Here is a 72,089-nt window from a genome sequence, read left to right on the forward strand (position 1 = left end):
AAATCGTCGACCAATCAAGTAGGGTCTCCACCTCGTTGCTGCGCGCACAATGGCGAGCATCTCCTTATCATATGTTGACTTATTTTGATGGGAGGGAGATAATGCCTTGCTAGTGTATGCGAGTGGTCGACCATCTTGCATGAGAATGACTCCAATTCTGACTCCAGATGCGTCAGCCTCAATAATGAAGGGTCGGTTAAAATCTGGTAGTGTTAGCACCGGCGTCGTCATCATGGCTGCCTTAAGTTTGTCGAAGGCAGCGGAGGCTCTATCCGACCATTGGAAGACATCTTTTTTCAGTAAGGAAGTAAGTGGTGCATTGATCTTGCCATAGTTTTTCACGAACTTGCAGTAGTAGCCTGTTAAACCCAGAAAGCCATGTAGCAATTTTACGTTCCTCGGGGTAGGCCAGTTTTGCATTGCTTCAATTTTGAAAGGGTCCACTGTCACACCTTCCTCTGATATGATATGCCCAAGATATTCCACCTTCTGTTGAAGAAAGCAAAAATTCATAATGGCTGTTGTGTGTTCAAAAGGTGGTTTTCGGTATATCTTCTTCGCACACTCATATTTGATGATACCCGGATCAAAGGTCCAGCTTTGTAAAGATTTGTGCTCCCTTTCATCTAGTAATTCATCTGCTATTGGAATAAGGTATTTGTCCTTGATGGTTATGCCATTGAGAGCTCGGTAATCAACGTATATTCGCCATGTTCCGTTTTTCTTGCGTACAAGTAGCACCGGTGAATAATAGAGGTAGCAACTTGACCGAATAACTCATATTTTGAGCATTTCTTTTACAATCCTTTCTATTTCATCCTTTTGGAGATATAGATATTGATATGGCCGAGTATTTGTTGGAGGTTTGCCTGAAAGAATCATTATATAATGATCATGCCGACGGGTAAGAGGTAGGTTGTACGGTTCGTCAAATATATCTGAAAATTCAGCAAGCAAAGGAAGTAGGTTTGGATCTTCAAATTGTATTGGCTCTCTCTTAGTTTGCTGCTCAAGTTGTATAAAAAATCTGCTGCATGCTTTATGCAAAACCTTCTCCATTTGTTGTGTGCAAATCGTCATTATGTCGCCCCCACGTTTCCCGTTCAGTATCACCTGTTTCTCCTTACTGTAAAATTTCATAATTAGTTGCATAAAATTCCAAGAAATATCACCTAATGTCGTCAACCATTTAATTATGAACATGGCCTTATGATCATCAGGAGGGAGAAGGAAGAAATCTGCAATTATCTCTTGGTCCTGCAGCAATAGTTTCTCCTACGGGCGCCTACGATCACAATTCAAAATCTGTCCGTCGACGACCTTAACGTCAAACCTGCTGCAATTCTCAATAGGTAAGGCCATCTGGATAGTAACCTTACTATTTATAAAGTTATTAGAACTGCCCGTGTCGATGAGAACAGTGATCGGTTGTTGTTTGAGAAGGCCTCCAACTTTCATCGTTTCCGGGTTTGAGTAGCCGGCTAGTGCATGAACCGTAACTTCAGTCGGTTGTGGCTCTTCTTTTGCATCTTCTTCTTTATGTTCAAGGCTCTCTTCTGGATGTTCAATGACCTCTTCTTCTATTGGTTCAATCATAAGAAGTCTCCCTTTACTACAACGATGCTCACGACTCCACGACTCGTCACAATGCCAACATAACCCCTTCGCATATGGCTCCCGAAGCTCTTCTCTTGTTAACCTCTTTGGTGTAGGGACTTGGTCAATAGTAGGGGGGGCTGAGGGCTTCAATATTACTGGTTGAGGAGCGACCCTAGTCCTCCGAGCTTCATGGTTCAATTGCTCCTCTTGATGTCGTGCGAAAGAGATGGCTGCCATAAGCGTATACGGTTGTCGCGCTTTAACTTCTCTTCGGATCTCCGGCTTCAAGCCCTCAATGAAGGTCCTCAATAGCTGTTTTTGAGACCAATCTTGAGTTTGATTAGATAACCTTTCAAACCTGGTTTGGTACTCCTGAATGGTGGAAGTTTGTCGGATCTTTGCTAGTTGTCCATCAATATTCTCGTAATCGGTTGGTCTGAAGCGGATCAGCAGTCCTTCTTTGAATTGTTGCCATGAAAGGACTCCATAAGTATGTTCAAACCAGTCAAACCACTGTATAGCATCCCCTTCAAGATGTATAGCTACAATTTTCACCATAGATGCATCTGCGATTTTGTGGTACTGAAAATATCGCTCCACGCGCGAGATCCAACCAATCGGGTCTCCTTCATCCCATCTAAGGAAGTCCACTCTCATGCATGGATAGTTGGGTTCAGTCATAGAGCCTCCCCTCCCTTGGAATTCATCTCTTTGGGCTTGGTGTGATTGGGCAAAGCTCTCCTTGATATGATTTCTTCGGGCTTAGTGGTCGGCCCAATCTGAGTTCGGTAAAGAGCATCCGAATCTTATCCTCCATTCGCGCCTCCAAGGCTTCAAATTTAGCATTGATTGCCTCCTTAGATGCCATAGTATATGCCCCCAAATCTATGATGTGAAGATCTCTCTTTTGTTGTTGGGTTAAAGGCATGTATAGGTTGAGAGAAGTGATGGTTGAAAGGGTTGGTGGATTAGTGGATGTAGGCTGCGGTTTAGGCTTATTTTGTGGCCGTTTTGGGTGTAGTTCGAGGGTGTGGTTTGGCAGAGTTTTAGGGTTGTGGATGAAAGTTTTGGATCTATGGTAGATGGTGGCAAAGGTTTGACAGAAATCCGTGGAAGTTGCAGCAAGTATGTGCTGTCTTGTAAGAGTAGAATTGTCGTCGAAGAAACAACGGTTTCTCGACGTAAATTCCACCAAAAACTTGAGAGAATTGAGGAGGGAATTGATAGCAAAATCACAGTTTATATGACAGCAATGATATCTAATTTAATCAAGAAAATCTCGGCAGTATAACAGCAAGGAAATTGGTGCAAGTTGCAATTGCAGAATTATCGTCGAAAAATTTCAGCGGGTTACGATGAAAATTTGCAGCAAAATAAAATCGTTTTTTAGAGATGAATTTCTTAATAGATCAATCTTAGATGGAATCCAAGATGATCTATGAAGTGTATAAGATATTTCATTCAAAAAAGATTGCAAATAGATGGGTTAAGGCAACGATATGCAGCTGAAATTTTCTGCAGCATAGATTTTCAAGTGCAGCAGATTGGACATAAAAGATCAGTAGTTTATATTGAGAATTTTTCGATGAAACCAAAGGGAAATCCACTGTTAGGAAGTGTCAAATATGTCATAAAAATTTCGTAGAAATTTGGATAGAAAAAGTACAGTAGCAAGATCAAACAGATGGTGCTATGCGGCTTGAATTCTGCAATTCAAGTGCAGCAGATTGGACATAAAAGATCAGTAGTTTATATTGAGAATTTTTTGATGAAACGAAAGGGAAATCCACTGTTAGGAAGTGTCAAAGATGTCATAAAAATTTCATAGAAATTTGGATAGAAAAAGTAGAGTAGCAAGATCAAACAGATGGTGCTATGCGGTTGGAATTCTGCAATATAGGAACAATTTTTTTTTTTTTGGATTTTCAAATAAGGATAACTAAATTACAGCAGCAGTAAGGTAGGAAACCAGAACCTGTTGCAATTCACGGGGAGATCAAAGGATGATCCGCGGTGGTGGAGATGATGGCGGAATTCGGTGACGATCTTTTGAGCAATTGTGTGAATTGCTTTGGATGGTTGTGGAGGGTTGATGGATGGCTGTGGAAGGGCAGCGAGACGCCAAGAACGCTGCTCTGATACCAGGTGTTAGAACCCTTGCAGATTCTAAACTTGGGGTTGATCTCTTTAGGGGATCGGCCTCCTTGGAACTCTATAGGGGTTCCTCCCTCCAAGTTGCTGCTCAAAGGCTGCAGAAAAGATTCATCTATTGCTTGAGAAAAGAGGAGGAATACATGGCTATTTATAGGGCTTCTAAACCCTAACTCCTAATAGGACTCCTACTTAAGACTCTTACTTCTAACCAACTCCTAATATGACTCCTACTCAAGACTCCTATTCCCTTACAACTCTTAATTCTTCTCTAAGAAAAAACCTCCTACATGAATGTCCCTCTCAATTAGGACTCTCCTAGCTAGAGTCCTAATAGAATGTCCCTCTCAATTAGGACTCTCTTAGCTAGAGTCCTAACAGTTTTACATGAATATCCCTCTCAATTAGGACTCTCTTATGCATAAACTCATTGCATGAAAAACATAATATCAAGTTTTATCATCATGCAGTTTTGAAGCCAGAAAATTTAGCAAATGTTACATCATGCTTAGAACATTCAAGCTATCAAGTTTTAGATATGCAAGTTTTTACAAGATAGCACTTTTATAACATGCAAGCTAGCAATGTTGCAACATTTTAGAACTTGCAAGCTAGCAATTTAGAGATGTTCAAGAAGGCAACTATTGCTTCTTGAAATATGCAAGTTGTAAGCTAGCAAATTTTTACGATATGCAAGTTTTGCTTCTTGAGATAGGCAAGATAGCACTTTTGCAAATTTTTGTTTGGCAAGCTTGTGATGTTCAAGATAACAAGCTCTTTCTTCTCTTTTGAGAAGTGTTATTTTTGCTTTCTTTGCAAAGTGCAAGCTAGCAAAATGCCAAACTAGCAAGAGATAATGTTTTACATGAGGCAAGCAAATAATTTGGCAAGTGTTACATTTGCATCTTCTCTTTATATGTGCAAGAAAATAAATAAGTTTTTGCATTTTCTTGACATTTCAAGCTAGCAATTATCGGTGATGTTCAAGATAGCAATTTCTTCTCTTTTGTAATTTTTGCCTTTTTTTTTTTTGAATTGTGCTAGCAAGTTATCTCCTCCTTAGTCATTGTCAAAAAGAAGGGAAAACCCTTTCTGTCAATTTCTAAATCATGACAAAGGTGAGTAATCATTCTTATTTCAAAATTCCATAATTGAGATAAACCTTGAATTCAAATCAAGGCAATTTTAATCAAGGTTCATATCATATGCAATACATTACGTAGAAAGCATAAGTATTGCATGCATCATTTTAGCAACAAATCGTAGCATTTCATCACATGGCAAGATATCATCAAGTAAAATTACGATGCAAGTTCTTGATATCTTAACATGATGAAAATTCAAATATGGCACTTATAGTATCAATTCATATATTTCTCCCCCTTTATCATCAACAAAAGGAGAAGTAGCTCTAGCTATTTTAAAATATATGCAAGTTTTTATAACATGAAGCTATATTTTCATCACAACATATAAGCACAAAAGCATAGCAAGATTCTTAGGTTCAATCATGGCAATTCAACACTTGCTTCATGTGCAAGATTGCAATTGCTTTTCTTTGCATGTTCTAACTAGCAAAAGCTTTCTCCCCTTTGATTTTGTCGAAAAGAAGGGAGAAATCAATGGCCAAAATTTTTTAATTATTATACAGGCCATATTACAAAATCTTGTCATGATATCAAGAAAGTTCAAAAAGGACATGATCCATTCAACAAATCCTTTTAATAGGGCAAAGGAATTATATAACCAAGAATCATGATTAAAATATTTCAATATCATAGATCAAGTCATGATTCGTGATTCATCATAAAGCAAATTAATTTTTAGTCATCACATAAGGCATTTAAAGAATTTTTGAAACATAGAAGAATGATTAATTTAAGCATGTAATGTTTCAATCAAAATCAAGTCATGAATACCAATACTTTCATATTGTGAGTATCAATTCATGAATACCAAAAGATATTATTTGTGATTTCAATTTTGTAAGATCATGATTATGATTTAGACATAACTTATTCAAATCAAATCGTCAACTTGAAACTCATAATCAAGTCATTAAAATTAATTTCGAAATTCATAAAATATCATGAAATCAAAAGACAAGTTGCATTTCATTTGAAGAACTCCTTTTTGATAAATGTAGGGAGCATAATGAACGATCTTGATTTATAAAGAGCTTCATGTTATAATTATCAAGATCATGATTTTAATAATTAGTTTCTTTAGCAAAAAATCACAAAAGCACTTTATTTTTGCATAAGAAATCTCATTGTATTATGATTTATAAATTCTTTTTCTGCACATGAATCATAGGAGATATGTATGTGAAACAAATCTTTGTAAGCAAAGACACTATCATTCATATTTCAAGATGGAATTTATAAGCAGGAATCATTTCATTGAATTCATTTTAGAAAAATATTTTTCAAAAGTGTATGAGAAAATCCGATTGTTAGGATACCAATTGTTAAGTGAATCCGAAAATGAAATTAGTACTTTCATGCATTCGGATAAGATTTTGCTATAGATTTTCAATTTAGTGTAAAATGCATTCGAGCACATTTTTGCCATAGTTTTTCAAATATACTCATGAGAATAACACATGCTTATCATCGGCTTAAAATCTCATGCATAAAATTGTTAATCGAAATATTTAATTTCATCATTATGCATTTCTTCAAATCAAACATGATCTTTAATCAAAATCGAGAAATAACAATGGAAATCAACGTAATGCACATTATTACTTCTTAACCATGATTTCATATTTTCAATCAAGATCATTTTATTTGTTTATCATAAAATATGTAATATTATCATTTTCGAAATTACTTAGTATGATCATAATAATTTTTTTTTAACATGTAATTTTTAAGAAAATTAATTCTAAACTAAAAGAGAAAAATACATCATGAAAGCATCAAGTAATTTCAAAATAAATTAGGGGGATTTCGATTACCTCATCAAGTAATTTCAAAATAAATTAGGGGGATTTCGATTACCTCAGCAAGGCGTAGTTTGCCGCCTTGCTTTTGTTGACTTTCTCTTCTTCGGAGGATCTCGATTCATCCCAATTTTTGTTCTTCTTCTTGCGTTTAAAGCAAGTAGTTCGATTCTTTTTGCTTTTTAATTTTCGTTTCATTTGTAGTTTAAGTTCACCATCACTTGAGCTTATGCTCGAGTGGTCTTCAAATGTTCTATATCCCAAATCCTTCCTGTTCTTTGGAAGGTTGTTTTGTTCATCATTGTCCTCATCACTTGAGTCATCGCTCAAGTGGCATTCATTTGTCCAGAGTTCCAAATCCTTCCTGTTCTTTGGAAGGTAATTGTGTTCAACATGTTCATCATGTGCATTATGCACCATTTCATATGTCATCAATGAACCAATTAGTTCTTCAAGTGGTAAGTTGTTTAGGTTTTTAGCTTCTTGTATTGCAGTTACTTTTGAATCCCACTTCTTAGAAAGAGAACGCAAAATCTTGTTTACGAGTTCAAAGTCCGAAAAACATTTTCCAAGAGCTCTTAAACTATTGACGACATCCGTGAAACGGGTGTACATGTCGCCTATAGTCTTGCTTGGTTGCATTCGAAAAAGCTCGAAATCATGCAATAAAAAGTTAACTTTCAAGTCTTTGACACTACTAGTTCCCTCGTGCGTGATTTCAAGTGTTCGCCAAATGTCAAAAGTTGTTTCGCACGTAGAAATCCGATTGAACTCATTTTTGTCCAAAGCGCAAAATAAGGCATTCATAGCCTTTGCGTTTAAACAGAAATACTTCTTCTCCAAATCCGACCATTCGTTCGTCGGTTTAGAGGGAAATTGAAAACCGTTTTCAACGATATTCCATAAATCCAGATTTAGAGAAATCAAGAAAACTCTCATTCGAGTTTTCCAATAAGTGTAGTCCAATCCGTTAAAGAACGGTGGACGAAAGACCGAAAAGCCCTCTTGAAGAGCCATTTCTCTCGGGTGTAAATCCGAAATGAGAAATACCCTGCTCTGATACCAATTGTTAGGATCGAGAGCACTAAGAGGGGGGGGTGAATTAGTGCAGCGGAAATCTTTCAGCGATTAAAAACGAAAGCTGCGTTCGTTCGATAAAAACTATTTTGATGCAAAAGCCGATTCTAAGATTACTTATGATTAAGTGCAGTTTACGTTTAAACACAATTAGCGTCTAAACGCAGTTTGCGTCTAAATGCATATTACGTCTAAACTCAGATTGCGTCTAAGCGCAGTTTGCGTCTAAGCGCAGATTGCGTCTAAGCGCAGTTTGCGTCTAAACACAGTTTGCGTCTAAGCGCAGTTTAAGCAGAAGTATAAAGACAATGTGCTGCTATTGTACAGCTCAAAAAGTAATCTGCAAAAAGCAGATTTACGTCTAAACGTAGATTTACGTCTTAAACGTAGATTTACGTCTGAACTTTGAAACTCGTTTGTATATTCGCAGAAGGCAGTATGCAATTGAAATCAAGACGTAAACGTAAACTGAAATCTGATGATTGTGCGAGGAAAGCCGATTTACGTCTAAATGCAATTTTACGTCTAAATGTTGAAACTCATTGGTAAAATTGCAGAAGACAGTTTGCAGTTATAAATAAAATCAAAATGTAAATGTAAACTACAAAGAAACTCGTTCGTAAAAGCGCAGAAGACAGTTCGCAGTTATAAACAGATTCAAGACGTAAATGTAAGCTGCAATGTAAAGATCGTATGAAAACACCTTTTGACGTCTAAATGCAGATTCGGAAAGATTAGAACTTAGAAGCTTGTTCGTAAAAGCGCAGAGAGCAGTAGCTATGTAGGAGGTTTGTAGTAATGATAAAGTGCTCAAAATAAACGCAAACCAGAGATTTAGAGTGGTTCGGTCAGTCTTGACCTACTCCACTTTTGGCTTCCTCCACCTGCGAGGTCACCGACGTCAACTAGGGGCCTTCCTTCAATGGGCGAAGGCCAACTGCCCTTTTACAGTTTCTCTCCTTTTGACGGGCTCAGGAGACAACCCTTACAGATCCTTTCTCTCCTCTCTTTACAACTCAAGACTTGAAGAACAGAAAAGAGGAGAACTTTAGGACTTTACACAAATTTGAGCTCTTAGAATCACTGAAAAGATCAAGAATTCGGTGTGGATCTGTGTCTTTTCAATACTGAATGGGTGGGGTAATTATAGGCCCCAACCCAATTCAAATTTGGAGCTCAAAACGATCAAATCCCGGAATTCCGGGGTCAGGCGGTTGCACCTCTTGACCGGAGAGGTTGTACCGCCTGGCAGAGCTCGAAGACAGAGCCCAGGCGGTGCCACCTCTTGACTGAGGCGGTTGCACCTCTCTGCCAGAGCTCGAAGACCGAGCTCAGGCGGTGCCACCTCTCTGTCAGGGAGGTTGCACCGCCCAGTCTTGCTCGAAGACTGAGCTCAAGCGGTGCCACCTCCTGGCTGGGGAGGTTGCACCGCCCAGTCTCGCTGGGAGGCTTAGCCCAGGCGGTGCCACCTCCTGGCCTAGGCGGTTGCACCTCCTGGTGCAATCAGGGTCCGAATGGTTAGCTCCATTCGGCCCAATTTCAGTCTTTCAGGGGCCCAATTGCCCCAAGATTAAGCTAATGGGATCACCTCCCATTTTCCAACTTAATCAACGTGCTAACTATGATTAGATCTAAGACAATTTCTGCAGCTTTGCTTCGGTGCGTCAATCGCTTCTTCCGGCGAGTTTCCGGCAAACTTCCGTCGATCATCCGATGAACCCTCGGTGATGCTCCTGCGGACTTCCGGCAAACTCCTGGACTTTGCGACGATCCACTTGGCGAGTTCCGACGAGCTTCGCTTGGCAAGCTTCTGGACTTCTCGGATCTGTTCTCGCAGAACCTCCGACGACCGTCCGAACTTCCGTCGAACTCTCGAACTCCCAACGTGATCATGAACTTGACTCCGGCGCAACTCCTGCTGCTTGTCTAACTTTCATCGTAGTTAATCCTGCACACTCAAAACAAAAACTTCGATCGAGACAATTAATCCTAAGCAATTAACCAAGTTGTCCGGCATGTCATTGGTCCCTCTACGCTTCGTCCGATTCTTCGGCGCATCGTCCTTTCCTGCAGCCTATTGCCCAATCGGCCAGTTGACTCCGCAACTCCGATATCCTTGGCACAATACCCGCTCTTCTTGGCCCGATGCCCGAGTCCACGACCCGAAGCCTTCTGTCGATACGTCAACCGATCTACCGGCCCAACGTCCAATCTTCTGACATGTTCCTCCGGCACAACATGATGTTCCTGTTTTAATTGTCTCATCCTAATCGAAGCACCCTGCGTCACTCAAAACGCAGATTAAATCATAAACATATATCAAGGAGTTTCATCATCAAAATACGAGATTCAACAGTATCAACCTTGCCTTTTGTGAAATTATTTTCGATAAGAAAAGAACTAAGTCTCTCATACCAAGCCCTTGGGGCTTGTTTTAAACCATAGAGAGCTTTAGTTAATCTAAACACATGATTAGGAAGGCTATTATTTTCAAATCCAGGAGGTTGTTCAACATAAACTTCTTCGGAGATAAAGCCATTTAGAAAAGCGCTTTTAACATCCATTTGAAACAGCTTAAAATTATTACTATTAGCGTAGGCAAGGAGCATCCTTATGGCTTCCAATCGAGCCATAGGAGCGAAGGTTTCTTCGTAATCGATACCTTCTTCTTGGTTGAAACCTTTTGCCACTAATCTAACCATGTTTCTAACCACGATACCATTTTCATCTTGCTTGTTTCTGAAGACCCATTTAGTACCAATAACTAAATGGTCATTTGGCCTAGGAACAAGCTTCCATACCTCATTTCTCTCAAATTGATTCAGTTCATCTTGCATTGCGATAATCCATGAATCATCTTTCATGGCTTCGTCAACACATTTGGGTTCAATTTGGGAGAGAAAGGTGGCGTTCGCACAAAAATTTTCAAGAGAAGATCGTGTTTGAACCCCCTTTGACGTGTCTCCTAAAATTAGCTCCTTGGGATGAGCATCTACATACTTCCAATCCTTGGGTAAGGATGTTTCGAAAGTGGATGCATCCAAGTTGCTAATTAGAGAAGGGGTTTCATTTAAATTCAAGGAATCAAAATTAACATCATCATCAAAATCATTTTTCCTAATTTCGGAAATCTCATTGAAAACAACATGAATGGATTCTTCGATAATTAAGGTTCTTTTATTGAAGATACGAAAGGCTTTAGAAACCGAAGAATAACCAAGAAAGATTCCTTCATCGGATTTGGCATCAAATTTTCCTAGGTTATCCTTTTCATTCAAGATAAAACATTTACACCCAAAGACTTTAAAGTATGAAACATTGGGTTTTTTGTTGTTCCATAACTCATAGGGAGTTTTGGTTAGTAGGGGTCTTACTAGAACTCTATTCAAAATATAGCATGCAGTATTTACGGCTTCGGCCCAAAAGTATTTGGGTAGGTTGTGTTCATTCAACATGGTTCTTGCCATTTCTTGTAAATTTCGATTTTTTCTTTCTACTATTCCATTTTGTTGAGGATTTTTAGGAGTAGAGAAATTATGGTTGTATCAATTGAGTTCACAAAATTCCTGGAAATCATGGTTTTGAAATTCACCACCATGATCACTTCTAATTGACGAAATCATAGAACCTTTCTCATTCTGAACAAGTTTACAAAACTTGGTAAAATATCTAAGGCATTCACTTTTCTGTTTTAAGAAGTAAGTCCATGTGTATCTGCTATAGTCATCCACAATGACAAAGGCGTATTTGCTACCTCCTAGGCTTGATGTGGAGATTGGTCCAAACAAGTCCATATGGATCAATTGTAAGGGCCTAGAGGTGCTTACTTGATTCTTAGATTTGAAACTACCCTTAATTTGTTTACCTAATTGGCAAGCATCACATACATTATCTTTGTTGAACTTGATATGAGGAATTCCTCTTACAAGTTCTTTAGATGATATTTGAGTGATTAGTTTTATACTAGCATGACCTAATCTTCTATGCCATATCCAAGCATCCTCATTCAAAACAGAAAAACACATTTCATTACACAAATCATTGATGTCAATAGTGTATACGTTATTTTGTTTCAATGCAATCATAGATATGTTTTTGTGTGGTTTTTCAATGATGCAAGCATTAGATTCAAATCTGACAATATATCCTTTATCACATAATTGACTAATGCTCAAGAGGTTATGTTTTAAACCATCAACTAACAAAACATCTTCAATAAAGAAGTTGGATTTGTTACCTATGCTTCCTTTGCTAGTGATTTTACCCTTGTTGTCTCCGAAGGTGACATAGCCTTCGTCTATGCTAGTGAGCTTAGAGAATTGAGATGGATCTCCGGTCATATGCCTTGAGTATCCACTGTCAAGGTACCATCTCTTGCTCCTAGCTTGTGATGGTTTAGTTTTCTACAAGAAAGGATGATTTTTAGGTACCCATTTGCTTTTGGGTGCCTCACAAATAGATCTATATTGTCTATCATGTTGCATAGAATTTATCATGGTTCCTTTAGGAACCCAAATCAATTTGTTTGGACTAATTTTCTTGAATGGACAATAATGCGTCTTGTGTCCAAATTTGTAACAAAAGTTGCATTTGTTTTGGTGTCGAACATGTAAGATGGTTCCTTTTATGAAGGTGGTTGGATTTTGGTGAGAACTTCTCACAAATCCAATTCCACTTCTTTTGGGAACGTGACCCTTGTTTGCAAGGATCATGTTCAATGACTTGCTACCAACCTCGAATCTCTTCAAAGTGTCCTTAAGTAGCAGGTTTTCTTTTTGGAGAGTTTCTAGATCATGGCATTTGATGCATGAATTTAAACTATCATGATATTCAGTTTTTAACTTATCAAAATCACAAGTAAGACTATCATGCTCCTTTTTTAGCAATTTATATTTTCTATTGATAATCTTGCATTTATCAAATAAGTCATGGAAGGCATTTAATAATTCATCGAAAGATAAATCTACATCTATTAAATTTGTTACCTCCTCTCCGATGGCCATTAGGGCGTAATGAGCAACTTGCTCGGTGTTGGACTCCTCTTCTTCGGATGCGCTTGAATCATCCCATGTTGCTTTGAGCGCCTTCTTCTTTGATGTTCTCTTTTTTACTTAGGGACAATCACTCTTGTAGTGTCCCGGCTTTTTGCATTCATAGCAAATGACTTGGTCCTTCTTGGGTTCAAGTTTGTTTTTTGTGTCATTCTTAAACTTGTTTCTTTTAATGAACTTTTTAAATTTTCTTGTTAGAAGTGTCAAGTCATCGTCACAGTCCTCATCACTTGAGTTTTCTCTCAAGTGGTCTTCTGAAGTTTTAAGTGCCATATCCTTCCTGTTCTTTGGAAGAATGTCTTCTTGCTCTTCATGAGCTTTACAAGTCATCTCGTAGGTCATTAATGACCCGATTAGTTCTTCAAGAGGGAAGTTGTTTAGATCTTTCGCCTCTTGAATAGCAGTGACTTTAGGATCTCAACTTTTAGGAAGGGATCTTATAATCTTATTTACAAGCTCAAAATCCGAAAAACTTTTTCCGATTCCTTTTAGACCGTTGACGACATCCATGAAACGGGTAAACATGTCGCCAATAGTCTCACTCGGTTTCATCCGGAAAAGTTCAAAAGAGTGTAACAAAAGATTGATTTTTGACTCTTTCACTCTACTTGTGCCTTCATGAGTCACTTCGAGTGTGTGCCAAATATCAAATGCAGTTTCACAAATCGAAACACGATTAAACTCGTTTTTATCAAGTGCACAAAATAAGGCATTCATAGCCTTTGCATTAAGAGCGAAAGCCTTCTTCTCCAAATCATTCCAATCGATCATTGGAAGAGAAGACTTCGAAAAACTGTTTTCGACAAGATTCCAAAGTTCAAAATCCATCAAAATAAGAAAGATCCTCATTCGGGTCTTCCAATAGGTGTAGTCCGTCCTATTGAACATGGGTGGACGTGTAATAGAATGGCCCTCTTGGTTTCTGGCGTAAGCCATCTCTCTTGGGTTTTAATCCGTTTGAGAGTTAACCCTGCTTTGATACCAATTGTTAGGATCGAGAGCACTAAGAGGGGGGGGGGGTGAATTAGTACAGCGGTAAACTTTCTGCGATTAAAACGAAACTGCGTTCGAATGATAAAAATGATTTCTGTGTAAAATCTGATTCTAAGCAAGATGATATTAAATTTAATCTAGGCAGTTTGCAGCTATGATGAAAACCAGAATATAGGAATAAACTAAAATCCGACGTTCGTACGAAGAAACTGATTTACGTCTAAATGATGATTCGTAAATCACTTGATTAGGCAAGATGCAGTTTAAGCAAGAGTATGAAGGCAGTTTGTAGTTATGGTAAAGCTCAAAACATAAACGCAATCTGAAATATGATGATAGTATGAAAAAGGCAGATTTACGTCTAAACGCTGATTCAGAAAGTAAAAGGCTTGAAACCCGATCGTAAAAGCACAGAAGGCAGTAAGCTTCAGAGGAGGTTTGCAGTAAAGATAATATGCTCAAAGTAAATGCAAACCGAGATTTAGAGTGGTTCGGTCAATCTTGACCTACTCCACTTTTGGCTTCCTCTACCGACGAGGTCACCGACGTCAACTAGAGGCCTTCCTTCAATAGGCGAAGGCCAACCACCCTTTTACAGTTTCACTTCTTTTGACGGGCTTAGGAGACAACCCTTACAGAAATTTTCTCTCCTCTCTTTACAACTAAGAACTTGGAAGAACAGAGGGAGAAGAACTTTTGGCCTTTACAATAATTTTGAACTCTAAGAATCACAGAAAGATATCAAGATTTCGAGTGTAAGTTACTACCTTTCAGTGCTGAATGGGTGGGGTATTTATAGGCCCCAACCCAGTTCAAATTTGGAGCTCAAAACTGTCAATTCCCGGAATTCCGGGATCAAGCGGTTGCACCTCCTGATTGGGGCGGTTGCACCGCCTGGCAGAGCTCGAACACTGAGCCTCCGGGCGGTGCCACCTCTGTCAGTGGCGGTTGCACCTCTCTGCTAGAGCTCGAAGACCGAGCTCAGGCGGTTGCACCTCCTGACTGGGGTGGTTGCACCGCCTGCCAGAGCTTGAAGACCGAGCTCAGGCGGTGCTACCTCCTGTCAGGAGAGGTTGCACCGCCCAGTCTCGCTTGGAGATTGAGCCCAGGCGGTTGCACCTCCTGGCTGGGGCGGTTGCACCGCCCAGTCTCCCTAGGAGACTTAGCCTAGGCGGTGCTACCTCCTGGCTTGGGCGGTTGCACCTCCCACAGCAATCAGGGTCCGAATGGGTAGATCCATTCGGTCCAAATTGGGTCTTTCAATTGCCCAATTGCCCCAAGATTAAGCTAATGGGATCACCTCCCATTTCCAACTTAATCATTGTGCTAACTACGATAAATTTTAAGACAATTTCTGCAGCTTGCTCCGGTGCGTCAATCGCTTCTTCCGGCGAGTTTCCGGCGAACTTCCGTCGATCATCCGATGAACCCTCGGTGATTCTCTTGCGGACTTCCGGCAAACTCCTGGACTTGCGACGATACACTTGGCGAGTTCCAACGAGCTTCTTTGGCAAGCTTATGGACTTCTCGGATTTGTTTCCGCAGAACCTCCGACGACAGTCTGAACTTCCGTCGAGCTCTCGAACTCCCAACGTGATCATTGTCATGACTCCGGCGCAACTCCTGCTGCATGTCTTACTTTCATCGTAGTTAATCCTGCACACTTATCTCAACATATAGGTTAGACAACAAATGACAATTGACTTCATCATCAAAATCTGAGATTCAACACTTATCTCTTCAAGCTAAAACGCAATCGAAACGGTTTCAAACGAAAACGTTACTTTTATCGTACGAAGTTTTCGAAAGTGTTTAAATCGTCAAAAGTTTATCACACTTTACCGCTGCACTAATTCACCCCCCCCCCCCCCCCCTCTTTGTGCCGCTCCGATCCTAACACAAACATGTTCACGACATTTAGAATATGCACGTCACAAGATCTATCTTAATCATGCAAAATTTCTTATCTTACAATGAAAATTCTTACGTGATTACGTAAGTAAAGTTGATTGCTCTGAATGAAAATTCTTCTCAAGTCCAAAACATTCAAATCAGATCACACTGCAGTCAGAACAAGTGCTCACCGCCTGCAGGCGGTGGCACCGCCCCAGCTGGAGGTAGCACCTCCGGCTGTCACTTGTTGCAAGCGGTTGCACCGCCCCAGCCAGCGGTGCAACCGCCCGCAATCCTGCCTCTTTTTAACCCGAGCTAGGGCTGGCGGTGGAACCGACCCCAACTCACTCCCTTCCCCTCTTTACTCTTCCAAAGCTTCGCCACCTCCATTTCACCCCTCATAGCATCCCAAATACTCCTCATTTTGAAGCAAAAGATCAACAATCTCTCCTTCTATTGAAGATCTCACTAAGGTATTCTCTAAGAACCCCTTAAATTCTGTTTTTGATTCATTTACTCTTGCTCATTACTATCCTCTTAAATAGCAGTAGTTATGGGGTCTAGAAGATCCTCAAGGGACAAAGGGAAGAGGAGATTAGTGGAAGATTTTGATCTTACCCTTTTCGATTCAAAATATCATGCTGAAACGTTTTCCTCTTTCGAACTTAGGAGTGTCAATCAGGGAAAACATGTAGATTTAAATGAACTAAGAGATTTAGAGACAATCCAATGGTTTGCAAACTTAGATCTACTCCCTATTTTACAAATCAGTGAATCCATCTATCCAAGACTTGTTAGATTGTTTTACAACAATATACAAGTAGATGAAGAAGAAAGAATGTCTACCTATCTCTTAGGACAACACATCTCCATTACAGATAAATTCATTTGCAACATGATAGGCATTCCCATAAAAAATAGAGGACTTTACTTTAGAGGATCATGGGATGATGAAACTGTTGGGACAACATATGTTGAAGCCTTAGGAACAATTTTCCCAACTTAGCATTTGTTCCTAAAAGTTATGAACATCTACTGCCACTAAACACTAAGGTACTTCATCATATCCTAACTAGCATCGACATCTGTCTTGGTTATCTTATCCAGCAAAACATGTTAGAACTATCTAAGAAAGACATGATGCTTCCATATGGTGGTATAATCACTAGAATACTGAAAGCCTACGATATTCCAATACCACTGGAAGAAGAAGTAATAAAAGTAGATAGGTTTAGCATAATAAATAAAAATCTACTTCACCGATTAAGATGTGTTTATAGAAACGGTAACTGGGTTAGAATGCCTAGAAGAACCGATCCCCCTCAACCTGAACCAGAACCGGAAACACCAGTCTTTAGGGGTACTCAATCTCCTCCGATCTGTCCCTTTGAGGAAACATATTCATTTGAGCAAGCTCACACATCATCTGTCGAAGATATTGGGATTCGGATGGACCGATTTGAACAAAGACAAGAATGGCTTGAACATCGACAAGATCAAATTCATCGACAATTTGACTCTTTATTTAGGCACTTTAATTTTCCACCTCCTGAATGAGCTTGTATGTGTATATATGAACACAATCACCTATTGTTATTGTAAACTCTTTATGTTACTCACCATGATGCCCTTTGCCTTGATCCTTGATATGGTTACCTGATGTATTTATTTGTGAGCATATGCAGAGTTACAAATATCTCTCATTGTTTAATCTCGTTATTCATTGTCGGATTTTACATTGAAACTAAATGTTTTTATAACTACTTTAAAAACCTTGTGCCTTGGTTTCCATGATAAATATGATTTGAGAAAATGATATACCAATATAGTTGATAAGTCATGATATTGCCATGATATTATTATTGCCATAACACTAAACATCAACTAGCTGATATTTTTACAAAACCTCTAAGTGAAGAACAATTTGATTTCATAAGAAGAGAATTAGGAATGTTGATGTGTCCGAATACATAAACTAGTTAAAATTATTTTTCGGACTTTATTGAATGATCAAATCACTTGATTGTCATTACATGCCTAAATAACATGTTGGAAATTATGTGTTGAATACAAAAATTTCCATAACAATAAGCATGTTTTGTCTTCATGATTGTATTTGAAAATCTATAGCATAGTCTTATCCGAATGCATGAAAGTGTTAATTTCATTTTCGGATTCGCTTAACAATTGGTATCCTAACAATCGGATTTTCTCATACACTTATGAAAAATATTTTTCTGAAATGGATTTGATAAAATGATTCATGCTTATAAATTTCATCTTGAAATATGGATGATAGTGTTTTTACTTGCAAAGATTTGTTTCACATACATATCTTGATCCATGTAAAAATGAAGTATAATTTAATCTCTCATCAATTTTAACTTCACTCAAAGTAAAATCACAAATAGCCTTCCTCCTTCATGCAAAAAGATTATAACAAATAAAAAGGAAGAAGTATTCAAAGCAATCTACATATCATGCTTAAATAACATGAACCTAGTAAAGGCATGAACAACTATCACACTTATGCTCAAAATTTGCTTATATTGTTCTCCTGGTATCACAATTACCACACTTTTTGTTGATGACAAAGGGGGAGAAATATATGATTATTAATGCCATGATTGCATCACCAAGAGATATATGAATTGATGCTATGATTGCTATAATTTGCATTATGCCTTGTTTGTATCATGTAATGATATCAAAATCTTACTTCGCAGTTTTACATGTTGATATCTTATAATATAATGAATTACAACTATTATCATCATTCAAACTTATAATGTAAAATTTGAAAATGAATGTCAACCTTGACATCATCTTCAAAGAGAAACGTCATGATGGGAATCATGATGGGAGTATTGATAAGCTTAAATGATTTTAACTTATCAATATGTCTCTTGAATTCAAAGGTTTTGAATTCAAGAATGACTTATCTCAATTATGGCATATAGATAGAGGGAGTTAAGGTTAACTCCATTATCAATTGATTGTCATCATCAAAAAGGGGGAGATTGTTGAATCTCGGATTTTGCTGATGAAGTCAATTGTCATTTGTTATCTAATCTATATGTTGAGATAAGTGTGCAGGATTAACTACGATGAAAGTAAGATATGCAGTAGGAGTTGCGCTGAAGTCAAGACAATGATCACGTTGGGAGTTCGAGAGTTCGACGGAAGTTCGGACAGTCGTCGGAGGTTCTACGGGAACAAATCCGAGAAGTCCATGAGCTTGCCAAAGAAGCTCGTCGGAACTCGCTAAGTGGATCGTCGCAAGTCCAGGAGTTTGCCGGAAGTCCGCAGGAGCATCACCGAGGGTTCATCGGATGATCGACGGAAGTTCGCCGGAAGCTCATCGGAAGAAGCGATTGACGCACCGGAGCAAGTTGCAGTAAATGTCTTAGGGAATATCGTAGTTAGCACAATGATTAAGTTGGAAATGGGAGGTGATCCCATTAACTTAATCTTGGGGCAATTGGGCCCCTGAAAAACCCAAATTGGGCCGAATGGATCAACCCATTCGGACCCTGATTTCTGCCAAGCGGTTGAACCGCCCAAGCCAGGCGGTGGCACCACCTGGGCTCAGTCTCCGAGCGAGACTGGGCGGTGCAACCGCCCTAGCCAGGAGGTGGCACCGCTTGGGCTCGGTCTCCGAGCTCTGGCTGAGCGGTGCAATCGCCTCAGTCAAGCGGTGGCACCGCTTGAGCTCGGTCTTCGAGCTCTGGCAAGAGGTGCAACCGCCCCTGACAAGAGGTGGCACCGTCCAAAGGCTCAGTCTTCGAGCTCTGCCAGGCGGTGCAACCGCCAGATCCGGTAATTCCGGGAATTGACAGTTTTGAGCTCCAAATTCAAACTGGGTTGGGGCCTATAAATACCCCACCCATTCAGCACTGAAAGGGCACTAAAAACACACCAAAATCCTAATCTTATTCTGTGATTCTTAGAGCTCAAAATTGTTGTAAAGGCCAAAAGTTCTTCTCCCTCTTTTCTTCCAAGTTCTGATCTTTAAAGAGATGAGAGAAAATTCTGTAAGGGTTGTCTCTTAAGCCCGTCAAAAGGAGTGAAACTGTAAAAGGGTGGTTGGCCTTCGCCTATTGAAGGAATGCCTCTAGTGGACGTCGGTGACCTTGTCGGTAGAGGAAGCCAAAAGTGGAGTAGGTCAAGATTGACCGAACCACTCTAAATCTCGGTTTGCATTTACTTTGAGCATCTTATCCTTACTGTAAATCTCCTCAAAAGCTTACTGCTTTCCGCGCATATACGATCGAGTATCAAGCTTTGCACTTTCCAAATCGACGTTTAGACGTAAATTAGTTTTTTCGTACGAATATCATATTTCAGTTTGCGCCTACTATCTTATTTGAACCATAACTGCAAACTGCATTTATATCTTTGCTGCATCTCACTTAATCAAAAGTTAAAGTGATTTACGAATCAGGCTTTCTTACCGAAATCACTTTTATCGAACGAACGCAGTTTTTTTAATCGTAGAAGGTTTTCTTACATATATATATATGTATATATATATATATATATATATATATATGTATATATATATATATATGTATATATATATGTATATATATATATATGTATATATATATATATATATGTATATATATGTATATATATGTATATATATATATATATATATGTATATATATATATATATATACATATATATATATATACATATATATATATATATACATATATATATATATATATACATATATATACATATATACATATATATACATATATACATATATATACATATATATATATATATACATATATACATATATATACATATATATATATATATATATACATATATATATATATATATATATGCAATAGTCCATATAACGTGATAAATGTCAAAATATAATAAGCAAAATGATTGCGTGTTAAGTCACACATGCCATCACTCACATAATTGCCTTGTTGGGCATCTATGACTAGCAAATACTGTTGGGAAATCATTGGGGGCGACATCATATGCGCAGCGGAAGAACAAGAAAACAAAAATCCCCGATTCCCAAAAAGATGTTCGTCTTCGTGCGAAGATTGGTGCGCAAAAATTCGCAAAACACAAAACTACGTATAGAGATTGTGTTACCTAGGGAGATCGTATATCCCTGTTTCCTTGTAGATCCTTAGGAGAGGGTGAAGGAGGTCAAGCGTCCTCCTCTCTAGCCGTGATCCACACAGCAGGGTTGCGACGACGCTCCTCAAAACTCTAGGCCTACTCTGAGGTAGAGAGGGAGAGGAGAATAGGAAAGGCAAGCAAAGACTCTAGCCTATGAGGCTGTGAATCCCTCCTATTTATAGAGATCCCGTGTCAAACCCTAATGGGTCCTTCCTTAGTGGGTATTGGATCTGCATCCAATAAGACAAGAGCTCCGTCGGATATCTCATATCCGAACCTCTACTCATCGCAATGCCTACCATATGTGTGTGACCCTCTAGGCCCAATATCGAGCTGGCCGTGAGTCATACCTGTCAGAACTCCTTCTGACTAAGTGAATTATTATCTTTGTAATAATTCACTTGACTCATCGACTACGGACGTACTAGGCCACTACGCCGTAGTCCCCAGATGATACAGGGGAATCCAATCCATTGGACCTGTCTGTCCTCAGTTACCATGTACATATAGTCCCTCATCCATCTAATATCCTAAAGACCGTATATCGAGCATGGTGTTGTCAGACCCATACGGTTTCTACTCGAGTCTCGCTCTAATCGGATTCTCCCGGAGAACTCTTTCTCTCTCAACCCGAATGACCCTGGCCAGGGATTTGTCTGAGCAAGAACACATAGGATATTCCTCTCATGACGCCGAGAGTGGATGATCCTCTATTGACACTCAATAGCCCTCGTAAGGTCGACTACCACTCCCAATGACCAACTGTACTAGATCTGGGGACAGCCAAACCTATAAGTCTGGTATCAAAGAGTGGAGCACTCATACAGGACATCCTTGGTGTCTCAAGTCTAAGGACCAGATACACCACTAGGACTACGGAATCGCTGTCTGACAATAAGGCATCATCAACCATCCAGCATTCCGTAAGCGGATCAATTAGTGAACTCATTCTCTAATGAGCACTTGTACTGTATCCCTAGTGTCCCTACACGAGCAGCTATGAGACCAACTGCATCCATCATATGGACGGGTATATAGCACACCAGTCTATCCGGTTATCACGATGTCCCTCTCGAGTAACCTATGACCGGGATTATTTAGGATATGTGTTTAAAGGTGAATCGATCTCATTATCGTGATCTTATCACGATCTGATTCCCATTGCACAAATCCAAGGACATCACAATATATATATGCATTTATGCAATAGTTATAAAGTGATATACACCAAAATATAATAAGCAAAAAGATTATGTATCAAGTCACACGTGTCATCACTCACGTGATTGGCTTGCTGGGCACCTATGACTAGCAATCTCCCACTTGACCTAAAGCCAATCACCTATGTGTCCGATCCCCATCAGACCCTTGTGACGCTCAAAGACAATCTGAGACAACGGCTTTGTCAGTGGATCTGCAATGTTATCTTCGGATGTAACTCTTTCCACTGCTACATCTCCTCGGGTTACGATCTCTCTTATAAGTTTGAACCTCCTCAGAACACTTCTGATGAGACCCGGGTTCCCTTATTTGAGTAATCACCCCATAGTTGTCGCAATATAAGGAAGTCGACTTGTCGCTATCTGTATCGACTCCCAAATCTGTGATGAACTTCTTCACCCAGACTCCCTCCTTTGCTGCATCCGATGTAGCAATGTACTCCGCCTCTGTGGTCGAGTAAGCAGTGGTATCTTGCTTGGAACTCTTCCAGCACACTGCTCCTCCATTCAAGGTGTACACATACCCTGAATTCGACTTGCTATCATCGACATCAGACTGAAAACTTGAGTCAGTGAAGCCTTCAACCTTAAGGCTATTACCTCCATATACTAGTAAAAGATCCTTAGTCCTTCTCAAGTACTTAAGGATACACTTTACTACTTTCCAGTGCTCCAAGCCTGGATCCGCCTGATACCTGCTCATGACACTCAGAGCATGCGCTATATCAGGCCTAGTACATAGCATGGCATACATGATAGACCCTATTGCTGAGGCATAAGGTATCATATTCATGTTTGCCCTTTTGAATTTTCCATGCCAAACCTTTTGACAATGGTTTCTATGTACCTGGACTGGGACAAGCCAAGCATCCTCTTGGATCTATCTCTATAGATTCTAATCCCCAAGATATAGGATGCTTCCCCTAAGTCCTTTATGAAGAAGTGTCTAGATAACCAAGTCTTTACTGTGGATAGCATTCCTACGTCATTCCCAATGATGAGGATGTCATCCACATATAACACCAAAAAGGTGATAGCGCTCCCACTTACCTTCCTGTACACACAAGGCTCATCTTCGTTCTTAACGAAGTCATAAGATCTGATTGACTCATCAAATCTTATGTTCCAACTTCGGGAAGCTTGCTTTAGTCCATAAATGGATTTAAGCAACCTACACACCTTATCTGGGCAGTTCTTGGACACGAATCCCTCAGGTTGCATCATATACACCTCCTCCTCGAGGTTCCCGTTGAGGAATGCGGTTTTCACATCCATCTGCCAGATCTCATAATCATAGTGTGCTGCAATAGCCAATAGAATTCTGATGGATTTTAGCATTGCTACGGGTGAGAAGGTTTCGTCGTAGTCAACACCTTGCCTTTGACGATACCCCTTAGCCACTAGCCTTGCTTTATAGGTCTCTACCTTTCCATCTACTCCGATCTTTTTCTTAAAGATCCATTTGCAACCGATGGGTACAATACCTTCGGGCGCATCAACTAGGTTCCAAACCTTATTGGAGTACATAGAATCCATCTCAGAATTCATGGCTTCTTGCCACTTCCCGGAGTCTATACTCATAATAGCCTCCTCGTAGGTCTGAGGATCAATATCCTCAGCATCCTCTCCTCTAATATGTCCCACATATCTCTCAGGAGGATGAGATACTCTATTAGACCTGCGTAAAATTGAAACTTGTGTATTAGGTACCTGAACAGACTCGGGCTGTAAAGTGGTGCTTGATCTTGGTTCTCTAACTTCGCTCAACTCTATCATTCTCCCACTATCTCCACCAAGAATGTGTTCCTTCTCAAGGAACACTGCTCTCTTAGCTACAAAGACATTTTTGTCCTCGAGATGATAGAAATAATACTCACAAGTTTCCTTGGGGTATCCCACAAATATGCATCGCTCTGTCCTTGATTTTAACTTATCGGGGTTGTGTCTTTTAACGTGGGCTGGGCAGCCCCAAATCTTAACAACCTTAAGATCAGGCTTCTTCCCTTTCCATATCTCATATGGTGTAGACACTACCGACTTAGTTGGAACTCTGTTCAGAAGGTAAGCTGCGGTTTCTAGGGCATATCCCCAGAATGAGATGGGTAGGTCAGCGAAACTCATCATGGACCGTACCATATCTAATAAAGTACGATTTCTCATTTCAGAGACACCATTGAGCTGAGGTGTGTAAGGAGGTGTTCATTGGAATAATATCCCATGGTCCTTGAGGAACTGAGTAAACTCTGTACTTAAGTACTCACCTCCTCGATCTGATCGAAGAATTTTGATACTCTTTCCAGTCTGGTTATCCACCTCATTCTTATACTCTCTGGATTTCTCAAAAGCCTCGGACTTGTACTTCATTAAGTACACATATCCATACCTTGAGAAATCATCAGTAAATGTAATGAAGTAGGAGTAACCTCCAATGGCATGAGTTGACATGGGTCCACATACATCACTATGTATGAGTTCCAACAACTCAGTGGCTCTCTCTCCAGTTCCACTAAATGGAGAGTTGGTCAATTTTTCACGAATGCAAGGCTCACAAGTTGCATAAGACACATAGTCGAATGGATCTAGATATTCATCATTTAGCAACTTTTGAATCCTTCTTTCATGGATGTGACCTAGCCTACAATGCCACAGGTATGCACTGTTCAACTCATCTCGTTTCCTTTTGGACACATTTACATTCATGATATGTGGAGTAGTGTCTAACATAAATAAACCATTATGCAATGTTCCTTTCGTGATGATCTTATCATCTAATAATATCGAACAACCATTGTTCTCAAAAACAAATTTATATCTACTAACTGTTAAACATGAAATGGAGATAATGTTTTTGATAATAGAAGGAACAAAATAACATGCATCTAATGCAATAAAAGCTCCACTAGGCAGATGTAGGGCGACCTCGCCAACAACTAATACAGCAACTTTTGCTCCGTTACCCATCTTGAGGTCCATCTCGCCTCTCTCTAGTCTCCTAGGCCTTGCCAGAACCTGCAACGAATTACATATATGATAAGCACTACCGGTATCCAATACCCATGTGTTATCATAAGAGTCTGACAAATGGAGACTGATCATGAATGTACCTGAAGCTTCATCAAGCTTTTGTTTCGCCCTTTCTGCAAGGTACTCTTTACAGTTTCTCTTCCAATGCCCATCTTTACCACAGTGGAAGCACTGGCCTTTGTCCTTTGCTGGGTCTTTCTTAGCAACCTTTGCTTTACCTTGTTTGCCCTTGCCCTTTCCCTTCTTAAGGGACCTTTCTGCTTTCCTTTTCTTTCTGGTCTCACCAGTGTAGAGAACTGGCTTCTCTTTCTTAATAGTACTCTCTGCCTCCCTCAACATATTGAGGAGCTCTGGGAGAGTCACCTCAAGCTTGTTCATATTAAAATTCATTATGAACTGTGAAAAGGAATCTGGTAGGGACTGAAGCACAATGTCCACACACAAGTTATCCTCTAGGACCATTCCTAGACCTGTGAGTTTCTCCATCCACTCAATCATCTTTAGGACATGGTTCTGAACCGGTGTCCCCTCAGTCATCCTAGCGCGGAAAAGGCTCTTGGATATCTCATATCGTTGAGTCCTTCCCTGTTCTTCAAACAATTTGCGGAGATGTAGGAGAATGGATCTAGCATCCATCTTTTCATGTTGTCTCTGTAACTCTGGAGTCATAGAGCCCAACATATAGCACTGAGCAAGAGTGGAGTCATCAATGTACTTCACGTAGCGAGCGATCTCATCCTCGCTTGCCCCTTCTTCGGGCGTAGGCATCACTGTATCAAGGACGTACACGATTTTCTCCGCTGTGAGAACAATTCTCAAGTTACGGAGCCAATCCGTATAATTTGGACCAGTGAGGCGGTTGACATCAAGTATGCCACGTAAGGGATTTGAAAGCGACATTTTCTGAAAATAAAGATGTAGCAGAAATGTATAACATGCAGATTTTGCAAGAAATAAACTATCAAGATATGGACTTCTATCTTAATATGCTCCCACTATTTTACTAACGAGTCACGCGACACCCTCAGCACATGAAACGGAAGTCTCCGACAGACTTCTAGTGGGGATCAGGATCCAATCAGCGTCTTAGTGTAACCTCGAGGGACTCGACCAATCACACTAAGCCTAAAAGGTAGGCAACTCTTGCCGATCACAACTCCTTGTGATTCCCGTCCTGTTCGGCCTCCGAATCACCATGGCCTCGAGGGACTCGACCAACCATGATGCTCGGTTAAGTCAACATCTTCGTTACAAGATGAGTCTGATTTGAGGATATACCCTCGAGGGACTCGACCAAGCATACCATGCCCTCAGGTCACCGGTGACATCTCTATGTCGTAAGCAAGATAGCGAATCGCGATATAGGTGAGTCTCGAGGGACTCGACCAACTCAACCTACACCGGGATTCGGTTCCTACTCATAACGATGGAAGGCCACGTGGGTCAATCTAATTGCCTCACGTTTACCGACTTAATATTATTGAGAGATGTTTCTATAATTTGGTCTCCTAATATGACATGTCACACATATACATATTTAATATATATCTACATCGCATGCAAATATATATACATATCTAGTATGTGTATAAGCAATCACACCAGATAATCATGGACCACAACCTAATATGATTAGGCCCGAGCTAGTAGGCCTAATCACTCACATCAAGATCTATGTGTGCAACGGTGCATCTCCATGCCCTGTGATCGTCCATCTCGTTCTCGTCGGTTTCGTCGACATCTTGATGCATCTCCATGCATCACGATCGTCCGTCTCGTGGGTCCCGCTATCGCATCCACGCTCCCGCTGCGCCTCCTCATGTGATTACAACTTAATCATAGGCACGCAGGCCCGACAATAAATGAAAAATATAATGGAGGTTCGCAGACCTCAATAATAATAATCACAAGTACACACATCACACGGTCCATGATCATCCGTCCACACATCATACATCACATGTATAAATAATCATCATCATGTAGGACTACTAGATAATAATAAAAATAATAATCAACTAAACCTTATAATTAATTAATATTTTTCTGAAATCAGGGACATGTAGGGAATTTCTCAATTCCTAAGGGTATTTTCGTAATTTGGACAAAAGACAGAAACTGGAATTTCTCAAATTCCGAGGGGCAAAACTGTCTTTTTCCCAGAAAACCCTAATTCCCTCTTTCTGCTGCCGCTGCCGCTGCCGCCGCCGCCACCCTGCTGGCGGCGGCCTGTGCGGCGGGGCGAGGGCGCTGCCCTCGCCTGCAGGCGGCACGCTCGCTGGCGGCGCTGCCGCTAGAGGTGGGCTCCCCTTTCGGGCGTCGCTGCCTCCGCAGGCGGTGCTGTCCCGCCGGGAGGCCGCCCCTGTGGGGGGGGTTTCGCCCGCGGGAGCAGCGGCGGCAGGCGTCGCGCGTCGCTGCCCTGCGGCGGCAGGCGTCGCGCGTCGCTGCCCTGCGGCGGCAGGCGTCGCGCGTCGCTGCCCTGCGGCGGCAGGCGCCGCTTCCTTTCGGCGGCAGGCGCCGCTGCCCTGCGGCGCCTCTGCCCGTGGGTTGCCAGCCCCGCCGGCAGCAAGCCTGCTGCAAGCAGACCGCCGGCCGGCTGCTGCAGGCACAGCGCTTGCGCATGCGCCGGCGCTGTGCTGCCTGGCTGCGGCTGCGGCTGCCGCTGCATGTGGCTGCAGGCATGCAGATCGAGGGCAACAACTGTTGCTGCCCTTTCTCGCTTTTGCGTCAACGATTTTGACGTCAATATTCTTCCTAAACACAACACACGCAGTTCAAAACCAATCATTCGCACGAACAACCTGGCTCTGATGCCACTGTTGGGAAATCATTGGGGGCGACATCATATGCGCAGCGGAAGAACAAGAAAACAAAAATCCCCGATTCCCAAAAAGATGTTCGTCGTCGTGCGAAAATTGGTGCGCAAAAATCCGCAAAACACAAAACTGCGTATAGAGATTGTGTTACCTAGGGAGATCGTATATCCCTGTTTCCTTGCAGATCCTTAGGAGAGGGTGAAGGAGGTCAAGCGTCCTCCTCTCTAGCCGTGATCCACACAGTAGGGTTGCGACGACGCTCCTCAAAACTCCAGGCCTACTCTGAGTTAGAGAGGGAGAGGAGAATAGGAAAGGCAAGCAAAGACTCCCTATGAGGTTGTGAATCCCTCCTATTTATAGAGATCCCGTGTCAAACCCTAATGGGTCCTTCCTTAGTGGGTATTGGATCTGCATCCAATAAGACAAGGGCTCCGTCGGATATCTCATATCCGAACCTCTACTCATCGCAATGCCTACCATATGTGTGTGACCCTCTAGGCCCAATATCGAGCTGGCCGTGAGTCATACCTGTCAGAACTCCTTCTGACTGAGTGAATTATTATCTTTGTAATAATTCACTTGACTCATCGACTACGGACGTAGTAGGCCACTACGCCGTAGTCCCCAGACGATACAGGGGAATCCAATCCATTGGACCTGTCTGTCCTCAGTTACCATGTACCTATAGTCCCTCATCTATCTAATATCCTAAAGACCGTATATCGAGCATGGTGTTGTCAAACCCATACGGTTTCTACTCGAGTCTCGCTCTAATCGGATTCTCCCGGAGAACTCTTTCTCTCTCAACCCGAATGACCCTGGCTAGGGATTTGTCTGAGCAAGAACACATAAGATATTCCTCTCATGACGCCGAGAGTGGATGATCCTCTATTGACACTCAATAGCCCTCGTAAGGTTGACTACCACTCCCAATGACCAGCTGTACTAGATCTAGGGACAGCCAAACCTATAAGTCTGGTATCAAAGAGTGGAGCACTCATACAGGACATCCTTGGTGTCTCAAGTCTAAGGACCAGATACACCACTAGGACTACGAAATCGCTGTCTGACAATAAGGCATCATCAACCATCCAGCATTCCGTAAGCGGATCAATTAGTGAACTCATTCTCCAATGAGCACCTGTACTGTATCCCTAGTGTCCCTACACGAGTAGCTATGAGACCAACTGCATCCATCATATGGACGGGTATACAGCACACCAGTCTATCCGGTTATCACGATGTCCCTCTCGAGTAACCTATGAACGGGATTATTTAGGATATGTGTTTAAAGGTGAATCGATCTCATTATCGTGATCTCATCACGATCCGATTCCCATTGCACAAATCCAAGGACATCACAATATATATATGCATTTATGCAATAGTTATAAAGTGATATACGCCAAAATATAATAAGCAAAAAGATTATGTATCAAGTCACACGTGTCATCACTCACGTGATTGGCTTGCTGGGCACCTATGACTAGCAAATACAACTTAAGGGATTCGTATCGAAGAATAGTCAAGATAAAGTGTGCAGGTTACTTAGGTCCATCTATAAACTAAAGTAAGCTTCCCAAAGTTGAAACATAAGATTTGATGAGGTGATCGTATCTTATGACTTCGTTAAGAACGAAGATAAGCTTTGTATGTATAAGAAGGTGAGTGGGAGCGCTATTACTTTTTTTATGCTATATGTGGATGACAACCTGATCATTTGGAATGATGTAGGAATGTTCTCCACAATAAAGGCTTGGCTATCTCGACATTTTTCCATTAAAGACTTAGGGGAAGCATCCTACATATTGGGGATTCATATATATATATATATATATATATATATATATATATATATATATATATATATATATATATATATATATATATATATATATATATATATATATATATATATATATATATATATATCTGAGAGGAGGCTTATCCTAGTCTAAGTACATAAACACCATTATCAAAAGATTTGGCATGGAAAATTCTAAGAGAGGTCTCATACCAATGAGATATGGGATATCACTTTCTAGGAGTATGCCTCGAAAGACTCTTGATGAAAGGACAGATATGGATATGATACCTTATGCCTCAACGATAGAGTCTATTATGTATGTTATGCTATGTACCAGGCCTGATATAGCACATGCTCTAAGTGTCATGAGCAGGTATTTGGCGGATCCAAGCTTGGAGCACTAAAAAGTAGCAAAGTGTATCCTTAAATACTTGAGAATGACAAAGGATCTTTTAATGGTGTATTGAGGAAGTAGCCTCAGGGGCGAGCGCTACACGGACTTGAGCTTTTAATCTGATGTCGATGATAGCAAGTCTAATTCGGGGTATGTGTTCACCTAAAATGGAGGAGTAGTATGCTGGAAGAGTTCTATGCAAGATACTACTATTGACTCGACCATAGAGACGGATTACATTGTTGCAATAGAGGCAGCAAAGAAGGGAGTTTGGGTGAAGAAGTTTATCATAGATTTTGGGAGTCGTGCCAAGCAACGAGGAGTCGATTCCCTTATATTGCGATAACTACGATGCGATTGCTCAAATGAGGGAACTTGGGTCTCATCATAAGTATTCTAAGGAGGTTCTACCTTATTAGAGAGAGCGTGACCCGAGAAAATGTAGTAGTGGAAATAGTTCCATCCGAAAATAACATGGCAGATCCACTGACGAAGCCGTTATCTCAAATCATCTTTAAGCATCACAGAGATCTGATGGGGATCAGACATATAGATGATTAGCTTCAGGTCAAATGGGAGATTGCTAGTCATAGGTGCCCTACAAGCCAATCACGTGAGTGATGGCATATGTGATATGACACACACTCTTTTTTGCTTTTTATTATTTTGACATTTTATCACATTATCTTGCGTGCTGTATATATTGTGATATCCATAGATCTATGCAATGAGAATAAGATCGTAATGAGATCATGATACTAAGATTGATTCACATTTAAACACAAATCCTAAAGAATTAGTTACTCGAGAGGGACATCAAGATAATCGGACAGACTGGTGTGTTATATATATATCCATATGAAGGAGGCAACTGGTCTCATAGCTGCTCATGTGGGGACACTAAGGATACAATTGAGGTGCTCATTAGAGAATGTGTTCACCGATTGATCCACTCATGAAATACTAGATGGTTGATGATGTCTTATTATTAGACAACGATTTTGAAGTCCCAATAGTTTATCTACTACTTAGACTTGAGATACCAAGGATGTCCTATATGAGTACTCCACTCTTTGATACCAGATTTATAGGTTTGGAAGTTCCAAATCTAGTATAGCCGGTTATTAAGAGTGGCAGCTAACTTTACAAGAGCTATTGAGTATTAATAGAGGATCATCTGCTCTTAGTATCATAAGAGGAATATCTTGTATGTTCTTGCTAAAACAAATCCTTGGCCAAGGTCATTTGGATTGAGAGAGAAAGAGTTCTCCGGGAGAATCCGATTAGAGCGAGACTCGAGGAGAAACCGTATAAGCCTGACAGCACCATGCCTAATATATGGTCTCTAGGATATTAGATGGTTGAGGGACAATAGGTACACGATAACTGAGGATAAATATGTCCAAATGATTAGATTCCCCTGTGTCGTATGGAGACTCTGGTGTAGTGGTCTACTATGTTCACAATCGATGAATCGAGTGAATTATTATGGAGATAATAACTCATTGAGCTAGAAGGAGTTCTAACAAGTGTGACTCATGGCCAGCTCAATATTAGGCTTAGAGGGTCACACACATATAGTAGGTGTTGCGACGAGTAGAGATTCGGATATGAGATATCCGCTAGAGCCCCTATCTTATTGGATATCCAATAAGCCTTTGAATTATTAAATCCCATGGATTAGATCCCATGGAATTTTAAAGGCAAGGAATTAGCTAATCAAACACATTTCTTATGCAATCTCTTTTGGAACTAGTACTAATATGTGGTACGATCCTTGGGTGAATGGAAAGAGTATATTTCAATTATATGGCGACAGAATACGAAAAGATCTTGGGGCTCCCAAAGATTGGAAGGTTTCCGAGTTCATTGCTAACGGTACCTGGTGTCTCCCTAATCCTATTTCTCCCGAAATGTTATCACTTTGGCCGACTATCATAGCTATTCCAATCAGGAACAACTCTTCAGATATACTTATTTGGCCTCATGACAATGGCAAATTTAGTGCCACATCCGCATTGAATCAAATTAGGCAAAGAAATAACAAGTGGGTCCCAAGCAGTTGGACATGGGATCGACCGGGATCACAAAGACACTCCTTATGTACATGGCAGGCCCTTCTCAATAAACTACCTACAATAGGCAATATGAAAAAAAGAGGTATCTATCATGTTAACCGATGCTCCCTTTGTTTGCAACAAGAAGAAACTATTGACCACCTCTATTTTGCTTGTGCTTATACAAAATGGATATGGAAGGAGATTCTCCAGCGATTTGAACTCAATAGACTGCCGCAACCAAACTTGCACCAAGAACTAGGCGACCTTATGCAATGTTTCTCAAGAAAAGGGCCACTTACACAACTGGCAAAGGTTACTTTCAGATGCGCTATTTGGTGGATGTGGAAGGAGAGATGTAATAGAATCTTTGAATGTCAACACACAAACAATGCTCAGCTCTTGAAAGAGATTATTAGAGACTCAAGATCCTGTATGGAGCATGATCTCAAAACCGAGCACTTCACCCGAAGAGAAAAAGATATTTTTATCAAATTTAATTTTGCTATTAGCTAAAGATCTTGGGAATGATGCCAAATAATATACCCACAGGTAGTTATAGTCTACAGCATGTGTAGTCATAACTATCGCATTCGCACTCTATGAGTTATTTGGCTTTGTCTATGACTTATATATATAAAGCTATTTGTAGAAACTTTACATATAATCAATTTACTTTTACTTACCAAAAAAAAAAAATGGATGAGATCCAATAAGAGTTAATAAGAGATTATTAGATAAAGACCCACTAATCTAAGAGGCTTGGGTTATTGGATGGAGATCTAGTATCCAATAGGGCGTGATCTATTAGGGTTAATTGGGGACCTCTATAAATAGGAGGGAACTAAAGGCTCATAAGCTGAGGCTTCTTAGTGGTCACCTCCTATTCTCCTATCTCCTTCTCCTCCTCAGATAGCAAGCGTGGAGATTTGAGAAGCATCGTCGTAGCCCTACTATGTGGATCACCGCTAGAGAGGAGGACGTTTGACCTCCTTCATCCTCTCCAACAGATCAATAGGGATTCAAGGATATACGATCTCCCTAGGTAACACAACTATCTTACATGTGATTTTCTGTGCCATGGGTTTTGTGTACCAATCTTCGCATGATAATGAATACCTTTTGGGGAAATTTACGATTTTTATTTTTCTGTTCTACCACTACGCATATGATATCGCCCCTAAATTTTTCCACATATATTATTATTAATTTTAATTAATTATTTTTATCAATAATGTAGGTTCAATAAAGTTAATATGTTGATTATTAGTCAAGTTTTAATAATTTATATCAATATAGTATCGGAGATAATGAGGGGCTCGAGTAGTAAAGGTTATTCGTGGACGGGGTCAAATGACACATTTTAGCATGGAGCAATCACTGAGTCATGCCTCATACATATAGGGTTAATTTAGACAATGTTAAATCTTGATGAGAATGCCAAGTCCTTGTGTGAGAGAGTTTGTTATACTTTAATTAATTCTACGTCTCCTTACCCAAATTTAGCTTAAATATTTTGACCAGTAGCTTGTGTTAAGATTAAAATTGACTTATAAAGATTCAATAGGTATATTATTATCAATTTTAACTTAAGTATTTTGATTAATAATTTAAATTCAATGAAATTTACAAACTAGTTATCAGTGATGAGTATCAATTACTAACATATATTTATATTGATTTATAAATTTTATATGTAAAATCAACATTGACATTTTACTTTCTTTCAGAAATTTTTTAGATGATGTTACAGAGTAGAAATAGATTTGATGTTATAATCATTCTCTATACATGCAAATCCAAAACAACATCTTCTTTTGTATGGAATTATAGGACAACATAGCCCCTATAAAGATTTAAACGGAACACTGCATGAACTATAAATCAAAATGAGAATTGGTATTTGCTGGCAAGAAAAAAAGGATTGAACACTCTTCTCCGTAACAAAAGGAGTTAAAGAAAGAAGAAAGAGAGGTGGTGGGAGCACAAAAAGAATTGCATACAATTTTCTTTTCTTTTTATGTTTATATTTATATTATTTATTTGGTTTTTGAGGCATTGGAACATAAAAGTAGAGCTATCGAGTAGTTACTAAGCAAACGGAAGGAATTATTTTGACTTTATTATTCACTAATGTATAAGAAAAGTAATAAAAAAATATATTAGAAGGGAATCATGTTGAGATTGTGAATTGTGGACTGTGACATAGAAGAGAAGACTTTTAATTTCTCTTTTCCAGCATTTATCAGTGCCTTCCACTCCTTCTCTACTAAAAAGCATCTTCCCATGTGGTACCAGCAGGCATTCTCTTCATGCATACAGTAACATGTGGCACAAGTATGCATTCTCTTCATTCAGGCCACATCAGGTCATTGACATGAGGAGAAGTGATCAATTATTGTGCTCTTGTGCCATCACAGAGAGAGTTGACTCTGATGGTGGTTAAAAATATTTGATTTGGTGAATTGTTCGAGTCATGAATTGTTCGACTTGGTGATCTGACAATGAAGAGCAATAATATATATTTGAGAATTCGTTGAGGATAGAGCCACCCACATCCAATTTTTTATGAGTGGCCTCAAGGTGCTTGTCAAGTTTGAATATTTCAAACTGTGTAGATACATGTTTCCATCAAACGTAAGTTTTGTGCATGGCATTTTCATGACAGGGATCCTTTGAGGTAGACAATTTAAATATCATTAGCTAGTAGGGGTGGAAACTCCTCGCCAAACTTTAGTTAAAAAATTAGCATCACAAATATTAAAATTTAGTTTAGTTCAATTCTCCAACTTTACATGTCATGAAACCACATTAACCCAATTTCTAATAGTCACTGAAAGCAATTATATCTTAAAGAAATTATCATTTTCCCCACGTACTTTTGGAGCACTTGTGTATACGTACATATCCGGCTTCTTGGGGGCATCTAAAACTACCATTCACAATTGAATTGACTGGTAATTATCTTTGTCAGACACACAAGGGTAAAAACTAATGAAACAGTTTCATCAATCAATATATAAATCGGTGGATTTATTGGAGAAGTTGTGTTCCCTCCATGATTGATATTGACAATCCAGAAAGTGGACACCTTAAATTTTGGGGGCAGGTAGACTGCGTTGATTGCCCCCTACTTTGACTAGTCTGCGAGGCTCTCTCATGCCTTTGTTATGATCCCTAAGTTAACATCTCAGACACCGTCATCCCCACAATGTAAACATTACCAATTTCTTCAGACCACGGCAGCTAAGGGATCTCAACGCTATCACTGTCATGTCGACGAAGGGCGCCGTGCACTTGCCAAGTTGCAAATAATTGACACAACATTGCAGCCATAGCAGCCTCCTGACTGGACTCCTCAAACACCATCATTCTTTATTTCCATAAATAAAACGATTATTATTATTATTATTATTATTATTACCTGTATAGCTAACTCACTGCACCACGACTCTGTTAAGGGAGTTACGGGCCCCTTGGAACTTGATGTCTCAGCACATCCTGTTCGTCCATTTGTGTCTGTCTGATGCTGCTTGCCGGAGGCGAGTTGGTGATCGCACACCCTTTTATTGGGAAAGAACGATACATAATAATCTCCCTTAATAATGTACGTGGTACAGTTTAAAGATTTAACGTTCCGTCGGGGCAGAATAATTGGACCTTTTGTCTCCTTCGTTATAGCCGTACGTGGGACCCACACTTGTAGGTTCATCCTGATGTCCACTGAACAGGAAGGTTAACACTGGGGTAGAATTTTAACGCGTAGAAAAGTAGTGCTTTTTGTCCTACGCCTATTCTTGCAAGACTGATAGAATCAGCCCGGATGAAATCGCGGGGCAAGAAGTGATGGCCCAAGACACGGGCCCACTTCCCTTGGGTCAATTCTGCACGAGGCTCGCGTCTTCCGAAGAACTCCGGGGTGATTCGGCCGAGCTCCGAACCAGTTCCTCGGCAAAATTACGCCCGAGCCCTTGGCTCTCGGTTTCGCCTACAAGGAGCGCCACCCCGTCCCCTCCCTCGAAGAGCGACAGGGAAGGCACGTCCGTCGCCGCATTTACGTACAACCCCCGGAAGCCTTCTCCCTTCGGGAACCCGGTCCTTTGTCGTACCCGCCATGGCCTCCGAGCTCATCTACCGCGGCCATGACGCCGCCCACACGCCGACGAGCGGCGGCGCCGGGTACACACCCAAGCCGGAGAAGCGGCTGCTCTGGTTCTCACGCCCGCTCCGCTACCTTATTCGGGAGCAGCGCCTCGCCTTCCTACTCGTAGGCATGGCCCTTGCCACCCTCTTCTTCGCCCTCGCTCCCTCCTCTTCCCCCTCCTCCTACTCCTCCGCCGCGGCGGCCGAGCTGGCCCTCCGCTCGGCGATGGAGCTGGCGAGATTCGGCGAGCACCACCGCCACAGGGCGGCGTTCGAGGCGGCGACGTCTAGGGGCTTCGTTGGGGGGAAGGTGCCGCTGGGAATCAAGCGGAAGGGGCTCCGCATCGTGGTAACTGGCGGGGCCGGCTTCGTGGGGAGCCACCTGGTGGACCGGCTGATCGCTCGTGGGGACAGCGTCATCGTGGTGGACAACTTCTTCACGGGGCGGAAGGAGAACGTGATGCACCACTTCGGGAACCCCAACTTCGAGCTCATCCGCCACGACGTCGTCGAGCCGCTGCTGCTCGAGGTCGACCAGATCTACCACCTCGCTTGCCCCGCCTCCCCAGTCCACTACAAGTTCAACCCCGTCAAGACCATCATATCCTTTTCTTCCTCTTCACTGATCTGTTCATCTCCTTCTTCCTCTAAGATTATTTTTCCCTCCATCTAAACGCATGTTTCTAATGGTAAAAAATTGGCTTTCGGTTTTTATTTCTGGCATTGATGATCGATTCCAATTTTTCTCACTGTTTCATTCAGAATCTTCCGTTTCGTTGGGTAGTTGTTTTGGGTCTTTTCGACTGTTCTTGTTGCAGTCTCTAATGAATTCTGCTGTCTTTTCGATTTGGTAAATTTGTAATGAAGTCCTTGTTTTCCAGTTATATTCTTTCTTGGAATTTCCCAAAATCGTGATCTGTCATCTCTTCTGTTACCTCAAATGGATTATTTTCTGCTTTGAGCTTCTTTCTGTTTAACAATTTACAAGACATCTCCTTTCGGGTTGTCATGTTACGCGAGATCTTGATTTCATGGGTTCATCAGTCCTCGGTGCTGGTTCTTCTCATGCTTACAGATTAATGAAACCATGACCCCATTTTTCTGGTCTTTTTTATAATATGTGGGTATATTTTCCGAGATCAAATTTCTTGTTCATGTTCTTTGTTTTATATACAAACTTATTAGTTGGTTCAGAAAGCTCTACTTGTTTAATAATGGTATGTGGTTGGATGGTAAGTTGATGACCTCCTTGTTGGTGTTCTAGCAAGCGAAATGAATCAAATAGAGAGTAAGGAGAAAGTGCCAATTTTTTCTCCTGGTGAAAGCCTTAATTCATTTAGCCTCTTGTTGTGGATTGCACAAAACCAATGTGGTGGGAACTCTCAACATGCTTGGCCTGGCCAAGAGAGTGGGAGCCAGGTTCCTCCTCACCAGCACCAGTGAAGTCTATGGTGATCCATTACAGCACCCTCAAGTTGAGACCTACTGGGGCAATGTCAATCCCATTGGTATGCATCCTCTCTCTCTCTTTCATTTCGTTAGCTTTGGCTCTGGCTCTCTTAGAATATTAGGTGGAATAAAACCCATCCTAAGTGGAATAAATCCTTTCTCTTTTTCGTTTCTTTATTGGAATTTCTTAGGGTGGGTTGCAACTTGGAACTTGCAAGTGGACCCATTCCATAAGGAGTGTCTTACGGAATGGAATGGGTATCTATCATGTACATGGCAGGCCCTTCTCAATAAACTACCTACAATAGACAATATGAAAAGAAGAGGTATCTATCATGTTAACCGATGCTCCCTTTGTTTGCAACAAGAAGAAACTGTTGACCACCTTTATTTTGCTTGTAATTATACAAAATGGATATGGAAGGAGATTCTCCAGCGATTTGAACTCAATAGACTGCCGCAACCAAACTTGCACCAAGAACTAGGCGACCTTATGCAATGTTTCTCAAGAAAAGGGCCACTTACACAACTGGCAAAGGTTACTTTCAGATGCGCTATTTGGTGGATGTGGAAGGAGAGATGTAATAGAATCTTTGAATGTCAACACACAAACAATGCTCAGCTCTTGAAAGAGATTATTAGAGACTCAAGATCCTGTATGGAGCATGATCTCAAAATCGAGCACTTCACCCGAAGAGAAAAAGATATTTTTATCAAATTTAATTTTGCTATTAGCTATAGATCTTGGGAATGATGTCAAATAATGTACCCACAGGTAGTTATAGTCTACAGCATGTGTAGTCATAACTATCGCATTCGCACTCTATGAGTTAATTGGCTTTGTCTATGACTTGTATAGATAAAGCTATTTGTAGAATCTTTACACATAATCAATTTACTTTTACTTACCAAAAAAAAGTGGACCCATTCCAGTTCCTAGATCTAAAACAAATTAAACATGTGGTATATAGTGTACATTGCATTAGTTTGATGCCATGGTGTTGTGTACAATCTAAAGAAGTATCTAACAAGCAGTTGGAATCTTGTTTGGGTTTTGGGTGGGACAATGGGGACCACAGGTGTTAGGAGCTGCTACGATGAAGGCAAGCGCACCGCCGAGACACTGACAATGGACTACCACCGTGGTGCCCAAGTCGAGGTCAGTCAACTTGTAACTAATCCATATTGCTTAGATTAATCTTCTTGATTTGCGTTTTTGGTATAATAATATGATAAACTTCTTTGATGCAGGTGAGGATTGCTCGGATCTTTAACACTTACGGGCCTCGCATGTGCATTGATGATGGCCGGGTTGTCAGCAATTTTGTTGCTCAGGTGATTTGTATTTAGTTTGTATTTAGTTTTGATATCAGATCAGATCAGATACAACTGGGCTTATATCTTTAATATTTGTATTTAGTTTTGATATCAGTACCTTGTTGCAAGACATGGAGATTTGTTTTAATAAATAAGGGGAGATGGCATGGACTAGTGAACGCAATAGTGCTTTCTGAAATTTGATGTTATGATTTAGGCCTTGAGGAAGGAGCCATTAACGGTTTATGGGGATGGAAAGCAGACAAGGAGCTTCCAATATGTATCTGATCTGGTACGGCCTTCTACCATGTTCTCTACCAAAGCTGAAATGATATGCCTATGTTTTATGTATATTAATTTAACTTTTGTGTTGCAATGCCAGACACAGCAGAAGTCTTATTAGTTCTGTTACATACTTGCCCCAACTGGACCAGCTAAGCTCTTAAGTTGTTGAGGTAGTGTGGGTCCGAAGGACACTTTGACATTTAAAAACAACACATTTAAATGAAAAATCAACCTACTATGTCCAGACAACGTGAGCTTTATTGTCTAGGCTGCACATGCTCGTCCTTTGCTCCATAATGGGCTCACCTTTTCAAAACATGGTCTTTTAGCTATTCTAGCATCAATTAGATAAATCATGCTTGAACATCTCGGCATCACTGAGATAGTAATAGCTTTGCTGTCAGTGGCCTCTTTGCCCTTGCTAGAAGGGTTCCCCATGTTTGAATCTTGGGAGTGATGTTTCACTTGATATGACATTGGGTAATTCACATATAATTTCTGTAGAATTCATCATGGTGCCTTCACTGTAGTTCTCCATAAGACAAGAAAATGGACAATAAGCATTTCTGAGATCATTACAGTTTCAACAACAGTAGTATTCTTAAAAGTGGTAGTACCATGCTTGAGAAGGGAAAGTAGATATTCTGCTGATTTTATGTATGAGAATCTCGTGTGATATTCTCTAAGCATTCAGGGCTAAAATACAGGTGGAGGGGCTGATGAGGCTGATGGAAGGTGAACATGTTGGCCCATTCAACTTGGGCAACCCTGGAGAGTTTACGATGCTGGAGCTTGCAAATGTGGTGCAGGAAACCATCGATCCCAATGCGAAAATTGAGTTCCGTCCCAACACCGAGGACGACCCCCACAAGCGCAAGCCTGACATCACCAAGGCCAAGGAACTGCTTGGCTGGGAGCCCAAGATCCCTCTCCGCCAAGGTCTTCCGCTGATGGTCTCTGACTTCCGCAAGCGTATATTTGGTGATCATTTTGACGTGAATCCATCCACCACTACCACTTCAACAGCCACTGGCACAGGATTCTCTTAAGCAGCAAATTGTTCTTGTTGTTTTTGCTCACTCTGGGACTTAGTATGTGCTATAGAGGGAGGAAACGAATCATAAAATCCCCAGTGGGTATCAAAGAAGAGCAATGAGAGAAAGATCAGCACTTCATTTGTGTTCTTAATAGGTTGACCATTTTCCCATCGCTTCTTGCTGTGTACGTTACTACTGCAGGCTGAGGGGATCTACCTAGCTTCATTGCAGCAGCACAAGATCCTTAGGATGCTATTGTTTTAATATAAGCAGGTTGTCCCTCTGTGTTGTTACTAATGTTTGATAGTCTTATGTTTCTTTGAATAAATTGATAGTATTTGTTGTGTATCGTCTTTGTCTCTGGTGGGCCAATGCCCTCTCCTTTTTCCTCGGAAAATTATCTTATCTGCTTCTTGTTGTGTGGTGGTATGTAAACTTTGTCCTTTGCAGGCTGTACATTCTTGGATACTGTAGTAGATAATTGGTGGGACACATGAAGAAGAAGGATCAGGAACCAATAAATTGATTCACGTACATAAGCACAAGTGGGCAGCATTGAACACTCAGTTACATTGAATCAAAGGGTTATAACTCGTTACACCTCGACCAGTTTCATCCATTTGTGCTGAGAACTTACCTTGTCAATTACTGCAATTATCAGATCAGAATACCTTCATGGGGTTTACCCAACCAACCAAACCCCTTGTTTAAGGGGTTTATGTTGGGTCCAGCCCATATGTGGGCTTGGACAAATTTGGGTTATGAGCCTAAATCAAAGAAATCAAGAGAGAAAGGGCAAAATTGGGTGATGGCCTCAAGAGAGAAAGGGCAACATTGGGTGATGGCAGTGCGTGGGTGAGTGAACGTGTGCGGCGACGTGCAGAGAAAAGAGGAGAGAGAAAGTAAGGTTTTTCTGTTTGACGATCGGTGGCCAAACGTTATCAGTTTTGACCCAAATTTTATGTGGAGAATCCTTACAGCAAACTCTACAATCCTAACGGTGTTGATCTGCAGTTTACCCTCTCTAAGGTACTTTCCTGTGATATATATTCTGTGAGACCTAAAATTCTCTTTTGAGGAGATCCATCTATATGCTAGAGCCAAGATCTATGTTTTGATGTTATTCTGATCCTCTAGTTATTCTAGAGAAGACCTACTGTAAACCTGTTATCATTATTATTGATAGTGAAAGTTTGAGGTGGACTACGGTCCCGTGGTTTTCCCACATTGGGTTTTCCACGTTAAAAATATTTGGTCTCAATGTGTGGTTGATTTTTGATCTATTGTTTATGCTGTGCTAATTGATATTTTCATTTGGATATCAAGTTGGTATTTTGATGAGGAACCCATTTTGATACACAAAGAGGGAAAAGAATATTCCGCTTTAACAAGGTTTTTCCCAACAAGTGATATCAGAGCAATAGGTTGTTTGGTGCTAGTTTTCTTGTGTGATTGAAATGGAGTCTGATGGTATGATTAAATTGAACTCATCAAATTATTCCACTTGGAGGCGTCTGATGGAAGATTTGCTCTATTGCAAAGATTTATATAAGCCTATCAAGGTTAAAGATAAACCTTCTATTATGGACGATAAAGAATGAGAAGTTCAACATAGAAAAGCTATTGCCTATATTAGAAGATGGATGGATATAAACTTGCATGAGCATATTTCAGATGAAACCAAAGCTGATATTGTTTGGCAAAGGTTAGAAAACCTCTTTGCGAAAAAGATAGTGGGAAATATAATTTCTCTCCTCAGAAGGCTTGTAAATTTGAAGTATAAAGATGGTGGTAACATTGTTGAGCACATAAGCCTATTTCAGAGTCTTGCAAACAAGTTGGTTGCTATGAAAATGAATATAGATGATGAGATGCAGGGATTATTACTTCTCAGCTCTTTACCAGAAAGTTGGGAAACATATGTGGTGACTATTTGTAACTCCACGCCAGAGGGGACTCTAACTATAGATATGGTTAAAGACAGTTTGCTAAATGAAGATGCTAGAAGGAAAGAACAGGGTGAATCTTCTTCTGGTGTATTTGTTACTGAAAAACAAGAAAAACGTGGAAGAAGTCATAGCAGAAACCCATATGGATATAGAGGAAGATCCAAGTCTAGAAGAGATATCAAATGTTTTCACTGTAACAGGCCAGGTCACATGAAGAAAGAGTATAAGTTTTAGAAGCGAGAACATAATGAAATGAAGAAAAATAAGAAAGAGACCAATACAGTTGCTGTTGAAGGTAATATCACTATTGTCTGTGATGAAGGTTATGTTAGTCTTGTAGCTCAAGACAGTAATTGGGTAATTGACTATGGTGCTTCATTTCATGCTACTTCTCATGGTGATTTCTTTAGATCTTACACTGCTGGTGAATTTGGTAATGTCAGAATGGGAAACAGTGGTACATCTAAGATTGTGGGTATTGGAGATATTTGCTTGGAGACTAGTATTGGGAGCAAATTGATACTCAAAGATGTAAGGCATGTCCCAGATAATCGTATTAACTTGATATCTACAAGGAAACTTGATGATGAGGGCTTTGCACATTATTTTAGTGAAAGCAAATGGAAATTCACTAAAGGTTCTCTAATTGTGGCAAAATGAAAGAAGATTAACTCTTTTTATGTCATGGAAGCTAAGCTACACAAAGGAGAGATTAATGCAATTCAAAAAGGTGAAAGTATAGATTTTTGGCATAAGAGGCTTAGACATATCAGCGAGAAGGGACTTCAAACTCTTGCTAGAAATCAGTTCTTACCAGAGTTGCAAGGTACATCTCTTAAATCTTGTGATCATTGCTTAGTTGGAAAAACACATAGAGTTGCATTTAAGACATATCCATCATCTAGAAGATCAGATGTTATTGATTTAGTTCATACTGATGTATGTACTATGCAAACTAGAACTCTTGGTGGTACTCTTTATTTTGTTACTTTTATTGATGACCATTCCAGAAAAGTGTGGGCTTTTGCTTTGAAATCTAAAGACCAGGTACTCGATGTTTTCAAAGAGTTTCATGTCAGTGTTGAAAGAGAAACTGGCAGAAAACTAAAGTGTATTCGATCAGATAATGGTGTTAGGACCGGAGCGGCACTAAGAAGGGGGGGGGGGGGGGGGGGGTGAATTAGTGCAACGGTAAAGTATGATAAACTTTCGACGATTTAAACACTTTTGGAAACTTCATACTATAAAAGCAACGTTTCATTTGAAATCGTTTCAATTGCGTTTTAACTTGAAGGCAGTAAGCTATTGAAGGGGTTTGCAGTAAGGTAATAGCAGGAAGTAAATGCAAACCAGAGAAGACGGTAGTTTATAGTGGTTCGGTCAATCGTGACCTACATCCACTCCTTCGATTCCTCTTCCGTCGAGGCCACCGGCATCCACTAACGATCTTCCTTTACTAGGCGAAGATCAACCTCCTTCTTACACCCCTCTTACAACCTCTTACAAGTGGTTCACCCCTTTTACAAAGATTTCAAGAAAAAGAAAGGAGGTGAACACTCAAGCTATTGAAAACAAGACTTTTCCTAAAGCTTTTCTCAACTTCTAGCTTCTCAAAAGGTTGTAATTGTTGAATCTCGTATTTTGATGATGAAACTCCTTGATATATGTTTATGATTTAATCTGCGTTTTGAGTGACGCAGGGTGCATCGATTAGGATGAGACAATTAAAGCAGGAACATCATGTTGTGCCGGAGGAACATGTCAGAAGATTGGACGTCGGGCCGGTGGATCGGTTGACGTATCGACAGAAGGCTTCGGGTCGTGGACTCAGGCATCGGGCCAAGAAGAGTGGGTATTGTGCCAAGGATATCGGAGTTGCGGAGTCAACTGGCCGATTGGGCAATAGGCTGCAGGAAAGGACGATGCGCCGAAGAATCGGACGAAGCGTCGAAGGACCAATGACATGCCGGACAACTTGGTTAATTGCTTAGGATTAATTGTCTCGATCGAAGTTTTTATTTTGTGTGTGCAGGATTAACTACGATGAAAGTTAGACAAGCAGCAGGAGTTGCGCCGGAGTCAAGTTCATGATCACGTTGGGAGTTCGAGAGTTCGACGGAAGTTCGGACGATCGTCTGAGGTTCTGCGAGAACAGATCCGAGAAGTCCAGAAGCTTGCCAAGCGAAGCTCATCGGAACTCGCCAAGTGGATCGTCGCAAAGTCCAGGAGTTTGCCGGAAGTCCGCAGGAGCATCACCGAGGGTTCATCGGATGATCGACGGAAGTTCGCCGGAAACTCGCCGGAAGAAGCGATTGACGCACCGAAGCAAAGCTGCAGAAATTGTCTTAGATCTAATCATAGTTAGCACGTTGATTAAGTTGGAAAATGGGAGGTGATCCCATTAGCTTAATCTTGGGGCAATTGGGCCCCTGAAAGACTGAAATTGGGCCGAATGGAGCTAACCATTCGGACCCTGATTGCACCAGGAGGTGCAACCGCCTAGGCCAGGAGGTGGCACCACCTGGGCTAAGCCTCCCAGCGAGACTGGGTGGTGCAACCTCCCCAGCCAGGAGGTGGCACCGCCTGAGCTCAGTCTTCGAGCTAGACTGGGCGGTGCAACCTCCCTGACAGAGAGGTGGCACCGCTTGAGCTCAGTCTTCGAGCAAGACTGGGCGGTGCAACCTCCCTGACAGAGAGGTGGCACCGCTTGAGCTCGGTCTTCGAGCTCTGGCAGAGAGGTGCAACCGCCTCAGTCAAGAGGTAGCACCGCTTGGGCTCAGTCTTCGAGCTCTGCCAGGCGGTGCAACCTCTCCAGTCAAGAGGTGCAACCGCCTGATCCCGGAATTCCGGGATTTGATCGTTTTGAGCTCCAAATTTGAATTGGGTTGGGGCCTATAAATACCCCACCCATTCAGCACTGAAAAGATACTGATCCACACCGAATTCTTGATCTTTTCAGTGACTCTAAGAGCTCAAATTTGTGTAAAGTTCAAAAGTTCTCCTCTTTTCTGTTCTTCAAGTCTTGAGTTGTAAAGAGAGGAGAGAAAGGATCTGTAAGGGTTGTCTCCTGAGCCCGTCAAAAGGAGAGAAACTGTAAAAGGGCAGTTGGCCTTCGCCTATTGAAGGAAGGCCCCTAGTTGACGTCGGTGACCTCGCCGGTGGAGGAAGCCAAAAGTGGAGTAGGTCAAGACTGACCGAACCACTCTAAATCTCTGGTTTGCGTTTATTTTGAGCACTTTATCATTACTGCAAACCTCCTACATAGCTACTGCTCTCTGCGCTTTTACGAACAAGCTTCTAAGTTCTAATCTTTCCGAATCTGCATTCAGACGTCAAAAGGTCTTTTTGTACGATCTTTACATTGCAGCTTACATTTACGTCTTGAATCTGTTTATAACTGCGAACTGTCTTCTGCGCTTTTACGAACGAGTTTCTTTGCAGTTTACATTTACATTTTGATTCTATTTATAACTGCAAACTGTCTTCTGCAATTTTACCAACGAGTTTCAACATTTAGACGTAAAACTGCATTTAGACGAAAATCGGCTTTCCTCGCACAATCATCAGATTTCAGTTTACGTTTACGTCTTGATTTCAGTTGCATACTGCCTTATGCGAATATACAAACGAGTTTCAAAGTTCAGACGTAAATCTGCGTTTAAGACGTAAATATGCGTTTAGACGTAAATATGCTTTTTGCAGATTACTTTTTGAGCTGTACAATAGCAGCACATTGTCTTTATACTTCTGCTTAAACTGCGCTTAGACGTAAACTGTGTTTAGACGCAAACTGCGCTTAGACGCAATCTGCGCTTAGACGCAAACTGCGCTTAAACGCAATCTGAGTTTAGACGCAATCTGCATTTAGACGCAAACTACGTTTAGACGCTAACTGTGTTTAAACGTAAACTACACTTAATCATAAGTAATCTTAGAATCGGCTTTTGCATCAAAATAGTTTTTATCGAACGAACGCAGCTTTCGTTTTTAATCGCTGAAAGATTTCCGCTGCACTAATTCACCCCCCCCTCTTAGTGCTCTCGATCCTAACAATTGGTATCAGAGCGGGGTATTTCTCATTTCGGATTTACACCCGAGAGAAATGGCTCTTCAAGAGGGCTTTTCGGTCTTTCGTCCACCGTTCTTTAACGGTTTGGACTATACTTATTGGAAAACTCGAATGAGAGTTTTCTTGATTTCTCTAAATCTGGATTTATGGAATATCATTGAAAATAGTTTTCAACTTCCCTCTAAACCGATGAACGAATGGTCGGATTTGGAGAAGAAGTATTTCTCTTTAAACGCAAAGGCTATGAATGCCTTATTTTGCGCTTTGGACAAAAATGAGTTCAATCGGATTTCTACGTGCGAAATAGCTTTTGACATTTGGCGAACACTTGAAATCACGCACGAGGGAACTAGTAGTGTCAAAGACTCGAAAGTTAACTTTTTATTGCATGATTTCGAGCTTTTTCGAATACAACCAAGCGAGACTATAGGCGACATGTACACCCGTTTCATGGATGTCGTCAATAGTTTAAGAGCTCTTGGAAAATGTTTTTCGGACTTTGAACTCGTAAACAAGATTTTGCTTTCTCTTTCTAAGAAGTGAGATTCAAAAGTAACTGCAATACAAGAAGCTAAAAACCTAAACAACTTACCACTTGAAGAACTAATTGGTTCATTGATGACATATGAAATGGTGCACAATGCACATGATGAACATGTTGAACACAATTACCTTCCAAAGAACAGGAAGGATTTAGAACTCTGGACAAATGAATGCCACTTGAGCGATGACTCAAGTGATGAGGACAATGATGAACAAAACAACCTTCCAAAGAACAGGAAGGATTTGGGACATAGAACATTTGAAGACCACTCGAGCATAAGCTCAAGTGATGGTGAACTTAAACTACAAATGAAACGAAAATTAAAAAGCAAAAAGAATCCAACTACTTGCTTTAAACGCAAGAAGAAGAACAAAAATTGGGATGAATCGAGCTCCTCCGAAGAAGAGAAAGTCAACAAAAGTAAGGCGGCAAACTACGCCTTAACAACCCACAATGATGAGGTAATCAAAATCCCCCTAATTTATTTTGAAATTACTTGATGCTTTCATGATGTATTTTTCTCTTTTAGTTTAGAATTAATTTTCTTAAAAATTACATGTTAAAAAAAATTATTATGATCATACTAAGTAATTTCGAAAATGATAATATTGCATATTTTATGATAAACAAATAAAATGATCTTGATTGAAAATATGAAATCATGGTTAAGAAGTAATAATGTGCATTACGTTGATTTCCATTGTTATTTCTCGATTTTGATTAAAAATCATGTTTGATTTGAAGAAATGCATAATGATGAAATTAAATATTTCGATTAACAATTTTATGCATGAGATTTTAAGCCGATGATAAGCATGTGTTATTCTCATGAGTATATTTGAAAAACTATGGCAAAAATATGCTCGAATGCATGAACGTGTTAAGATTATTTTTCGGACATTCTTGATTCAATGTTCAAAACACTTAATTGCCATGATGATCTTACACTATAACATGTTGGAAATTATATGTTTTGGATACATAAATTTTTATGATCATGAGCATGTTTTATCTTCATAATTGAACTTGAAAATCTATAGCAAAATCTTATCCGAATGCATGAAAGTACTAATTTCATTTTCGGATTCACTTAACAATTGGTATCCTAACAATCGGATTTTCTCATACACTTTTGAAAAATATTTTTCTAAAATGGATTTGATGAAATGATTCCTGCTTATAAATTCCATCTTGAAATATGAATGATAGTGTCTTTGCTTGCAAAGATTTGTTTCACATACATATCTCCTATGATTTATGTGCAGAAAAAGAATTTATAAATCATAATACAATGAGATTTCTTATGCAAAAATAAAGTGCTTTTGTGATTTTTTGCTAAAGAGAATAATTATTAAAATCATGATCTTGATAATTATAACATGAAGCTCTTTATAAATCAAGATCGTTCATTATGCTCCCTACATTTATCAAAAAGGAGTTCTTCAAATGAAATGCAACTTGTCTTTTGATTTCATGATATTTGGTGAATTTCGAAATTAATTTTAATGACTTGATTATGAGTTTCAAGTTGACGATTTAATTTGAATAAGTTATGTCTAAATCATAATCATGATCTTGCAAAATTGAAATCACAAATAATATCTTTTGGTATTCATGAATTGATACTCACAATATGAAAGTATTGGTATTCATGACTTGATTTTGATTGAAACATTACATGCTTAAATTAATCATTCTTCTATGTTTCAAAAATTCTTTAAATGCCTTATGTGATGATTGAAAATTAATTTGCTTTATGATGAATCACGAATCATGACTTGATCTATGATATTGAAATATTTTAATCATGATTCTTGGTTATATAATTCCTTTGCCCTATTAAAAGGATTTGTTGAATGAATCATGTCCTTTTTGAACTTTCTTGATATCATGACAAGATTTTGTAATATGGCCTGTATGATAATTAAAAATTTTGGCCATTGATTACTCCCTTCTTTTCGACAAAAACAAAGGGGAGAAAGCTTTTGCTAGTTAGAACATGCAAAGAAAAGCAAGTGCAATCTTGCACATGAAGCAAGTGTTGAATTGCCATGATTGAACCTAAGAATCTTGCTATGCTTTTGTGCTTATATGTTGTGATGAAAATATAGCTTCATGTTATAAAAACTTGCATATATTTTAAAATAGCTAGAGCTACTTCTCCTTTTGTTGATGATAAAGGGGGAGAAATATATGAATTGATACTATAAGTGCCATATTTGAATTTTCATCATGTTAAGATATCAAGAACTTGCATCGTAATTCTACTTGATGATATCTTGTCATGTGATGAAATGCTACGATTTGTTGCTAAAATGATGCATGCAATACTTATGTTTTCTACGTAATGTATTGCACATAATATGAACCTTGATTAAAATTGCCTTGATTTGAATTCAAGGTTTATCTCAATTATGGAATTTTGAAATAAGAATGATTACTCACCTTTGTCATGATTTAGAAATCGACAGAAAGGGTTTTCCCTTCTTTTTGACAATGACTAAGGAGGAGATAACTTGCTAGCACAATTCAAAAAAAAAAAGGCAAAAATTACAAAAGAGAAGAAATTGCTATCTTGAACATCACCGATAATTGCTAGCTTGAAATGTCAAGAAAATGCAAAAACTTATTTATTTTCTTGCACATATAAATAGAAGATGCAAATGTAACACTTGCCAAATTGTTTGCTTGCCTCATGTAAAACATTATCTCTTGCTAGTTTGGCATTTTGCTAGCTTGCACTTTGCAAAGAAAGCAAAAATGACACTTCTCAAAAGAGAAGAAAGAGCTTGTTATCTTGAACATCACAAGCTTGCCAAACAAAAATATGCAAAAGTGCTATCTTGCCTATCTCAAGAAGCAAAACTTGCATATCGTAAAAATTTGCTAGCTTACAACTTGCATATTTCAAGAAGCAAGAGTTGCCTTCTTGAACATCTCTAAATTGCTAGCTTGCAAGTTCTAAAATGTTGCAACATTGCTAGCTTGCATAAAAGTGCTATCTTGTATGCTGTAAAACTTGCATATCTAAAACTTGATAGCTTGAATGTTCTAAGCATGATGTAACATTTGCTAAATTTTCTAGCTTCAAAACTGCATGATGATAAAACTTGATATTATGTTTTTCATGCAATGAGTTAAAACTTACATCTCAAACACTTGATTGTGGTACTTCTCCTTTTTGTTGATGACAAAGGGGGAGAAGTATGTTGATGACATCACATGTTATGCATAAGTTTATGATGACATGTTGCTTGGATTTTTGAAACCAAGAGTTTCTATCAATATGGCATATTGATAGGGGGAGTTTGTTTAAACTCTGGGAGTTAAGGTTAACTCCGTTTATGATGACATGTTGCTTAGATTTTTGAATCTAAGAGTTTCTATCAATAAGGCATATTGATAGGGGGAGTTTGTTTAAACTCCGGGAGTTAAGTTTAACTCCGTCATCAAGTAGTTGTCATCATCAAAAAGGGGGAGATTGTTGAATCTCGTATTTTGATGATGAAACTCCTTGATATATGTTTATGATTTAATCTGCGTTTTGAGTGACGTAGTGTCACGGACAAACTTTGAAACAGGATGTTTGATGTAATGCTTATATCTGTCCGTGTCTGTTGGCATGTTCATGCCTTGTACAACGTGTAGAGGGGCAGCCGAAGGCTTATAAGTCCCACTTTAGTTGGGTTGGTGGCCTCTTTAGGCTTGTAAATAAAGGTTGTGTCATGTGGACACGTGAGAGAGCTTCTCGGTCTGTAATGGACCATTTTACCCTTTGTTGTGCCACTGTTCAGAGCTTGTAAAGTCTGTTTGTAATTTGCATTGTCTATGAAGTGTTTTTCGGAGATGTTTGCTTGTGGATCCCGATTCAGGCGTTCTCTCTTGCCCGTTCTCTCTTTTGTTGGTCCTAAGGGACAATGGGAGTCTTCGGGGAGGCTGACCTTTGCGGACGGACACGCAAGGGTGCCGCACGACTTAGGTAAAACCAGCTAAGTCCGTGTCATATGGTATCAGAGCGGGACAAGCACTCATAGAAACACTTGACATGCAAATGTGGGGGACCTAGCGGGGCTGCGTTGAGGGCAGTCAGCACACGCGCGACTGTTTGAGGGAAAACGGGCATGGAGATGTAGGGAAAAGAGTCGCTCAGAGGAGCGGGCATCTGAGATTGGCATTCAGAGGAATGACCAACCCTTCGCGCAAGAGGCACCACGAGAACAGGCAAGCTTGGAAGAATGTGGAGCGCACAAAGGTTGGGATGACTGAGTTTGAGCTACGGCTCAATGTTGACAATTATACTTGATGGTGCTCTAGGCAAGCGAGGCGCTTGGCAAGAATGAGACCATGCAAGTTGGAATGAGTTGCTCAACGACCAAAAGAGTTTTGCAAAGCTCACAGAGGTGAGGGGAATTGCTAACTCGAAGAATTTGGTACTCATGCATGGGCTTGTATGCGGATGATGGAATGTTCGTGGCCATCCCAAGGCGACCGAGACTCGGCGCCATGGAGCATTGAAACTTTCTCTTCGGCATGTGAAGGATACGTCCATAGGAGGCTGAATTGTGCAATGAGTTCAGCATGTTGCTAGGCCTTGAGGGGTGCAGCGGGGGCTGTATTGACGGGGAGTCGCAATCTAGCAAGTGCGTTTGCAGGAGGCAGAACAATGCACAGTTTGCTCAGCAGATCGGAGTAGTCCAAGGGGATGGTGGTCTCCGAAACGAAGAGAGATGTTGCTCTAATGGGACAGTTATCCAGGAGGGGTAAGTCCCAACTCTCCAGAGGGAGAATCATGTGAGACGGACCTCACAAGTTGAGGAGGAGTACCTCAACAAACAACAACTCCACGAAGCTCGATGGACTGAGCAAGCGGCAAGGAGTCGTCGCATGATCTCGCTCGAGAGAATGCATTGGTGGATGCATTGCGAGATCAAGTGGGGGAGCGACCTGAAGCAACTTAAATGAAGGCACACTTGGAGTCGATGTGGAGATCGGACTCAAGGGAGGGCTGACCCGTGGAATGGTGGGCGCGAGGGCCACCATCGACTCAATGCAGAAACGAGGAGCGGAGCAACTTGGGTGTAACTTGGCGAAGTACCCAAGCCGCATGAAGGAAGCCAGCATAGAAGTTGGAACATGGAGCAGAGGCACAGTGCTTTCCTTAGACAGAGGTCAAGGACATGAACTCTTGCAGAGGCAAGAGTAGAATCATGTTGTTCCATGGGTCTTTCATTCTGACGGAGCGGACTCATCTTGCATGGTGCCAAAGACGAAGGGAGCTTCGGGGCACATGCACCTTATCTCGGAGGAGCATTTGATGAAGGAACTAAGGCGACTCAATTTGCGGAGGTGAAGTTGAGTTCAGAAGGCCTTAGCACTGGGCAAGAGGACGCAGAGGCGGGTACTCTTGAAGAATATGCCACAGTGTTGTCATTCGAAGTTGCCATGAAGGAAGCGGTGCGTAGCGGAGATTGTGCTGGTAGGGGCAGAGGCCCAGGATCCAGACAATGGTGCACAAATTACAGTGAAGTCGATGGACTTCGGGAGCTACTAGGCGACGGACTGTCCTAGAGCATTGCTTCATCTAGGTGTGACCCAAGAGTGGGTGGATGAAGGTCGATTGCCAAAGGAGCGAACAAAAATCGAAGGTGGAGGATGTTGAATCTCGGATTTTGATGATGAAGTCAATTGTCATTTGTTGTCTAATCTATGTGTTGAGATAAGTGTGCAGGATTAACTATGATGAAAGATAGACAAGCAGCAGGAGTTGCGCCGGAGTCAAGTTCATGATCACGTTGGGAGTTCGAGAGTTCAACGGAAGTTCGGACGGTCGTCGGAGGTTCTGCGAGAACAGATCCGAGAAGTCCAGAAGCTTGCCAAGCGAAGCTCGTCGGAACTTGCCAAGTGGATCGTCGCAAAGTCCAGGAGTTTGCCGGAAGTCCGCAGGAGCATCACCGAGGGTTCATCGGATGATCGACAGAAGTTCGCCGGAAACTCGCCGGAAGGAGCGATTGACGCACCGAAGCAAAGCTGCAGAAGTTGTCTTAGATTTAATCGTAGTTAGCACGTTGATTAAGTTGGAAAATGGGAGGTGATCCCATTGGCTTAATCTTGGGGCAATTGGGCCCCTGAAAGACTGAAATTGGGCCGAATGGAATGAACCATTCGGACCCTGATTGCACCAGGAGGTGCAACCGCCCAGGCCAGGAGGTGGCACTGCCTGGGCTAGGCCTCCCAGCGAGACTGGGCGGTGCAACCTCCCCAGCAGAGAGGTGGCACTGCCTGAGCTCAGTCTTCGAGCTAGACTGGGCGGTGCAACCTCCCTGACAGAGAGGTGGCACCGCCTGAGCTCAGTCTTCGAGCAAGACTGGGCGGTGCAACCTCCCTGGCAGAGAGGTGGCACCGCCTGAGCTCGGTCTTCGAGCTCTGCCAGGCGGTGCAACCTCTCCAGTCAAGAGGTGCAACCGCCTGATCCCAGAATTCCGGGATTTGTTTGTTTTGAGCTCCAAATTTGAATTGGGTTGGGGCCTATAAATTCCCCACCCATTCAGCACTGAAAAGATACAAACCTACACCGAAATCTTGATCTTTTCTGTGATTCTAAGAGCTCAAAAGTGTTGTAAAGCCTTTAAGTCTCCTCCTTCTGTTCTTCTAGTTTTCAGTTGTAAAGTGAGGAGAGAAAGGTCTGTAAAGGTTGTCTCCTGAGCCGGTCAAAAGGAGAGAAACTGTAAAAGGGCAGTTTGGCCTTCGCCTATTGAAGGAAGGCCCCTAGTTGACGTCGGCGACCTCGTCGGTGGAGGAAGCCAAAAGTGGAGTAGGTCAAGGCTGACCGAACCACTCTAAATCTCTGGTTTGCGTTTATTTTTGAGCACTTTATCATTACTGCAAACCTCCTTCATTACTACTGCTCTCTGCGCTTTCACGAACAAGTTCTAAGTGCTGTTCTTCCGAATCTGCATTCAGACGTAAATTCGTATTTTCGTACATTACAGTTTACGTTTACGTTTGATTCTGCAGAACTGTCTTCCGTGCTTTTACGAACGAGTTTCTTTGCAGTTTACACTTACATTTTGATCCTATTGATAACTGCAAACTGTCCTCTACAATTTTACGAACGAGTTTCAACATTTAGACGTAAAACTGCATTTAGACGTAAATCGGCTTTCCTCGCACAATCATCAGATCTCAGTTCACGTTTACGTCTTGATTTCAACTACATACTGCCTTCTGCGAGTATACAAACGAGTTTCAAAGTTCAGACGTAAATCTGCGTTTAAGACGTAAATCTGCGTTTAGACGTAAATCTGCGTCTAGACGTAAATCTGCGTTTAGACGTAAATCTGTTTTCTGCAGATTACTTTTTGAGCTGTACAACAGCAGCACATTGTCTTTATACTTCTGCTTAAACTGCTCCTAGACGCAAACTGTGTTTAGACGCAATCTGCGCTTAGACGCAATCTGCGTTTAGACGCAATCTGCGCTTATACGCAATTTGCGCTAAGACGCAAACTGCGCTTAGACGTGTCACGCCCCTAAAAAAAATATCCATGATATTAAAAATTTTTCATCATAACTAACCCAGGATCCAAACACACATTTGAGGTCACTAAGAAAACATTAAGATCAAAAATTTCACTTCTATAATCTACCAATTCATAACCCTGTGCAATTCATAAACATAGCACACATCACTCGATAATTCATACAATCTGAACTCGACTCATCAAAATAAAAACCACAATATAAATCCACAAGTGGGGAAATCTATGCAGTCACCACAATCATCGATTTACCATAAGTTCATATCATTACACAAATTTAATTTAACATTCCAAAACCCTATACATGAGGGATCCTTTAACTTACACAAAATCCACAGGTTTAGATTCATAGTCACATTTCATTAGATGCAAGGTAGCTTATACACAACTACATATATGCTAACAAAAGTTCTGCCCAACGTCTTCTAAACTTTCCACTGCCTCAGCCCATTCTTAACATTTAAGCAAGAGATACGCTATCCTGAAAAATTTATCAACAAACGGAGTGAGCATAAAGAGCTCAGCAAGTGACTAACATATCCATATCAAAATAGTACAATTTCCAAAGAGATACAGTTTCAAAACACAAAGCAGAATATACGATTTCGTAGACATAATATCATTAGGAGCAGAATCACAATTGTCCTTTTAATCATACATATTTGGTTCCTGACAGATGGGGCATAGAGTAATTGGAGCATATCAGAAACAAAGGAAACATATCGGAGCTTATCAATGGCATATAAAATGTTCCAAAACACATCAACGACATATGGAACATTACGAAGCAAACTCAACAGTGAAGGAAGCATTTCAGAGCATATCAAACTCATATGTCGTACAGAAGCTCAAACGTCGTCCTTGACGTTGCAATCATATCATACTTATCCAGAGCAGGAACAGAAATAACTCACCAAGACTCTGGATGTCATATCAAACATATAGAGGGTGTAGTGGGATCTCAGTCAGAATGTGATTCATCCATTTCTGAATGACCACCTGACAAAAGTCTCCCACGTCTGGGAGCTCCATCCACCCACGTCTAGGTGAAGTCAAAGGGGGCCGGCAGAGCATCGCAGGCTCTAAGCAATATCCCACATAGCGGGACCCCACATAGCGGGCAAATAAGCGCATACCAGAATATCCCACATAGCGGGACCCCACATAGCGGGCAAATCAGCGCATACCCTTTACCATTTCTGGCAAAGGTCCAGACAATCCCACACACCAGAGTACAAGAAGGCAGTTTCAACAAAATGCAGCATATAACGGAAGCACACGCGGAACAACCAAACGTACATGTGCCTTTTCAAAAATAATGTGATGCAAGGAACAAATCTCTCACAAAAGTATTCATTTCAGGGAAAGAATTGAAAGCAAGAGTGTACAGGGATTCCAATCAATCATAACCAGCTCAATTCCAATAAGAAGGTTATGCGAATTCAAGTATCCAAAGGAAATGGAACAGAATACGCGAAATCGACCAAAGCTCGATTTCGGACAGAATTCCAGTGGCACATCAAACAAATATTTCAGAATAACAAATATGCTCCAATACCCATAAGAAGGCTATGGTTGAACCATATATCAGTCTATATTCGGATGGAACAGATTTTATATGAAACAGGGCTCCCAACACAGAGTTACCTCTGATTTGGTAACATAAGGTCAAAATCACAATCACTGGTTTGCAGACTTTATAGGATCGGATTCAACAGACGATAGGGTGAGCAATTGAACTCCAAAATTTTCAAACTATATGTCAAAAGAGAGAATTTCAAGTCTAGTTTCAAATAAAATCAGTTTGGTACAAATCAGAATTTTCAATAGGGAGTTATAGGCGTTTTAGTATCGAAAGGTCAGAAATCTTGAACTCTGTTTTACAGCGTCTATAGGCTCTTTTGAAACAAATGTTTTGGTAAGTATTCGGTGTCCAAAATCTACAAAATCGGTGTCAAAAGAAAGACATACGAGTCTAATTTCAAAAAAAAATAGTTCCTGCCTGAATTCTCATTCTGTACTAAAACTTAGGGCCGAAACAGTGCTTAGGGGTCAGTTTACCGAAAACTTTCAGAATCCATAGTTCTATGTCCAAAGAGAAACATATCAGTTTCTAAATAAAAATCTTCCAATTTATTTTGAATCAACATAAAAACAGAGTCAAATACTTATGTAGGATGGGGCTAGAACACTTGCCTTTGCAAATTTTGACCCGAAGTAACAAGATTAAAGCAAAAACCCTAAAAGCCCCAAATTTTCTTTCTCTTCTCCTTCTTCTTCTTCTTCTTCTTCTTCTTCTTTTCTTTCCCTGATCACCCACGAGCTGCCTCCTCTGCTTCCTTAACAACGAAGGCAGAGAGGCTTAAGCGGTGGAATTTGTCATTTGGTGCATTTTGCAGTTTAGTCCTTGTTTTTATCATATTCACGATTAGGTCCTTAGGGTTTACATATAGGTCCTCAGATTCTTTCTTCTTTTTTTTTTTTTTTTTTTGAACAGATCTCCCAAATCTTACAAATAGGTTACCTCTAATTCATACTCTATTTCTTTTGTCAATTAAAATAGATGCTTACATTATCACCAAAAATTCATACGAACATTCGGAAATGAGGGGTGTTACACTCTCCCCCCCTTAAAAGAAAAATTTAGTCCTCTAAATTCATCGTACCTCTATTCGATGAAAAGACGAGGATACACCTTTTTCATTTCCTCTTCTAGCTCCCAAGTTGTCTCTTCTCCAGAATGATGTCTCCAATTTACTTGAACCAGTGGGATGACCCGATTCCTTAGGACTTTTTCTTTCTTATCAATAATCTGAATAGGCTCTTCCACATAGGATAAATCTTTATCGAATTCCACCAGCTCATACTTAATGATGTGAGAAGGGTCATACATATACTTTCTAATCATCGAGACATGAAATATATCATGGACATGGCTCAATGCTGGTGGCAAGGCAATCCTGTAAGCGACAGAACCAACCCTCTCAAGAACCTCAAAAGGTCCAATAAATCTTGGGCTTAATTTTCCTTTCTTCCCAAACCTCATAATGCCTTTGGAAGGGGAGACTTTTAAGAATACAAAATCTCCGATTTCAAACTCAATATCTCGTCTTCTATTGTCAGCATAACTCTTTTGACGACTCTGAGCAGTTTTTAACCTTTTCCTTATTACTTGAATTTTCTCGGTAGTTTCTTGTACCTTGTCCGGTGCTAATAGCTTTCTGTCTCCAACTTCCTCCCAACATATAGGTGTTATGCACTTTCGCCCATATAGAGCTTCATAAGGAGCCATCTGAATACTTGAATGATAACTATTATTATACGTGAACTCAACAAGTGAAATATCCTTATCCCATTCACCTTTCCAATCCATAACATAGGCTCTAAGCAAATCCTCAAGTGTTTGAATTGTTCTTTCTGACTGACCATCAGTCTGAGGATGATATGCAGTACTAAACTTGACTTTAGTGCCCATCGACTCCTGCAATTTTCTCCAGAATCTAGAGAGAAATCTGGAGTCTCTATCAGAGATAATCTCCTTTGGAATACCATGAAGTCTTACTACTTCATTAACATATAAATCTGCAAGTCTATCAAGTGAATAAGTCATATTAATCGGTAGGAAATGCGCAGATTTTGTTAACCTATCAATGATAACCCAAATAGCATCATGCTTCCTCGAGGTTCTGGGTAGTCCTGAAACAAAATCCATAGTAATACATTCCCATTTCCATTCAGGAATAACTAAAGGTTGCAACAACCCTCCAGGTCTTTGGTGTTCTACTTTGATTTGCTGACAAGTCAAACATTTAGAAACATACATTGCAATTTCTTTTTTCATGCCTTTCCACCAATAATGACTTCGAAGATCTCTATACATCTTAGTGCTCCCAGGGTGTAGGGTGTACTTTGAAGTATGACTTTCAGTTAGGATTTGATTCTTGATAACTAGTTTATTTGGTACACATACTCTCTCCCCAAATCTCAATAGGCCATCCTTTGAAATTTGAAATTGTGGCTTCAATCCCTTTTCTACTTCACCCCTCAAGTAGATTAAATGTGGATCTCGTAATTGTCCTTCCTTAATTTGTTGCATAAGATCAGACTGCACTTGAATGGAGGCCATCAGAATCATCGAGTCTTGCTCTTTCCTCAAAGCTTTCAAATCAAAATTTTCTTCTATTAGCTTCCATTGCTTCACGACCAGACTAGCCATAAAACTTGTAGATTTCCTACTAAGTGCATCAGCTACAACATTGGCCTTGCCTGGGTGATAACGGATGGCACAATCATAATCCTTCAGAAGTTCTATCCATCTTCGCTGCCTCATGTTCAACTCCTTCTGGGTGAAAATATATTTTAAACTCTTGTGATCAGTGAAAATTTCAAACTGTCGACCATACAAATAATGTCTCCAAATCTTTAGAGCAAAAATAATTGCTGCCAATTCCAAATCATGAGTTGGATAATTCAATTCATAACCTTTAAGTTGCCTAGAAGCATAAGCAATTACTCTCCCTTCCTGCATCAAAACACATCCTAGGCCCTTTCTTGAAGCATCAGTATAAACTACAAATCCCTCACTACCACTTGGAATAGTGAGAATAGGGGCACTAGTCAATCTTCTTTTTAACTCTTGAAAGCTTTGCTCACAATCATCACCCCATACAAATTTCATATTCTTCTTAGTGAGTTTGGTGAGAGGTTGAGCAATTCGAGAAAATCCCTCCACAAATCTCCTGTAATAACCTGCCATGCCCAAGAAACTTCTAACCTCTGTTACATTTGTTGGTACTTCCCATTCAACTACAGCTTCTATTTTCCTTGGATCAACAGATATGCCCTTCCCTGAAATCACATGGCCTAAGAAAGCAACTTCATTCAACCAAAATTCACATTTGCTGAACTTCGCATACAACTTCTTTTCTCTTAGTATGGACAACACATCTCTCAAGTGTTCCTCATGCTCCTGATTACTCTTTGAATACACCAATATGTCATCAATAAATACAATTACACAGATATCCAAGAGCGGTTGAAATATCCTATTCATTAGTTCCATAAAAGCTGCAGGGGCATTAGTCAAACCAAATGGCATCACCAAGAATTCATAATGACCATATCGAGTTCTGAAAGCTGTTTTTGAAATATCCTCCTCCTTGATCTTCAACTGATAGTAACCTGACCTCAGGTCAATCTTAGAGAATACTTGTGCACCCTGCAGTTGATCAAACAAATCATCAATTCTAGGTATGGGATACTTGTTTTTGATGGTCACCTGATTCAACTGTCTATAATCAATACAAAGCCTCAATGTTCCATCCTTCTTCTTCACTAATAGTACCGGAGCACCCCATGGGGATACACTGGGTCGTATGAAACCCTTATCTAATAATTCTTGTATTTGCTTCTTTAATTCTTCTAACTCAAGTGGTGCCATTCTGTAGGGAGGCTTAGATATTGGGGTTGTACTGGGGACTAGATCAATAGCAAATTCACCCTCTCTATCTAGAGGTAAACCAGGCAAGTCATCAGGAAATACATCAGGGAATTCCTTGACCACTGATTCATAAGTTTCAGAATCATATTCAGTGATAGCATACACTCTGACATGGGCTGATGATTTATGAGGCAGTGACTCTTTCTTATTTTTCAAAGGGCAGTCTTTTATTTTATGATCCAACTTTCTACAAGCAAAATAGACTCCAATCACCCGAAACACAAATTTGTTTCATAATTTAACTTATAATTCACACGTGATTGAGTCTTTTGTGGTGACTTCACATTTCAAATCCAAATGTCTTGACCCTCTTGTTATTACTTTCTGATTCATTTCCAATCATATTTTTATTGCTAAACTTATCCTTATCATTCTTGCCACATATCTCCAAAAATTATTTTCATTGTTGCCAATAATAATCAGCCTCTACTTCCAATATAAGGTAGCAAAAGAAATCTTTTGATCATCAGAACAATTTAGTACATCAAATATCTTTTCTATTCGCATCATCCATTTTTCTACCACCAATGAAATTAGGTTCATCATGCTTCCGCTGCGCCACTCTGATTCAATATCCCCGATCAATCCTTTCATTCCCCTTAATTAATCAGAAACAAATGAAATAGGCGGACCAAATGTCCTCATCATCCCAGATTCCTAAAATACATCAAAGAACATTTCCACCAATCACTATAGTTCACTAGACCTTAATATATTTTGCACGTCAACATATCAAATATTTCAGTGATCCTCAAACAATGCTCTGATACCACCTCTGTCACGCCCCTAAAAAAAATATCCATGATATTAAAAATTTTTCATCATAACTAACCCAGGATCCAAACACACATTTGAGGTCACTAAGAAAACATTAAGATCAAAAATTTCACTTCTATAATCTACCAATTCATAACCCTGTGCAATTCATAAACATAGCACACATCACTCGATAATTCATACAATCTGAACTCGACTCATCAAAATAAAAACCACAATATAAATCCACAAGTGGGGAAATCTATGCAGTCACCACAATCATCGATTTACCATAAGTTCATATCATTACACAAATTTAATTTAACATTCCAAAACCCTATACATGAGGGATCCTTTAACTTACACAAAATCCACAGGTTTAGATTCATAGTCACATTTCATTAGATGCAAGGTAGCTTATACACAACTACATATATGCTAACAAAAGTTCTGCCCAACGTCTTCTAAACTTTCCACTGCCTCAGCCCATTCTTAACATTTAAGCAAGAGATACGCTATCCTGAAAAATTTATCAACAAATGGGGTGAGCATAAAGAGCTCAGCAAGTGACTAACATATCCATATCAAAATAGTACAATTTCCAAAGAGATACAGTTTCAAAACACAAAGCAGAATATACGATTTCGTAGACATAATATCATTAGGAGCAGAATCACAATTGTCCTTTTAATCATACATATTTGGTTCCTGACAGATGGGGCATAGAGTAATTGGAGCATATCAGAAACAAAGGAAACATATCGGAGCTTATCAATGGCATATAAAATGTTCCAAAACACATCAACGACATATGGAACATTACGAAGCAAACTCAACAGTGAAGGAAGCATTTCAGAGCATATCAAACTCATATGTCGTACAAAAGCTCAAACGTCGTCCTTGACGTTGCAATCATATCATACTTATCCAGAGCAGGAACAGAAATAACTCACCAAGACTCTGGATGTCATATCAAACATATAGAGGGTGTAGTGGGATCTCAGTCAGAATGTGATTCATCCATTTCTGAATGACCACCTGACAAAAGTCTCCCACGTCTGGGAGCTCCATCCACCCACGTCTAGGTGAAGTCAAAGGGGGCCGGCAGAGCATCGCAGGCTCTAAGCAATATCCCACATAGCGGGACCCCACATAGCGGGCAAATAAGCGCATACCAGAATATCCCACATAGCGGGACCCCACATAGCGGGCAAATCAGCGCATTCCCTTTACCATTTCTGGCAAAGGTCCAGACAATCCCACACACCAGAGTACAAGAAGGCAGTTTCAACAAAATGCAGCATATAACGGAAGCACACGCGGAACAACCAAACGTACATGTGCCTTTTCAAAAACAATGTGATGCAAGGAACAAATCTCTCACAAAAGTATTCATTTCAGGGAAAGAATTGAAAGCAAGAGTGTACAGGGATTCCAAGCAATCATAACCAGCTCAATTCCAATAAGAAGGTTATGCGAATTCAAGTATCCAAAGGAAATGGAACAGAATACGCGAAATCGACCAAAGCTCGATTTCGGACAGAATTCCAGTGGCACATCAAACAAATATTTCAGAATAACAAATATGCTCCAATACCCATAAGAAGGCTATGGTTGAACCATATATCAGTCTATATTCGGATGGAACAGATTTTATATGAAACAGGGCTCCCAACACAGAGTTACCTCTGATTTGGTAACATAAGGTCAAAATCACAATCACTGGTTTGCAGACTTTATAGGATCGGATTCAACAGACGATAGGGTGAGAAATTGAACTCCAAAATTTTCAAAATATATGTCAAAAGAGAGAATTTCAAGTCTAGTTTCAAATAAAATCAGTTTGGTACAAATCAGAATTTTCAACAGGGAGTTATAGGCGTTTTAGTATCGAAAGGTCAGAAATCTTGAACTCTGTTTTACAGCGTCTATAGGCTCTTTTGAAACAAATTTTTTGGTAAGTATTCGGTGTCCAAAATCTACAAAATCGGTGTCAAAAGAAAGACATACGAGTCTAATTTCAAACAAAAATAGTTCCTGCCTGAATTCTCATTCTGTACTAAAACTTAGGGCCGAAACAGTGCTTAGGGGTCAGTTTACCGAAAACTTTCAGAATCCATAGTTCTATGTCCAAAGAGAAACATATCAGTTTCTAAATAAAAATCTTCCAATTTATTTTGAATCAACATAAAAACAGAGTCAAATACTTATGTAGGATGGGGCTAGAACACTTGCCTTTGCAAATTTTGACCCGAAGTAACAAGATTAAATCAAAAACCCTAAAAGCCCCAAATTTTCTTTCTCTTCTCCTTCTTCTTCTTCTTCTTCATCTTCTTCTTTTCTTTCCCTGATCACCCACGAGCTGCCTCCTCTGCTTCCTTAACAACGAAGGCAGAGAGGCTTAAGCGGTGGAATTTGTCATTTGGTGCATTTTGCAGTTTAGTCCTTGTTTTTATCATATTCACGATTAGGTCCTTAGGGTTTACATATAGGTCCTCAGATTCTTTCTTCTTTTTTTTTTTTTTTTTTTGAACAGATCTCCCAAATCTTACAAATAGGTTACCTCTAATTCATACTCTATTTCTTTTGTTAATTAAAATAGATGCTTACATTATCACCAAAAATTCATACGAACATTCGGAAATGAGGGGTGTTACAAGACGCAATCTGAGTTTAGACGCAATCTGCATTTAGACGCAAACTGCGTTTAGACGCTAACTGTGTTTAAATGTAAACTGCACTTAATCATAAGTAATCTTAGAATCGGCTTTTGCATCAAAATAGTCTTTATCGAACGAACGCAGCTTTCGTTTTTTAATCGCTGAAAAATATCCGCTGCACTAATTCACCCCCCCCCCCTCTTAGTGCTCTCGATCCTAACAATTGGTATCAGAGCCCGGTTAACTCTCAAAAGGATTAAAACCCAAGAGAGATGGCTTACGCCGGAAACCAAGAGGGCCATTCCATTACACGTCCACCCATGTTTAATGGGACGGACTACACCTATTGGAAGACCCGAATGAGAATCTTTCTTATTTCTATGGACATTGATCTTTGGAATCTTGTCGAGAATGGTTTTTCAAAGTCTTCTCTTCCAATGATCGATTGGAATGATTTGGAGAAGAAGGCTTTCGCTCTTAATGCAAAGGCTATGAATGCCTTATTTTGTGCACTTGATAAAAACGAGTTTAACCATGTTTCAACTTGTGAAACTGCGTTTGATATTTGGCACACGCTCGAAGTGACCCATGAGGGCACAAGTAGAGTAAAAGAGTCAAAAATCAATTTGCTGTTACATTCTTTCGAACTTTTTCGGATGAAACCGAGTGAAACCATTGGCGACATGTTTACCCGTTTCACGGATGTCGTCAACGGTCTAAAAGGACTCGGAAAGAGCTTTTCGGATTTTGAGCTTGTTAATAAGATACTAAGATCCCTTCCTAAGAGTTGGGATCCTAAAGTCACCGCTATTCAAGAGGCAAAAGATCTGCGAAATTTCCCTCTTGAAGAACTAATCGGGTCATTAATGACCTACGAAATGACTTGTAAAGCTCATGAAGAGCAAGAAGACATCCTTCCAAAGAACAGGAAGGATATGGCACTCAAAACTTCAGAATGCCACTTGAGAGAAAACTCAAGTGATGAGGACTGTGATGATGACTTGGCACTTCTAACAAGAAAGTTTAAAAAGTTCTTTAAAAGAAACAAGTTTAAGAATGATGCAAAAAATAAACTTGAACCCAAAAAGGACCAAGTAATCTGCTATGAATGCAAAAAGCCGAGACACTACAAGAGTGATTGTCCCCAAGTCAAGAAAAGAACAACAAAGAAGAAGGCGCTCCAAGCAACATGGGATGATTCGAGCGCATCTGAGGAAGAGGAGTCCAACACCGAGCAAGTTGCTCATTACGCCTTAATGGCCATCGAAGATGAGGTAACAAATTCAATAGATGCTGATTTATCTTTCGATGAATTATTAAATGCTTTCAATGACTTATTTGACGAATGCAAGAGTATAAGTAGAAAATATAAATTGCTGAAAAAGATGCATGATAGTCTTACTTGTGAGTTTGATAAGTTAAAAGTCGAACATCATGATAGTTTAAATTCATGTAACAAATGTCATGATTTAGAAACTTTGCAAAAAGAAAACCTGCTACTCAAGGACACCTTGAAGAAATTCGAGGTTGGTAGCAAGTCATTAAACATGATCCTTGCAAACAAGGGTCACATTCCAAAAAGGAGCGGAATTGGATTTGTGAGAAGTCCTCACCAAAATCCAACCACCTTCATAAAAGGCTCCATCTTACATGTTCAACACCAAACCAAGTGCAACTTTTGTTGCAAATCTGGACACAAGACACATTGTTGTCCATTCAAGAAAATAAGTCCAAACAAACTAATCTGGGTTCCTAAAGGAACCATGACAAATTCTATGCAACATGATAAGAAATGTGTTAGGATCGAGAGCACTAAGAGGGGGGGGGTGAATTAGTGCAGCGGATATCTTTTAGCGATTAAAAACAAAAGCTGCGTTCGTTCGATAAAAATCAGTTTTGAAGCAAAAGCCGACTCAAAGATAACTTATGACTAAGTGCAGTTTACGTCTAAACGTAGTTTACGTCTAAACACAATTTACGTTTAAATGCAGTTTGCGTCTAAACGCAGATTTACGTCTAAACGCAGATTTACGTCTAAACGCAGATTTACGTCCAAACCCAGTTTACGTCTAAAACGCAGTTTTACGTTTAAACGTAGTTTACGTCTAAACGCATATTTACGTCTAAACGTAGATTTACGTCTAAACGCAGATTTACGTCTAAACGCAGTTTGCGTCTAAGCGCAGTTTGCGTCTAAACACAGTTTACGTCTAAGCGCAGTTTACGTCTAAATGCAGTTTATGTCTAAACGCAGTTTGCGTCTAAACGCAGTTTGCGTCTAAGCGCAGTTTACGTCTAAACGCAGTTTGCGTCTAAACGCAGTTTGCGTCTAAACGCAGATGACAGTTTGCAGTTCTAAATGAAATCAAGACGTAAACGTAAACTGCACAGAACCTTGTTCGTAAAATCGCAGAAGACAGTTTGCAGTTGTAAATGAAATCAAGACGTGAACGTAAACTGCACAGAACCTTGTCCGTAAAAAAAAGCGTAGAAGATAGTTTGCAGTTGTAAGTGAAATCAAGACGTAAACGTAAACTGCACAGAACTCATTCGTAAAAGCGCAAAGAGACAGTTTGCAGTTTGTAGATGGAATCAAGACGTAAACGTAAACTGCACAGAATTCGTTCGTAAAAGCACAGAGAGCAGTTTGCAGTTTGTAAATGGAATTAAGACGTGAACGTAAACTGCACAGAACTCGTTCGTAAAAGCGCAGAGAGCAGTAGCTATGTAGGAGGTTTGCAGTAATGATAAAGTGCTCAAAATAAACGCAAACCAGAGATTTAGAGTGGTTCGGTCAGTCTTGACCTACTCCACTTTTGGCTTCCTCCACCGATGAGGTTACCGACGTCAACTAGAGGCCTTCCTTCAATAGGCGAAGGCCAACTACCCTCTTACAGATTCACTCCTTTTGACGGGCTTAGGAGACAACCCTTACAGAAGTTTTCTCTCCTCTCTTTACAACTCAAACTTGAAGAATAGAAAGAGGAGAACTAGCAGTTTTGAGCTCTAAGAAACACAGAAAGGTAGCAAGATTTCGAGTGTGTGTTCTGTTCTTTCAGTGCTGAATGGGTGGGCTATTTATAGGCCCCAACCCAATTCAAATTTGGAGCTCAAAACGATCAAATCCCGGAATTCCGGGATTAGGCGGTTGCACCTCCTGACTGGAGAGGTTGCACCGCCTGGCAGAGCTCGAAGACTGAGCCCAGGCGGTGCCACCTCTTGACAGAGGCGGTTGCACCTCTCTGCCAGAGCTCGAAGACTGAGCTCAGGCGGTGCCACCTCCTGGCTGGGGAGGTTGCACCGCCCAGTCTCGCTGGGAGGCTTAGCCTAGGCGGTGCCACCTCCTGGCTGGGGCGGTGCCACCTCTTTCACTATTTCAGCTCACTTGGTTTGGCTCCAAACTTGGCCCAAACCAGTCCGAACTTGGGCCTAATTGACCCCTACTTGGGTTATAGGATTAACACCTAATCCTAACCCTAATTAACGTGCTAACTATGATTTTAAAGACATTTTCTAAGCTATTACAAAGTCCGCAGGTCAAGACTTCTTCTGGCGAGCTTCCGGCAAACTTCCGGCGGTCTTCCGATGAACTCTCGGAAACCATTCTGCGGACTCCCGGCAAGCTCCTAGACTTCACGATTTGTTCTTAGCGAGTTCCAACAAGCTTCTTCGGCAAGCTCCGATCTTTCTCGGCGAGCTCCGCGAACTTCCAACGAACCTTCCGGCGAGCTTCCGAAAAACCCTTCGGCAAGCTCCCAACTCATTCTCGGCTAGTTCCGGTAGCATTCCCGACGAACCTTCGGACTTCCGTCGAACTCTCGAACTCGCAACAAATCCTTCGCGCTTGACTCCGACACTTTGTTTCGCTTTATGTCTTCATCGTTATCATAGTTAATCCTGCACAATTAAAACAAAACATTGATCGAGACAATTAATCCTAAGCAATTAACCAAGTTGTCCGGCATGTCATTGGTCCCTCGACGCTTCGTCTGATTCTTCGGCGCATCGTCCTCTCCTGCGGCCTATTGCCCAATCGGCCAGTTGACTCCGCAACTCCGATATCCTTGGCACAATAACCGCTCTTCTTGGCCCGATGCCCGAGTCCACGGCCCGAAGCCTTCTGTCGATACGTCGACCGATCCACCGGCCCGACGTCCAATCTTCTGACATGTTCCTCCGGTACAACATGATGTTCCTGCTTTAATTGTCTCATCCTGATCAAAGCATCCTGCATCACTCAAAACGCATATTAAATCATAAACATATATCAAGTAGTTTCATCATCAAAATACGAGATTCAACAAAATGTAGATCTATTTATGAGGCACCCAAAAGCAAATGGGTACCTAAACATCATCCTTTCTTGTAGAAAACTAAACCATTGCAAGCTAGGAGCAAGAGATGGTACCTTGATAGTGGATGCTCAAGGCATATGACCGGAGATCCATCTCAATTCTCTAAGCTCACTAGCATAGACGAAGGATATGTCACCTTCGGAGACAACAACAAGGTTAAAATCATTGGCAAAGGAACCATAGGTAACAAATCCAACTTCTCTATTGAAGATGTTTTACTAGTTGATGGTTTAAAACATAACCTCTTGAGCATTAGTCAATTATGTGATAAAGGATATACTATAAGATTTGAATCTAATGCTTGCATCATTGAAAAACCACACAAAAATATATCTATGATTGCATTAAAACAAAATAATGTATACACTATTGACATCAATGACTTATGTGATGAAATGTGTTTTGCCGTTATGAATGAGGATGCTTGGCTATGGCATAGAAGATTAGGTCATGCTAGCATGAAACTAATCACTCAAGTATCATCTAGAGAACTTGTAAGAGGAATTCCTCATATCAAGTTCATCAAAGATAATGTATGTGATGCTTGCCAATTAGGTAAGCAAATTAAGGGTAGCTTCAAAGCTAAGAATCAAATAAGCACCTCTAGGCCCTTACAATTGATCCATATGGACTTGTTCGGACCAATCTCTACATCGAGTCTAGGAGGTTGCAAATACGCCTTTGTCATTGTTGATGACTATAGCAGATATACATGGACCTACTTCTTAAAACAGAAAAATGAATGCTTTAGATATTTTACCAAGTTTTGTAAACTTGTTCAAAATGAGAAGGGATCTATGATTTCGTCAATTAGAAGTGATCATGGTGGAGAATTTCAAAACCATGATTTCCAAGAATTCTGTGAACTCAACGGATACAACCATAATTTCTCTACTCCAAGAAATCCTCAACAAAATGGGGTAGTAGAAAGAAAAAATTGAAATTTACAAGAAATGGCAAGAACCATGTTGAATGAACATAGCCTACCCAAATATTTTTGGGCTGAAGCTGTAAACACTGCATGCTATATTTTAAATAGAGTCCTAGTAAGACCCTTACTCACCAAAACTCCTTATGAGTTATGGAATAACAAAAAACCTAATGTCTCATATTTTAAAGTCTTTGGGTGTAAGTGTTTTATCTTGAATGAAAAGGATAACTTAGGAAAATTCGATGCTAAATCTGATGAAGGAATCTTTCTTGGTTATTCTTCGGTTTCTAAAGCTTTTCGCATTTTCAATAAAAGAACCTTAATTATTGAAGAATCCATCCATGTTGTTTTCAATGAGATTTCAGAAATTAAGAAAAATGATCTTGATGATGATGTTAATTTTGATTCCTTGAATTTAAACGAAACCCCGTCTCCAACTAGCAACTTGGATGCATCCACTTCCGAAACATCCTTACCCAAGGATTGGAAGTATGTAGATGCTCATCCTAAGGAGCTAATCCTAGGAGACACATCAAAGGGGGTTCAAACACGATCTTCTTTTAAAAACTTTTGTGCCAACGCCGCCTTTCTCTCCCAAATTGAACCCAAATGTGTTGATGAAGCCATGAAAGATGATTCATGGATTATCGCAATGCAAGATGAATTAAATCAATTTGAGAGAAATGAGGTGTGGACGCTTGTTCCTAGGCCAAATGACCATTTAGTTATTGGTACTAAATGGGTCTTTAGAAACAAGCAAGATGAAAATGGTATCGTGGTTAGAAACAAGGCTAGATTAGTGGCCAAAGGTTTCAACCAAGAAGAAGGTATCGATTACGAAGAAACCTTCGCACCTGTGGCTCGATTGGAAGCCATAAGGATGCTCCTTGCCTATGCTAGTTGTAATAATTTTAAGTTATTTCAAATGGATGTTAAAAGCGCTTTTCTAAATGGTTTTATTTCCGAAGAAGTTTATGTTGAACAACCTCCTGGATTTGAAAATAATAGCCTCCCTAATCATGTGTTTAGATTAACTAAAGCTCTCTATGGTTTAAAACAAGCCCCAAGGGCTTGGTATGAGAGACTTAGTTCTTTTCTCATTGAAAATAATTTCATAAAAGGCAAGGTTGATACTACATTGTTTATCAAGAATTTTGAAAATAATTTTCTCATTGTTCAGATTTATGTTGATGATATCATCTTTGGCTCTACAAATGAATATCTTTGTGAATCTTTTGCTAAAACTATGAGTCTTGAATTCGAAATGAGCTTAATGGGAGAATTAACATTCTTCTTAGGTTTACAAATCAAACAACTAAGCAATGACATCTTTATTAGTCAAACTAAATATGCCATGAATTTATTAAAAAGGTTTAACATGAACAACTCAAAGGCTAGTAACACTCCTATGAGCACCTCCACTAAGTTAGAAATTGATGAAAGTGGAGAAAGCTTTGATCAAAAAACTTATAGGGGTATGATAGGAAGTTTACTTTACCTCACTGCAACCAGACCAGACATCATGTTCAGTGTAGGACTTTGTGCTAGATTTCAATCAAACCCTAAGATATCTCATCTCAAAGCAGTTAAAAGAATATTTAGATATCTTAATGGTACCACAAATCTAGGATTATGGTACATAAAATCAGAGAATTTTGAGTTAATTGCTTATGCTGATGCTGACTTTGCTGGCTGTAGATTAGATAGAAAAAGCACATCAGGATCATGTCAATTTTTAGGACATGCCCTTATTTCCTGGTCATCAAAGAAACAAAACTCGGTTGCACTATCAACAACCGAAGCTGAATATATTGCAGCAAGTGCATGCTGTGCACAAGTTGTATGGATGAAAAATACCTTAGAAGATTATAAAGTTCATCTCAAAAATATTCCAATTAAATGTGATAACACAAGTGCAATATGCTTAACCAAGAATCCTATACAACACTCAAGAACAAAACATATTGATATTAGACATCACTTTATACGAGATCATGTCACCAATCATGACGTAACCATAGAGTTTATTGATACTAAACATCAACTAGCTGACATTTTTACAAAACCTCTAAGTGAAGAACAATTTGATTTCATTAGAAGAGAATTAGGAATGTTGATGTGTCCGAACAGATAAATTTGTTAAAATCATTTTTTTTCGGACTATATTGTATGATCAAATCACTTGATTTCCATGATTATATGTGAAAATCTGCAACAAAATCTTGTCCGAATGCATCTTATTTATGAAACAGATTTTCTCGTACACCTTCATGAAAATTGAGTTTCTGAAATAGATTTGATGAAGTGATTCATGTGTATGTATTCCATCCTGCAAAATCTTTACAATGGATTATAACACAAAGGGGAAGAAGTATTTAAAGCAATCTATGTAAAATTCCTCTATAAGCTTGCTATTATTTTCTGGTTACTATGCTTTTTGTTGATGACAAAGGGGGAGATATATATGAATTGATAAACACTGCCATGATTAGAAATACTATGAATGATACTATAAACACTGCTATGATTATGCCATCCTTGCATCACCAAGAGATATATGAACATGTGCTAAAGTTTGCATTATGCCCTGAGTTGATATCTTATCATGTGAAGAAAATGCAAAACTTGCTAGAATATTTCAAATGTGTGCATCATGTAATAAGTTTCACAGCTTTATATGATAATGTTCAAACTACATGATGAATAGTTACAAACACAATCATACAAACTTATTGATGTATGTCAAACCCTGACATCATCCTTGAAGAGATACATCATGATGAGTATCATGATGGGAGTATTGATAAGTTTAACTGATCTAACTTATCAATACGTCACTTGAATTCTTAGGTCTTGAATTCAAGGTTGACTTATCTCAACTATGGCATATAGACAGGGGGAGTTAAGGATAACTCCATTATCAATTGATTGTCATCATCAAAAAGGGGGAGATTGTTGAATCTCGGATTTTGATGATGAAGTCAATTGTCATTTGTTGTCTAATCTATGTGTTGAGATAAGTGTGCAGGATTAACTACAATGAAAGATAGACAAGCAGCAGGAGTTGCGCCGGAGTCAAGTTCATGATCACGTTGGGAGTTCGAGAGTTCGACGGAAGTTCGGACGGTCGTCGGAGGTTCTGCGAGAACAGATGCGAGAAGTCCAAAGCTTGCCAAGCGAAGCTCGTCGGAACTTGCCAAGTGGATCGTCGCAAAGTCCAGGAGTTTGCCGGAAGTCCGCAGGAGCATCACCGAGGGTTCATCGGATGATCGACGGAAGTTCGTCGGAAACTCGCCGGAAGGAGCGATTGACGCACCGAAGCAAAGCTGCAGAAGTTGTCTTAGATTTAATCGTAGTTAGTACGTT

The 72,089-nt window shown here is 40.1% G+C and overlaps 1 protein-coding gene and 1 long non-coding RNA gene across 3 annotated transcripts; one reads left to right on the top strand and one right to left on the bottom strand.

Moving 5' to 3' along the window:
• Positions 1-36,116: 36,116 nt before the first annotated feature.
• On the top strand, positions 36,117-40,769 carry LOC103975146 (UDP-glucuronic acid decarboxylase 2). Of its 2 annotated transcripts, XM_065086179.1 has the most exons (7): positions 36,117-36,939; positions 37,699-37,841; positions 37,974-38,108; positions 38,862-38,941; positions 39,034-39,117; positions 39,317-39,391; positions 40,092-40,769. In XM_065086179.1, exons 1-7 carry the CDS (start codon positions 36,305-36,307, stop codon positions 40,431-40,433), a joined length of 1,494 nt encoding a protein of 497 aa, XP_064942251.1. In that variant the 5' UTR covers positions 36,117-36,304; the 3' UTR covers positions 40,434-40,769. The 2 variants fall into 2 exon arrangements, with proteins under 2 accessions (XP_064942251.1, XP_064942242.1); XM_065086170.1 differs by lacking the exon at positions 37,974-38,108.
• Positions 40,770-61,040: 20,271 nt separating this feature from the next.
• Positions 61,041-63,608, bottom strand: LOC135612217 (uncharacterized). The gene is made up of 2 exons (XR_010486838.1): positions 63,013-63,608; positions 61,041-61,297 (listed from the first exon to the last, which is right to left on the bottom strand). It is a non-coding gene; the product is annotated as an uncharacterized LOC135612217 (long non-coding RNA).
• Positions 63,609-72,089: the final 8,481 nt, after the last annotated feature.

Source organism: Musa acuminata, chromosome BXJ1-2 (genome assembly GCF_036884655.1).
Source record: "Musa acuminata AAA Group cultivar baxijiao chromosome BXJ1-2, Cavendish_Baxijiao_AAA, whole genome shotgun sequence".
NCBI lineage: Eukaryota > Viridiplantae > Streptophyta > Magnoliopsida > Zingiberales > Musaceae > Musa > Musa acuminata.

Coding starts and splice junctions, on each gene's coding strand:
- LOC103975146 (XM_065086179.1), top strand. CDS start 36,305: ATGGCCTCCGAGCTCATCTACCGCGGCCATGACGCCGCCCACACGCCG. Junction 36,940..37,698: donor CCCGTCAAGACCATCATATC/CTTTTCTTCCTC, acceptor ATTGCACAAAAC/CAATGTGGTGGGAACTCTCA. Junction 38,109..38,861: donor AGACAATATGAAAAGAAGAG/GTATCTATCATG, acceptor TGGGGACCACAG/GTGTTAGGAGCTGCTACGAT.